Here is a 72,089-nt window from a genome sequence, read left to right on the forward strand (position 1 = left end):
GGCTGGCGGGCCAAGCCCGCCAAATATCCTTTTTTTTTTACTTTTAACTATTAAATAATATATATAAAGACATAAAAAAATTTCTTTTATTTTTTACTTTTAACTATTATAATTTCTAAAAGTATAAACAAATTATAATTTTTATATTCACAAACATTAGTCTTTGTAATTATAAATATCTAATAAACATAATTATAAACTAAGTTTTCATCCAAAACATAATTATAAATATTGTTCCCAAAGCAAAATAAACATAATCTAAAACATAATTATAAATATTGTCTCTAAAACAAAATAAACATAATCCAAAACACTCAATTTTCATCTTCATTCTCTTGTAAGTTGGGTTGGGAGAAGTTGGATTTTGGTAAAAAAAATTGTAAAAATACCCCCTCGCTAAAAAATACTAAGCCCGGCGGGGAAGCCCGCCCCGCCCCGCCAAAGCCCGCCAAAGCTCGCGGTTTAAGCGGTGTGGGTTAAGCGGGCTTTTGCTATTTGGCGGTCCCAATTTTCCAGCCCAGCCCGCCTTTTTTGGCGGGTTACACGGGCCGGCCCGGCGGGTTTAGGCCCGTTTGCCACCCCTATCCACGCGCTCACGTCAATTGTGCAGATTCTAGTGCACGCGTTCGCGTCAAGCATGCGATCGCGTCATTGCGATTTCCTTCATTCCGTGCGGTCGTGTGAGCCATGCGTTCGCGTCGGTCTTCACTGGTCATCTCTTTGGTTTCTTTTCTTTCTCTGCAAAAACTTCATCAAATCCATCCGAATGCTACCTAAAATCAATAAAATTGCACAAAACTCAAAATAGCATCCATAGTGGCTAAAATATAATTAATTCTTAATTAAACTCAATAAATTAGATGCAAATTTACTAGAAAAAGATAGACAAGATGCTCATGCATCACTGCACTGATAGCAACCAGGGATACGGTTCTAGTTGAGTTAAATCATCATTTGGTGCAAGCTCAGTAGAAAATGAAGCAAACGATGGATAAGAAGTGAAGGGAAGTGGAATTCGGGATAGGAGTCTAGGTGTACCTCAAGCTACAACCTTATTGAATGCGTTTCTTGGCTCAGAGGATGAATGAGAAACTGAACCATCACTTTTATGGGTCTTTTGAAGTTCTTGAAAGGGTGGGCCTAGTGGCATATCGATTGGTGCTATTGGACGGGTGCAAACTCCACCCGGTCTTCTACGTAAGCAAGTTGAAGAAGGCCGTCCCGACATCACAACAACCGCAGGTTTTTCCCCAGCGATGGCAGAGGATGGCGAATTAATAGTGCAACCCGAGTGTATTTTAGCATCTAGGTTAGCAGGGGGTGGCTCCTTAAAGTACTTGGTTCGTTGGCAAGGTCTTCCATCATACGAGGATAGCCGGGAGGAGGCTGCCGCGCTGCGACACTCTTTTCTAGAGTTCCACCTTGAGGACAAGGTAGTTGTCTTGGGGGAGTAATGATAGGAATAGGTTTCAATTGGTTTATAAGAGGAGAGGTAAGGAGTAGATAAGCTGAATTTTCACTACTTAATTCATAATTGTTGCTGGTTGGCTGTTGGTTAGCTCTTTTAAGCTAGTTTAGTAGGTTGGGAGCAGTAATTCTAGGCTTAACTACTGCTGCCTATAAATACTAAGGGTTAGTTAGTTCTAGTTAGTTAGAAAATTCTATTCAGTTTGTTATTTTAGGAGATGAAAAATCTCTCCAGAGTTGGTTAGATCCAATAGTGTATTTCAATAAGGGATTGTGATTTACAATCCCTAATTCATCAATAAAATCTCCTAATTCTGCTAGATCTCAATTCCTATCAGATCAACTTCATACTAGAACAATGACAAAGCTAATAAAATTACGTCTTATGATATGTTTGTAACGATCTTTTATATAGATTTTGCTTAGCTACTTTATTGTCCTAAATAATACAATTAAGATTTTAGTAGGGTCTTCTTAGTTCTTCATCTCTATGTTCCATCTAGCTTATCCAAATAATTAATTTTCATGCCATTTATATAAGATATATTTCAGCAAATTTGAATATTCAACCATTCCTACTAGTTGATAGAAGATAAAAATAAAATTATAAATTGTTTTAAATTTTTCATTTAATAAAATTAATTTTTAATTCATTTTTCATCTTCATGCCATTTGACTATGTTGATGTGGAGTGTTAAGGTTTAAATACGACGTAAAAAAAAGTATTATTTGAGATAAATTTAAACAATTCATATTCAAGTCAAATAAAAATATTTTTCTATCAATTAAATTATACGATAAATCTATTTTTTAGGTTAGACGCTAATTACTCTATAACGAATGGCATTTTTTTTTGTTGGAAGAAAGGGGGCCAGGGATCCCAAAAGGAAACAAAACACAGAAAAACAAACTACAAAGTACCTCTTGTCCTAAAGAAGTCTGAGTAGTCAAATAGAGAAAATATGGTAAATATTAGGAGTTGCTACATCAAATAAGTGGAGACCTAAAGGGTGTGGATGAACTCAACATGTTGGATTTGATTCTTATGGATGAAGATGTCTAATAAAAGAGTGTAGCAGGGGTGCATAGTCGAGAAGCCATTCTTAAAAAAGTTAATCGCCATCTGGGAGTCAAACTCAATTATGATATGGTAGAAATCTTTGACAATAGCTATCTCTAAACCTTTAATAATTTCTCATAGCTCATCATACACAATAGAACAGCTACCAATATGACAAGAGAAATTGATGATGAATCTACCTAAGTGATCTCTGAATAATCCTCCGTAGGTAGCATTGTTTGACTGACTAAAAAAGAGCCATCCACTGATCCACATTAAGTTTAATGGTCTATTGGTCTGCTTGGGGGGGGGGGGGGATTCCATCGAATCAGAGACTGAAGGTTCAATTCAGTTCTCTTAGGGGTTGCCATTTGTGTACATAGCTCTTCTGATCTCTACGCTCTCGCTCAAATGGAGTTGGTGACTGCATTGTGATGGCTATCCTTCCCTTTAAACGCTAGTTGATTTGGTGGTACCAAATAGAGGAAATGACCACTCTATACAAACAAGGCTAGTTATGGAGATTCAAGGTGAAAAGTCTTAGAGAATACCTTGCACTAAAAGAGCCTACCAAATCTCTTTTGCAAACTTACAATCCTGTAGAATATGTAGCATTTCCTTATCCATTACAACACATCTCGGACAGCTAGCATTAGTTGTTAGGCGTGCCTTTCTTCTTGTCTTATTTATCAGAATAACATTGCTCCCAACTAAGCATATGAAATACCGAATACGCTCAAGACCTTGCCACTTCCAGGTAAGTTTGAAGACTTTGTCCATGGCACTTTGTTCCCCGATGAGAGTTTGATAAGTAGACTTCGTTTGAGGAGCAGGCCCAAGATATATGGTCAGGACTCTTCTAAGTTGAAGGTGGGGACATGGCACAAATCTTGCTGATGACATCTTCCGGGAGCCAAACCTTGAGCTTATCTTCATTTTAGGCACCAAAAATAGTAAGGAACTTATTCAGAAAAGAGCAATACTCCACTTTTGATATCACCTAACTTGATGCTGCTGAAGATTGTGTAATGTAAGCACCCATTTATTCTCCTAAAACTTGTTACGGGAGCCATAACCAGTCCACTATATGGAATTACTTCACACTATATCCCAAGTTGTGCAAATCTCTTTCCAAAGGTTAGAATCACTTCTTTTTCTCGAGATATTCGACAAGATGTCATTGCCGCAATTGTATTTGGCCTGTAGTACCCTAGCCCATAATGCATCATTTTTTTTCCACCAGATTCCAACCCACTTTCATCATGAAAGTATGGTTCAAGTTTTTAGTGTGCTTAATGCCTAGTCCTCCAGATCATTTGGGTTTGACAATCTCTCTCCAATTAACTAGGTGGATCTCCCTAGTCTAATAAGTGTCTCCCCAAAGAAAATTTTTACATTAACGATCAATCAAATTACAAGAAACATTGGGTAAAATAGAAGTTTACATGTTATATTTAGGAATAAAGGCTAAGACAGATTTTATTAGGGTAACTCTTCCAGTTAAGGATAGGGAGGAAGGTTTTCAATTATTTAGTCTTGCATTCAACTTGTTGATGATGCCATTGAATGTGTCTTTAGTAGTCTTAGCATGTAGTAAGGGAAGCCTTTTGTATTTTCCAAGGTCCTCCATTCTTGGAAATTGACGGGAATTGCTTATATCATTTTTGACGGAGTGTTCTCACATTCTTAGAGAAAAATAATACAAGTTTTCTTTTTACTAATTCTCTGGCCAGAGTTGTTACAGAAGGCTTCTAGCATTTTGTTGACGATCTTGGCCTGCTCTAAGTTTGCTTCCACAAAAAAATCAGATCATCAACAAAAGCACGAATGAGATAGCTCTGGTCTCTATCTGTTGATGTGAATAGGTTTCCAAAAACTATGGCCTACGACTACCGTTATAAGCTGAGATAACCTTTTATACACATAACAAAGATGTATGGTGATAATGGGTTCCCTTGGTGAATTTTTCTAGAGGGCGAGAATTCATCCAAAAGCTCCCCACTCCACAAGATTCTCATTCTAGGCTTCTAGCTATTAACATGCAATTACACACTAAACTTATGAAGTTCCTAAGGAAGCCAATGTCCAAGAGCGTTTCTTTGATGAAGCTCCATTTTAGCTTATCTTAAGATTTTTTCAAGATCAATTTTAATAGTCATTCAACTTTTAGGGCCTTTTTTATTCCTCATAATATAAATGACTTTTTGGGTGATGATGATGTTGTCTGATGTATGTCTCCTAGAGACAAAAATACTTTGGGTTGGGGTAACCAACTTCTCCATGATACTTCACAGTCTTCTTGTCAAGATCTTAGTGATAATCTTATAGGAAACGTTACATAGACTGATCAATCTCTTTTGTTAAGGCTAGTCACATGTTCTACCTTGGGGATGAGGGTGATAAGTGTTTCATTTATCTCAATAATGCCATGCGAGTTAGCGAAAATATTATCCACTAGTTGGCATATGTCAGGATCGACATGTTTTCAATTATTTTGATAAAATAATGGTCTGAGTATTGTCTTTTCCAGGAGCTTTAAAGCTTCACATACTAAAAATGGAGTTCCTGCCTTCCTAGGGGAGATAGCCCTGCCAATTCAAACAACATTAGAGTTAGTAAGGTTTGGAAAAGCATTAATAAGAATAAAAGGAATATCAGGTAAGTCATCATGAAAGAAAGTAAAGAAAAAGAAAATAGACATAGATTCCAAGGTTGCATTGTGAAATATCCAATACGTTTTTTTCATCTTATAAGACTGTTACTTTGTTTCTTCTCTTCCTGGCAAGAGTAGTCCCATGGAAATATTTTGTTTTTTTATCCCCGCATTCGATCCATTTACATCTAGCCTTTTGGTACCAAAGTATCTCTTCCTAAGTTAGAATTTTTTTATATTCTCTCTAGAAGGTATTTTAAAGCTTTTCAAGAAAATAATTGCTTCCATGATTGAGACTATTAACAATTCCTTGTAATAACCTTCTCAAAATCTGGCTCTTTCTTGAAAATGTTGCCAAAACAAAAAAAGTTCCACTCTTTAAGAGCTTTCTGTAAATCTATAATGCAATTGGATAAAGTGTTGTTGACTCTCCAATTATTTGTCACCAAATTTCCAAAGTATGAATGAGTGATCCAAGTTGCCAAACAACGAAAAGGTCTTCTTCTTTTATTTGGTTGTTCAATATTAGATGGTTAGAGACAAAGAGGGGTGTGGTCAGATTTAAGTATGGGTAGATGGTTTATTCTAGCCTCTGAAAATTTGATCCACCACTCTAGATTACAAAGACCTTTGTCTAATCTCTCTACTAAATTTCCTCGCTTTTAAGTATAAGGCCACCCTAAGTACCCCAAATCTAAGAGACCACAATAAAAAATACAGGTTTAAAAATCTAGACAAACACCATGTTACTAATTAATAGATCCCCTCATATCCTCAAAATTATTCATGATGGCATTGAAGTCACCTAATAAGCACCAAGGACCCTCATTGTTTGCACTAAGATCTTTGATGTTGTTTCATAGCTCCCTGCACTGGCTTCTTTGAGGACTTCTATAAACTGCAATGAGTTTTCATGGAGCAGAATTTTTTCTTTGGATTCTCATGCGAACAAACTACATATGGTTCTTGAGGATGTCAACTTGCCATACCTCATAGTCCCGTAGACACCATATCCCCCCCCCCAGCAAAGCCTCTAGCCTCTTCTACAAAGAACCAGTTAGAATATAATTTCTCGTAGAATTTTTTACCCTTCTCACTACTAATATGAGTTTCTAAGAAGATCAAGAAGCTTGCATCATATTTTTTCTTCAGGTCTCTGATAAGTTTTAAAAAGGTTTTCTCTTTTACACCTCGACAATTTCAAACAATAAAATTTTTCATAATAACTACAAGAGAAAAGGGGGTTGTCACTAGAGACATAGCAATCAGAGGTTAGGAAAGTTAACCGTTCTATCTCCGCTGGGCAAAACACTATAGTCCAGACTATCATTGTTCTTCCTTGCTACTTCCTCCGCTGAGTTGTCCATGTTAATGTTCGGCGGTTTGTATTTCACGATTCTTTCTTCATATGACGCTACTTTCATCTCTGTCACATTTTCTTCAAAATTGGGATTTGGTTGATGATTCTTTGCACCGCATGGCTCTTGAACATCTATTTCACCATTTTGGAGGCTTTGAAAACTTTCAATTGTTCTTGTTGTAGTCTTCTCATATTTTCAAGCATCCATTGCTCCATGAATTCTTTCTCAAAGCTCTTCGGGTTAGGGTAGGGAACTTGCTATTGACCTTGTTATTTTTTACTACTTGGGTTGCCCCATTTTCAGGAGGGTGATCTTTTTTGTCCCTAGGAATTCTTTCCAGGTTTGGAAATCTTTTTTGAATTTGGTTGGGCTTATCTACCCCTTTTAATTTTCTTTGGCTAGTTGATCCCTTAGCACATTTTACATGGCTTCGGCCTCCACATGCTTTTCATGCATCTCACTGTCTTCCATATTCTTCATATTGCTATTATTGAGCTCCATTGAGAATTCAACTGGATTGAGAAATGATTCTTTATAAGAGGTCTTTGGTGATTAGAAGGGGCTAGCGACATTTTGTGCCGCTATCTCCATCTTATCCACTATCCTCTCTTATTTTGATCATTTTTGTGCTTCGTAGTACAAATTCGTCCTCTTGTGTCAAAACCTTAGCAGAGTTTTCTCCCATCTTATCCACTCTTTAAGGCACAAGATTTTAAATATTTTTTCATTATTGTCACTTTTTATAACACTAGACATAATCACATAATCTTCTTTGGCTTAAAGAATAAGATGTTTGGATGGGAGGAGAGAGAGAACTGGCTTTGGCTTTTACGTCAGCTTGTTTCGGAAAAGATCAAATTCTTAGCTTGACTTTGTCTGTGAGGTACTGTCCATTGCTGTTTTTTGTCTCAGGAGAGGCCTTTCACTTATAGATAGTTGTCCCAGTTGCTTGACTTACCAGGAAACAATTTCTTACTATATTCGGGATTGCCTAAAAGCTCAGTTTGTTTGGCAGACTCTAAAGATTTTCAATCATCCTCTAAATTTGAAGAACTAGTTCTTGTTCCATAGCAAAAAATATCCTTTTATATTCTTTTCTGGTCTATGATAAATTTGGAGAGTTAGAAACAAGAAATTTTTAACCTTCATGAGCTTTGACATCCTTTTAAAATGGCTCGTATGGTTTTAGCCTTCGAGAATGTGCTTCGAAATGTCTTTGAATTGCAACAGATTTCTATTTCTTCTATGATTAGTTGCTCTTAGGTTCCTTTTTCGATGGATACTTTTAAGATCAATTGTGATGCTAGTTACTCTGGTTCTGGGGATCGGATTGGTTTTGCCTGTATTAACAGAAGTTGGAATGAAAATTGGCAACGAGACTATTTGGTAACAATAAAAAGCTGTAATGTTCTTCAAGGAGAGTTATTTGCTATTTGGAGAGAATTTTTTTTAGCCTAAAAATTAGAACAAAAAGATGTGATTTGCGAAATGGATTGTCTGGAGGTTTTCATTGTTGTTAACAATTTTCATGATAATGTCAGGTGTGTAGATTCTTTGGTGTTTACAGTAAAAGATATCATAACTTGGAAGCGGTGCGTTATTCGCTTAATTTTGCAAGATGCAAATACAATGGTGGACATCATGGTAAAAACGGTGTTAAGATCGCATTTGCAACATGTAGAGTTTCCAGTAGTCTTAGGAATTTGAGATGAGTATTCAAAAAAATCATCTTGTGACATCTTAGTCTCTTAAAATTTTATTTTTTTCTTTTATTTGGTTGTTTTAAATTTTTAGTCCAAAAAAAGGGGGACATAATGTCGTAATCACATAATTATGGCTAATTAATTCATTGAATTTTTTAAAAAAATATAGAAACATGGTTAGCAAAATCGGACTGGATTGGCCGGTTCGACCGAAAAATCGGTGAACCGAACCCGAAGTCGATCCGATCTGATGATCTAATTGGATGAGATAACAAATCGGTCAAATCCGGAATAAACCCGTCAAAATCGGGCAAATTCGATAAGATCGGTTCGATCAAGCCGCTTGAGTTTCAAAGTTTTTTCAAAATGTTGAAGTTAGGATTCGAATCCCCTCATCAAGAAAAAACATATACTCACAACCATCAAGCTATCAAACTTGTTATTAATATATGCAAATAATATATATAAATATCTTTTAGCAAATAATTTACTTCTATTTAATTTATTTTAATTTTAATTATAAACTTATTCATTCTCAAATTAATTATATTTTTATTTAACAATAATTATAAACTCACTTTTTTTTATAATTATATAATATCTATTAATATTATTTTTCAATAAATACTTGTAGTATATAATAGTATAATAGATATAAACTAATTAATAAATTATTAAAATTTAAAAATAATAGTTATTTTAATATAAAAACAAAATAAAAATATTTATGATAGAGTAAAATTAACAAAATACTTATTGTTTCTGTTTCATATTGTTTTAGAATAGTTAAATATTTTTAAAATATTAGTAAAAATATATATTTTAAATTTTAATTTTAAATTTTTGATTATATTTTATTTTTATTTATATAAGACCACCGGATTAATTGATTCAACTAATAATCCACTAATTGAACCAATAATCCAATAATCTAAAGACCTGACCGGTTTGATCACCGGTTTAATTTTGACAAGTAGGTATAGAAACACCAATATACATTCGCAGGCGAAAACAAAAAAGCGGAAAACAAGTGCGTCAGCGTCTACCTCTTCGCGTGAGACTGCGTCGCTTTTGTTAAACTACAGTAACGAGTGTCCTTCCTCAGCTCAATAGCTACCTCATTCCTTCTTCGTTTCAACCCTCTTTGAATGCATCAATCCCTTTCAAAACCCTAATTTCCCATTTAGCAAAACCCTAACACCTAATTTCCAAATGGAGGATTCCGAGGGAGTCCTCAGCTTCGATTTCGAGGGCGGCCTCGACGCTGCTCCCCCCGCTGCCGCCGCCGTCTCCGCACCCTCCGCCGGACTTCTCTCTAATCAAAACGATTCAACCGCGGCGGCCGCTGCAGCCGCGGTTCCCAATGGCGCTGCCGCAGCTGCGCCCACTGCTGGAGACCCTGGAGCTGCCGGAAATGTGCCCGGGAGGCGGAGCTTCCGGCAGACGGTGTGCCGGCACTGGCTAAGGAGCTTGTGTATGAAGGGAGACGCGTGCGGGTTCTTGCATCAGTACGACAAGGCGAGGATGCCGGTGTGCCGATTCTTTCGGCTGTACGGTGAGTGCCGCGAGCAGGATTGCGTGTACAAGCACACCAACGAAGATATCAAGGAGTGTAACATGTATGTGATGCGATTTATTCTCAGTTCGTTTTTACTGTTTTATTTTTGGCAGAATTTGTGTATGTGTATTGTATAGAACGCTGTAGTTGTAGTTAGTGTAGTTTGTGTTTTTGAACTGTTTGTTGTTTTGATTGTGAGAGGTTTTTGAAGAGTGGTGGGGTTTGTTAATTGGACCGGTGGTGCCAAGGTTAATGGTTTTGAGGTGAGGGGGATTCCTTGCTGTTAAGGTTTAGCTTTTTAGGGCTATGATCATATACAGCTTTGTTTTTCCAGCTTTTCATTGATTGTTTCTGTTGTGAACAATTGTTTGGCTGTCTTGTGTTATACTTGTTAAGATATTAGATTTTAGACCTTACTGTGTTTTGTTTCAGTTCTTACTTCTGAGTTCAAGTTTATATTTCCTTAATTTTCATGTTTATTAAGTATGGTCATATTAATGGGGTTTTGATGCAACTTATATATGGAGAGTAGAAGGGGTCTGAAGAGTTTGAATGGGAAGGAGGGGGAGGAGAAATTTTTAAGTGAAGACAGACCAACCAAAGGCTGTGTCTCGCATCATATTGACTAGAGCTACGTAAAGTTTGATGTCTGAAAAACATAATAAAGTAAACCACGTAAAAAGAAAAAAAATAAAAAAGAATAATAATTTTAGTTTTCAGAGATTCTGCATGGTGGAATGATAATTTTCCTGCCACTTTAGGGGTACTTGTAAATGATCATAACCATTGAAATATTTTATGATCATATTTGGTCCTTGAAGCTGCTTGGTTGGCTTGGTAAGTGACATCTGATTATTGTTTTTCTGTCTACTTGCCATCTTCTCTACAATTGGATCACAAGCTGACCTTGGCCATTCCTAGTTTAATTATAATTTAATTTCCTGAAAAAGTTGTATATCTGTTGCTGGATCTTCTGATGCAGGTTTTAATCTCTGCTTACAGGCTATCTAAATATTATTGAACACTTTTGTACTTAAAAAAGCCTTTGCGATAAATATTTCTATTTTCTAGTGAATGAGAAACAAGGAAGACAATGATGTGCTGAAATCATTCATGAATACTTAATAGATATTAAATCATAAACTTCTTTGTCTATAGTAGACTGGATTCAGTGTTAGTTGAGCTTAGAACCTTGTTAGGTTTGCTTTCATCATTTAGTAGATTCTTTTTCTGTCCATAAAGTCATGAATTAGAAACTGTCTTCACCTCTTGCCATGGTCATAAGTAGAGATTAAAGCTGAGAATAGCTGCTTACCATGTATAGAGCAAGTTGTTAGTATTGTCAATGATACAGATTTTTTTTTTCTATCTTTTTCTAAGTTTAGTTTAGACTGATCATTTCAATAGAGTCTTGGAAAATACTTAATGTGCAAGATACATGGTTTTTCTTTTTCTATATATAAAAAAATATATTTCTTCCAGTTTGAAATGCTATTTTTCATTCTGCATTGCATCCTAGCTGCTTGAACTTTGGAATGATCCCCCTCGACACATTTTCTGAGCAGCAGGTTTTTCTATCCATAACAGTCGGAGGAGCTTCATGACTCATTTCTGGGGTTGGGGAGAAGAAATGTGGATAAGATTCTGTCAAGTTGTGTCCAATGTCTGCAGTAATTTGGACCTTGTTGCATTTCATTTAGGGAAGTGAACTTTTTCTAAGAATTCAGCTTTATTTTTATTGATACTTGGCATAATTACGATGATCTGGAATTCTATTGGGGGTTCCGTTGGATATTCAAAGGAATTGGAGGGATTATTTGTTTGATGGGCTTGGTTATGTATCCCATTCTCTTTTTCTCTTTTTGGCTCAGAAGGATATGGCATCCTCCTGTTGTATTCAACTATTCAGTCATTTATTTTTCCCCCAGTCTTCTATAAGCAGGTCCTTGTTTGTTTGGCTTTAAAATATCTGCTTAATGTTATGTGGATGTGATTTTGATATTTCTGCATCTGCAGGTACAAGTTAGGATTTTGTCCTAATGGACCTGATTGCCGATACAGACATGCTAAATCTGCTGGACCTCCACCTTCTGTTGATGAGGTCCTTCAAAAGATCCAGCATTTATATTCTTACAACTACAATGCATCGAACAAGTTTTTCCAACAAAGGGGTTCAAACTATAATCAACAAGCTGAAAAATCTCAATTTCCTCAAGGAAATAATTCTACAAACCAAGCTGTTGCTGGAAAACCATTACAAGCAGAGTCGGGTAATGTCCAGCAGCAACAAGTTCAACAGGCTCAGCAGCCAGTCAATCAAAGCCAAGTGCAAAATGTTGCTAGTGGTCAGCCCAATCAGGCGAATAAAACTGCAACTCCTTTACCTCAAGGAATATCTAGGTGTGTTCAGAGTCTAGTAGTTCTCAATTGTGCTACGGAAAATTATTAGTATTCTTACAGTCAGATAAATGATAGACTAGGTATATAACTTGAATTACCGTTTGGGAGAGATATGCCAGCATATACTTTGTGTAGTATTTTCTTCCCAACTTTACTGCTGTCCCTGTTGCTGTCTATATATATTACATGCCCTATGTTATTGGCTGTTCAGAAATATCCTTGATGTAATTTATTTTTTTTACCATTAATGACATTGAATAATAAAATGGATGCATTCTTTAAATTAAGGGAGGGCTTACACAAAAAATAAGACTGGCATACAAAAAGGGGGAACCCATCAACAAAGTTTATGAATTGAGGACTAGAAAACTTCTTACACAGTATAATTCTCTTTAAGGTCATTATCATATATTTTCTTTAATCATTATCAAGCTATGACACAAAGTTTGAGGCTAGAACAAGAACTGGTATCTGTCATATTATTCTAGTAATGTGCCCACTGCCTATACCAGATATGAGAATATTGCATGTTTTCTTAATGAGAGGTTCGTTTTCAAATAAATTTTCCTGTGAAAATTGTTGCTTCAGATTCATCTCTATTCTCTAACCTACATGAAATAAACTGATCTACGTCTCCGCAAAAACCTTAGGTATTTTATTGTTAAAAGTTGCAATCGTGAAAATTTGGAGTTATCAGTACAACAAGGAGTATGGGCAACACAAAGGAGCAACGAGTCAAAACTAAACGAGGCTTTTGATTCTGTGGAAAATGTTATACTGATTTTCTCAGTCAACCGAACTCGCCATTTCCAGGTATGTTTCTTGCTTTGCATCCAACTTGAGTATTTTTGTTCAAATTTATGGATTTAGGCCAAGGATATATTTGTTGTTCAATTGACAGATGCAAGCATCCAGCACCTTCTTGAATTATTGCATAAGATTTTATATGCTTATAATGATGGTAAAGAAAGAAATCAGTATAATTTGGTTTTCAGTAGCTTACTATAGGGTGAAATGCATCAACCCAATTGGTTTTTCCTGATGATTTAATTTGACAAGAGGAGCAGATATCTAATTTTGAAATCTGCATTCATTAATGAATGAAATGCAACCAGTAAACTCTTTACGTATGTAGCTTTATGAATTGAGGACTAGAAAACATTTTAAGAACCTTTGCCTCTGTTTTCTTGGTGTGACCAAGCCACCGAATCTGAATTTGTCTATATTTTTGCAGGGTTGTGCAAAGATGACCTCCAGAATTGGTGGTTCTGTTGCTGGGGGAAACTGGAAATATGCTCATGGAACTGCACATTATGGGCGGAATTTCTCTGTTAAATGGTTGAAGGTATAAAAGTTCTTATAGCAACTTTGATGGGATATTTATCTGATAGATGCTAAAATAACTGGTTCTTGAATTATTTGTGGAACATCTAATTAGTAATACAAAGTTTTTTCACCATAATTTGTTTTTTTATGATATAATAAACATCAATGTAAGGATCAAATCAATGTCTAAATAAATATTCATTGACTAAATCAACATGTATTGCGCAAGTTTTCTCAGTTATATATATTTTTACTTCTGTGTCTGGGCTGAACTTGTTCATGAACCATCATTGGAAATTGGTAATGATATCCAGATTTTTTGGTACATTCAGTAATCTGTTAAATTGCCATTCTTGTCTGCAGTTATGTGAACTGTCATTCCACAAAACTCGCCATTTGAGGAATCCATACAATGAAAATTTACCAGTGAAGGTAATTTTTTAACCCCCCCCCCCCCCCCCCCCCCCAACTTGTGTGATCTGAATTTGAGCTGAGCAGAGTTTTTTTCTTGCTACACCACATTTTAATTGGAGTGATTTCTCTAATGAGAATGTTGTATTTTGGAGTTACGAGTTTCTTGAATATGGGAAAGGCTGGATCCATTTAGCTAATGATGTTACCTTTTGAAAACTTTATGATCAATTTGCCTTTTACTCTACCTACGCTTTTAATTATTCCTTTCTTTGCATGGCTAATAATTGTTCTCTACTCCAATTCTTGTGGTGATAATTTCTATTAGGAAATCCTGCACAAACATAACATTTAACGATGGTGCAATCTTTCACCATTTATGAGCACTAGGGAATGGTTAGGTTTAACTGTTAGGCATTTCAATATGATAGAGTTGATATATATATATACGATTAAAGCTGTCAGTTGGTGTCAGTGAAATCAGACATCTCAGTAATGAAGAAACATATTCTTGATTCTAGCTACATATTGCATATGCATGCTGATTTTGAAACTAATTTTATTGTTTAGGCATTAAGTTAGATATTTATTCTGCCATATTGGAGTATAATTAGGAAACATTCTGTTCATGTAATTGCAGATAAGTAGAGATTGTCAGGAGCTGGAACCCTCCATCGGTGAGCAGTTGGCATCCTTGCTTTATCTTGAGCCAGATAGTGAGCTTATGGTATGTTTTCCTTTGAGCCATAGTCTTGCCTTTTATGACTAGGAGCACTTTGCATTTAATTAAATTTCGGTTTTGACTTATAATGTAACTTCCTTCTAAGAAACTATCAGACAGGATTGTTAGGCCATATCAATAATGTTATCCAACCTAATTTAAAATATGTTGAGAAGACATGATTTGCACCATCAGTTAGTTCTCTTCAGTGCACCCATAATAGCAATAATTTTTTACAACTTAGGATAATAATTAGCTCCTACTCATCAAACATAAAGTATGCATGGATACATCAGTTATATGTTCCTTTTTAATATTTTCTCAATACCAACGTAACATACATATTGCAATAAAAAAGTTGACCTTGGGTGAATACCTATCCTCACAAGAAACTTTTCGTTTGCATTTCCCCAGTTTAGATCTTTGCCACCCATACATATCCTTTAAATGACAAATATGAGATATCATCTCCCTTCTTTTATAGAGCACTGTACTAGACTTCATGTTTAATGTGTCTGAGTATCATATATTCAACGCTTCATGTTATCATTTTACTAATCGACATATAGCTTGTGTTGGGTCCCAGTTATGTTGGGGTAAAAAATCAGCCAGGTCTCAAACATGTTAAATTAACAGCTTAAGCTTCACAATATTTTATTACTTTTGTACCAATTATCTATTAAAACTAGGCTATTTTAATAGATGGCTTTGCGGAACATTGGGTGCTCTGTTGAACTGCAATACTTTGGGTATTGGATTTATATAAATTTTCTTCGTCATTATTCCAGGCTATCTCAATTGCAGCAGAGTCTAAACGAGAAGAAGAGAAGGCAAAGGGAGTGAATCCAGACAATGGAGGAGAGAATCCGGATATCGTCCCATTTGAAGACAACGAAGAAGAGGAAGAGGAAGAAAGTGATGAAGAGGAGGAGAGCTTTGGTCATGTTGTTGGGCCAGCTGTTCAAGGCAGAGGTAGGGGCAGAGGCATGATGTGGCCGCCTCACATGCCTCTTGCACGCGGAGCCAGACCTATGCCTGGAATGCCAGGTTTTAACCCAGTAATGATGGGTGATGGATTATCATATGGGCCTGTTGGACCTGATGGCTTCGGTATGCCCGATCTTTTTGGTGTGGGCCCTCGTGGTTTTCCTCCATATGGTCCTAGGTTCTCTGGTGATTTTGCAGGACCCCCTGCAGCCATGATGTTCCGTGGGCGACCTTCCCAACCTGGGATGTTTCCAGGTGGTGGATTTGGGATGATGATGAATCCTGCACGTCCTCCCTTTATGGGGGGGATGGGCACAAATCCTCCAAGAGCCAGTAGGCCAGTTAATATGCCTCCGATGTTTCCACCGCCACCACCTCCACCTCAAAATAACAACCGACTTGTAAAGAGGGATCAAAGAATTAATGATCGGAATGATAAATTTGGTTCAGGATTAGAGCAGGGCAAGAATCAGGATATGATGAGTCAAAGTGGTGGACCTGATGAAGACATGCAAGGATACAAAGCACAGCAGGATGATCAGTATGCTGTCAACACCTTCAGGAACGATGATAGTGAAAGCGAGGATGAGGCACCTCGGCGGTCAAGGCATGGAGAGGGGAAAAAGAGAAGGCGAAGCTTAGAAGATGCCAATGCAAGCTCTAATCACTAGGTATGGCCCCTAAATACTGATGAGTCACTAACCAGGATGCCGGTTTCTGGTGCTTTTATTTTTCAATGTAATGAAATGAGGCCATCAGATATATCTATGTATGAGTTATATTTATTTTTCTAGGGAAAACTGGGGTGCTTCAGGAAAATAAAAAATGAAAAAAAAGAGGAAAAGGTTCACAGTTACGTTCACAGGTCATGTAAGTTTTGCATAAAGTTCTTTGGATATTTATTGCTAATGTAGTGCGAACATAGCATAGGCGACGATGGATTATGAATATACTCAATTGACTGTACCCCTGTCTCTGTATTTGTATAAAGAGATAGTAACATTAGAGTCCTTAATGAAAAAGTGACAAGGCATTTCATTTATGGTACTGGTTATAAGGTTATTGCTTGGGAATTGGTGTCGTCATGAAAGTAATTAGAATTCTCATTTTCCTTAAGAGTCATATTTATATATATTCTGGACCAATTTAGATATTCTAAGAGATTGGTAAATTAATAAAATGAAAATTAATCACTTTTAAATTAAGATTGGAATTTACAAATGAAAGGAATAACAAATTCAATAATGATTAATTTCTCATTATTTTACATTATCAAACTCTTCACTTTAGAAGAATTTGATTCATTTTGAAGGAAAAGATTTTGTTTTAACAAGAAAAAAGATTATGTAATACATTTTGGTTGCTTAATTAATAATATATAAGAGATTATTATTTATTAATGTATGTAGTGTATGTGTGTGTACTAGTACTTCTCTTGCTTTGTTTTTAGACGAAATTAAATCAAAGTAGGGTGCAACCATGTCATGCATGTTATTACACTCTTGTATGTTATGATATTTACTTTGAATCGCTGCACTTTGATTCCGATGTCTCTTCTATTTGGGTGATAAATATTATACAAAGTTTATTTCAAACTTAACTGTGGTTGACGTATGGGGAAAAAATGTTTGATGTAAATAATATCAGCAAATACAGAAAGATAAGCTCGGTGCCTTCTATCAACCGAAATCATATGGACACTCTTAATATACTTTTTAATGTATCAAAAACACAATAATAATAAAAATTACTATAATTAAAAGATGGAATGTAGTTTGTTTCGTACACACACATAAAATTAATGGGGAGGAAAAGGTGGTTTAAGATATAATCAAGGTTCTTGCTTTGAAAAATAGCAAATTAATGTACTTAACTACTATTTTTTTGTGACTTTTTTTTTTCACAGTAACTCCCATTCTGGAAGGCAAATATTAATCCGCTGCAGATTTGAGGTTTATTTAAGAGTTTATCGTTAACCAATAAATTATTGCATGCATGTGACGAAATTCAAAATCCGATACTTTTTTGTTTACCGACTATTTGACTATGTGGAGTCATTTGATATAATCCCTCGTGATCTTTTGATTGAAGCCCATGAATGGAAGGAAGCATTCTGATGCGCTTCTTGAGGCACATCTTATTTAGTTTTTGCCTTATTTTTTTGAGTTTCTTATTTGCTGGTTAGTTTTTTTTTTTTTTCTTTGAGTTAAGGTGATTGAGTTTAGTTTGCATTGAGTAGGGTTAAAAGTCAAATGTTTATCAACTTTTGAAAAAAAAATGTTGATACTTGAGTAACTTGATATTAGTGGTAGTGACCAATTTAAAAATAGGATAAACATTATAAATTATTTTTATTAACTAAATATTGTTTCTAAATAACGTGTTTCGTATGTCAAGGATAATACAAATGCAGTTACAATATCCAACACAACTTGACAAGACCAAATATGCTGTATTAATTAAAATTATTATCTTATATCTATCTATAAACCTAAATATATTCTAATATCTTTATGTCTCTATATTTATATCTCATTTTTATCCCAACCACATTCATATAGAACGTAAATCGGAAACGTTGAGATACCACACCACCGTATATATATATATATACATATTTTTATCCGGCTATGCAGCAATGCTATAAGCTAGTGTTTATATCGTATTTTTTTTTTGTGTGTTTACTTAGTTATCAAAAGATTTGTTTTTCCAACATTTTTGTATTAATTATAATGTAAGATATTTATTATTTTGACTAATTTTATATTTTTATTGTTATATATATATAAAGCACCCAATTTCTTTTTTGTGTATTTCTATGTCATTATAGGAGCTTAATTTGACCCATGTTAAAAAAAATTATATAATCATCTAATTAAATTTATGCGTTCAAATCATTTATTAAGTGATGAGTTTAAAAATTAATTATTTTTGATATAATAACATCCAATTAGATAACTATGCAAATTTTTTATATTATTAATGCATAAAAATTAAATTCTTAAATTATAATAATTTTTTTATGTTTAGGGTTTGTTTGAAAAGTTTTAAAAATTATTTTTTGAGGTTTTGATTTATAAAAAGTAATAGTATTAATATTTAGTATAATTTTCAAAACCAAATTATAACTTTCTAAAAAACTATTTAAGTGCTTATGAAGAAGTTAAAAAAAAAGACTTCTTTCATAATAAATTTTTTTTATTGTATTTTTTTTTAAAATAAATACTTTTAAAACTTAAAAATCAAATATAAAATAATTTATTTATGAACTATTTTTAATATAAATATTTATTATTTAAATTATTTTTTTAAAATAATTTAATTAAGCTGACTGAACTTAAAGTATAACAATGATAACATGTAAACAATTATTGTACTTTTTATGCATTTAAAGTTAATCTACAAATAAATCAAAATACAATAAATTTAAGTTGATCATTTATCCAAGTCAACTCAACGAAAGCATGCTGATTCATAATTTTTAGACAAACTTATTCCACATAATAATTGTAAATTCCCTTATTACAAGATGCTGCATAGAATGAGTCATCATAGGTGGCTAGTCCTTTTGTGATTATTAGGAGCTTCCTATGGTTATTTAGATATATAGATGCATATATATCAATCGTTATATACTTAATTAATAATACACTTCTTTATATATGAGACATGATGAATAATATTATCCACATGTCCATTCTTTTTTATTTGTGCTAAAATGTTATTTCTTTTATTTAGAATAAAAAGATAAAAAAATTATATTTTAGAATTTTTAATCTTAAAAAATTTGATATTATGTGAATTATATTTCTCGTAAGGTATATATCTAACAAGAGTTGAGATATTTTCGAAACAATTGAAGGAGGTACTAAGTATAGTAAGAACTGAGAAGCAAAGAATGATGTCACGGGGTACAAAAATTTTCAACCAACGATGGAGGGTGGATTAGATTTTCAACGATGTATTACGAAAATGAATGTGTTCGTATTAATTAATTAATTAACTAAAAGATATCATTCTCGTAATTAATTTTGTTGAATCCTGGATGTGCTTCAACCACACGGCACAAGCCAAGTTGATATTAAATGAACTCTTACGTTGGCAATCACGTTAGAAAACTTGAGCAATGCTAGGGGGCCAGCAATTTTTGTGATTGTTAGCCATCAACTAGCCATCAATGATGATTTGATGGTGTGAGATTGGTGTGAAATTTCATCCAATGGCTCACCTTTCTCTGCTGGTTACATGCTACCCAAAATTCAATAAAACTGCTGGCCCCTAGACTTTTTCAGAAAACTTTAGTATAAAAGTGCTTAGTTACTTACATCGTTGCTTTTTTGTTTTGCATGAAAATCCACGCCTTAACTCAATCTAAAAAATTAGAGTAGTTCAAAACAACAAAAAAAGGCTGTTTTTTAATATTGTGTGAACTTTATTATTTTGAGCGTAAAAGACGTTTAAAATATTTTTTAATAATTAAAATTCAATATATATATTTAATAAAACCGTATTATTTTATTAAAATTATATCAGACAAATTAATTTGTTTAAAAAATTAATAAATTAAATCTTAAACCAGTCTAAATTAATATTTTTTTTATAGAAAATAACTACAATATCTTTATTATAGAAAATGATAAAATACTCTTATATATATATATATATATTGAGAACCCTAAATTCTAACCCTTTTCTTCTCTCTGTGTCGTCATAGGGTTAAGATTTAGGATTTTTAATATAATATATATTTAAAATATAATATAATATAAGTATTTTAGTCATTTTTTATCATAAGATATTGTAGTTATTTTTGGTTTATCAATTTTTTAGCCAAATCGGTTTGTCCGATTTAATTATGACAAAAATAATACGATTTAATCGATTACATATGTAAAGTTTTAATTGTTAAAAAATACGTTTTAAACGTCTTTATCTAAATAATTTTCTATTATTTTGGATGATATAAAGACTAAGGGTGTGTTTGGCAAATCCGTTAGAAAAGAAAAAGCACGTTTAAGCTTTTTGAATGCTTCAATTTTTTGTTTGACTAATTTTTTATTTGGCAAACGTAAGAGTGATTTTGTATTTAAAACCACGCCAGAAGCAACAATTTCTAATTTCTATGTTTCACTAACGGGCTAAACATCTATTTTTCTTTTTCCAATTTTATCTTATAGATATGTTATTGTATTATTTATGGAATTCTTATTTGGTGAATACTATGGTGCCTAAAAGATAATGCCTATTTACTAAAAAAAAGTTAAAAAATAATATTTAATTTAAAATATATAACAATAAATAATTTTTAAAAAATCAAAACATACTATAAAAAATAAGTTAGGCAAAATTTAGACACCAACTCATATGCACCATAAAATTGGCCTTCTTATTATTTCTCTTTATATGAGCTCTCTTTTTCTATTATTTATTATTTTTATTTTCTTGTTAAATTTTTATTTGACATTATACATTATACATTCTTATAATAGCGATTTTTGTATATTATATTTATTATTATCTTTTTATAATATGATTTATTGATTCCATTAGGTAAAGTAAATTAAACAAAAAATTAACCATAAATAATAATAACAGTAGTAAAAAACTATAAAGTATTAAAAAAGAGTACTAAGAGAACTAAAAATATACTATATAAAATACATCATCAAAAACTTTTAGATTTATTTCCATCACTGTCAAGATAAATATTTAATTTTATTATTTTTAATATTTTTTATAATTATAATTCTGATATATATAATTTTTTATTGTAATTTTTTTATAATATGATCCTATTAAAAAAAGATAAATTAAATAAAAAATTAATCATAGGTATTAATAAAATCATACATGTTAGATTTTAAAATAATATTAAGAATAAAATTATTAAGATATTAAACTAAAAATACATGTACGTTAATATTTAAAATTTTTAAAAAATATAACATATTTAATTAAATACTTATATATATATATAATTTTATTTTGCTAATTTTTATATGTTATTTTTGTTTAAAATAATATATATTAATTTTATTATAAAATAAATTAATAAAAATATCTAAATTAAAATGATAGGATAATATAAAAAATTATTTAAATTGATGTCTATTTTAATAATTTTTTATTTAAAAGTAATTTTGAGTAGTGTAATTCAAACTATATTTATTTTATTATAATCCATTTTGATATAAAGATGGCCAAACATAAATCACTTCAATACAAATTTACTTTTTATTAAAATCAAGTTTGTAAAATCAATTCTATACAAACTTTTATTTACAAATTATAATCAAAACACATACTAATAACTCGCTCTTTTCACACATAGAGCTTTTTATCTAAACAATAATATTAAGTTGACAAAAAAATAATTAAAATTTATTTTATTTAATATTTATATAATGATTAATAAATATTAAATAAGAGAATTTTGTTACCAAACATTCTCTATATCTAAAATGTAAAGCTTATAGTAATTCACATTTACAAGTGGATGGTCCACTACGAATCTGAGCAATCGTTTCTAATTTTGTTCCAACTTCCAACATATATCATTTATTCAAAATTTAGACGCAATAATGTTGCCAACCCTACTAGCTAGCACAATATAATATGTACCCGGATATAAATATGTACACGATGAGTTAAATTATAGCATAATAGTGTTTCACTGTTTTACAATGTCTATTCTAAAATAATAAAAATATTTGAAAGATAATTAAAAATTAATTTAATGTAGTTCAAAATTATTTTATATTTGATTATTTATTTATTTTATTAATTAGTATTAGAATAATTGAGTAATATTAATATCATTTTAAAATCCTTCTTTTATCTTTTGTCATTTTTTCATCTTCTTTTCAAATTACAATTCATTCGCTATCATGATAGCCATCACTTCCTTGGTCAAAGTTCACTCTTCTAAATCATAAATTCTAAATCCTAATCTTAAATATCAAAATTTAAATTTTAAATTCTAAATTTTTAATTTTAAATTAATTTTATTTTATTTTTAATTTTCTTTTTATTTAATTTTAAATATTTTTATTCTTTTAATTTTATATTTTTTATGTTAATTTTCTTTTAATTATTGACTAATTTTAAATTAATTGGCTGAATGTTGCCTCTCTAGACATTTTCAAATAAAAAATACACGGACCAACACAAAAAGAAAAAGTGAAGAAATTATATAAATAGATAGAATAATATATAGAGAAAAATAAATTTTAATCAATGCAATTAATATTATACTCGTCTTTCAAAAGGAAGCTGTAACCAACCATTCGAGTACTAGAAATAATAAACATCTTCTCAAAAACTTAAACTGATTTTTGGGTTCACCAAGGATGATGAAAAAATGTAACACTAATGGTTATATCTCTAATACTCCCTAAACCTCCATTGTACACATTGTACAAATATTCTATTGGTTCTTCGTACTTTTCTTAATAATAATAATATAATATATCCAAGATAATTTTTTTAATAAAAAGATTAAGTTAAACAACTATTTTAAAAGAAAGAAAGTATGCGGTACCATTTGATCTTACATTACATCAAAGCAAAGCAAAGCAAAGTGTCTCTTAGTCTATAAATAGTAATATTTGATTTGAGAGAAGAGAACATAACTTGGTAGCTTACATTTGAGAGAAAGCCAAAAAGATGTGTTGCAATTATTCCATTTGTGTTAGAGTGTTGGTGGCATTGTTGTTGTGTGCATCAGTCTCCATCAACGCTCAGCTCAGTACCACGTTTTACTTGCGAACATGTCCCAATTTGCAACATATTGTGTTTGATGTCGTGGCTAAGGCTTCCTTTTCTGATCCACGAATTGGTGCCAGCCTCATCAGGCTTCACTTCCATGATTGCTTTGTTCAAGTGCTTATTTTCTTTACAACTCCACTTTAAATTTAACTACCTACATTATTTTAAGACATTCTGTGTCATACTAACGGATTTTTTTCATTTAAATTATTAAGATATGATATTTACTGAAATCTGTAAATAGAATTATATATATCTTATGTTAAATTTGTATATGAATTGTGTTTAATTTGATATATTGATATACGTAATATGTTACAACTACGCAGTTATATTATACTTCGGATGTAACTGATTTTTTTTTTTTTTAATGTATCATATGTCGGGTATATAGTATTCGGACTCAATTATTATTGATTTTTTAAGCTGTGCATTTAAAATGTGTAATATATGTATAAAATTATAATTTATTTACACATTTCATATTTTGATAAATATATTTTATTAATTTAAATAAAAATTCTTATACTAACTATATATTAGGGTTTCAAATTGTGGTTTACCATATCATATTGTTATGGTGTTTACAGTAAGAATATTATAATATGGATTATATATATGAATAATATTAGGTGTATATATATTTTTTCTCTAGTTATTTCCACGTATTCTAGTCTAACATAGCCATAGTTGAGAGACAGATTTAGAAAAAATTGGTAAGATTATTTATATCAATATATATTAATTATTATACATATTAACGGGTGGTAAGATTTTTTTATTTAATGTTAAAATAATATATATTGATATTAAAAAATTAATAATAAAATATAAAAATAATTGTTAATAAAAATATTGGTAAAATTACAATTTAATAATTAAAAAATTATTGAAGGGTAGATATTTTAAAAAAAAATAATTTAATTATTAATTTTTTTAAAAATATTTTGGTAAAAATATAATTTAATCAATAAAAAATAGTTTATTAAAAGATATTTTAATAAACAAAATTTAATGATAAAAAATAAAATTTTTGTTAATGGATATTTTTTTAAAAAAATAAATTTTTTTCTTAAAAAATAGATAAAATTAATATTAGTTAACACAAAAAATTTTAAATAGATTAAAGAGGAGGTTTTTTAAAAGTTAGAAAAAAAAATATACATTTATAAAATAGAGAAGAGAAAAGTGTCATTTTAGCATCTCAAAAAAAGAAAGTAAAATTTTCTCAAAAACAAATAAAAAAAAAAGTCAAAGAGCTGAGTCAAACAATAAAATTGAGTACTTAAGCAAATCAACGACTTCTAATCAAAGTAAATAAGTCCCTCGAATTTAATTAATCTTTACAAAGTATTGATTCAATGATTTTCTCTTGTCTTTGATTTTAAACTATTCAATTATGTTATTTTATTTGTGAATCATTTAATTTAAAGGAAGTTGGACTCAGATTTGAGTAAGAGACTACGTGGGTAGTATTACAAGTTTCATTCTACTATTCGTCTCTATTTCTTATTATTTTACTGAATCGATTTCATACTTCCTTTTATTCTAGTTTTAGATCAAAATTAATATGATTATTCATCTCTATCATTATGTATGTGAGAATAAACTTAAATAAAATATTTTTTAACATAAAATTTAATCAAGTATTTTTATTTTAGTACGAGGACGACAAACAAAACACTATAGTAAAAGAAAATGAATATATATAGAATTAATTCTAATATACTTATACTACAATGGTTATAGTGATTATAATATTTTAAAAAATATTATTAAAATTAAAGTAATATTTTTTTATTGATTAACAATACTTTTTAAAAAATATTATTAAAAAATGTTATCAAAATATGAAAATATATTATTTTAATTTTAATAACATTTGTATAATCACTGTAACCACCATAAATATAGACATATTAAAATATTATATATATATATATATATATATATATATTCTCTCTTTTGAGAAATCTAAAATAATTAAATAACAATTTAGGAACACTATTTTTTTTTAAAAAAAAAAATTGAAATCCTAAACATTTGACAGTTGATAAGACTTTTGATCTCAAAAATTAAAATTATATGATAAAATATTACTATATAGGATGGATATAGCTAGGTAATGATGAGAACACAAAGAAATTAATGATGTACCAAATTAAAGTTAATTATTTCATGTATTATATACATGTTTTCGACAGGGTTGTGATGCATCAATTTTGCTGAACAAGACGGCAACAATAGATAGCGAACAAGATGCATTTGCAAATGCCAATTCAATAAGGGGTTTCGATGTGGTCACCAAAATGAAGGAATCTGTTGAAACTTTTTGTCCCGGAACAGTTTCTTGTGCGGATATTCTTGCTATGGCAGCTGAAGTGTCTTCTGAAATTGTAAGAATATAATGTCTCAACATTAGTAGTATTAGTTTATTCTTGTGACTAGAGAAGCTCATAATTAAAAAAAGAAACTAAATAAACCACATACTTATAGTTTTTATTTAATACGAATTAACATCACACCAAAAGGATTATATTAAAATTTAGAAAAAAATAAATAAATAGGTCCTGACTTTTTAATTCGAAGATTGGTAGGTCTCTGATTAGTTAAAAATATAAAAATGTCAATGTTCTTTTAAAATATCAGATATTATTAAGTCTCTTTATTCAAAATATACAAGAACAAATCGGTCCTCCAAAGGAATTTAAATGTCTCGCGTTTTAAAAAGTGATGGATGTTTTTTTATTTTTAACTAGTTAATAACTTATTTATTTTTGAAATAAAAAGTTAGGATCTATTTGTCGTTTACTCTAAAATTTATATATTTAATAATAAATAATAATATCTCCTGTTCGTTCCAAATAAATATCTAATTATATTTAATTATTTACTTGTATAAATTAAGAAAGAAATTATTTAATTTTAGATAAATTAATCTGATTATAGAATTTATATTAACTCATTTTTTAAAATATTTTTTCTGTTTTTCAGTTAGTATAGTTAATTAACAGAAAAATTAATTAATGTTTTCTAAAGTGTTAAATAAGTAAACCATTATTTAATTTAAAACAAAATAAGTTTTAAAAATCAACACTGCATGTTTGAAACAAAAAAGTAATAATAAACAAATTTTTGTATAAAAAACAAATAAGTGTTATTAGTTTTTATCATATTTACACATATGATGACCTACCACTACAAGAAAAACAAACGTTTTTTACGGTTATTAGTTCTAATAAAATAAATTATTATTTTTAGTAAAGTATTCTCAACGATAGATCATTAAATTGTCCAAAAGAAAAAGGTAGCTATAATTATGAAAACAAAAAGTTTCGAAAAACAAAATTGATAACAAAAAATTATTAAAATTTATTGTTTTTATTTTTATTTAATACACCTTATAATAAATAAATAATAAATAAAACAAGTTTAGATTTTATAGACTGTTTGAACTTTTTTCCCCCCTAATATTTATCGTTGTGAAAACAAACTTTCTCTTGAAAATATATTTTTATTGATATTTAGTAATTATGAAGGACAAAAATAAATTGAACTAATATTATTTAGGGCGGAGGTCCCCAATGGAAAGTTCTATTGGGAAGAAGAGACAGCTTAACAGCGAACCGAAGCCTTGCTAATCAAAACATTCCGGCACCATTCTTCACACTCGATCAACTTAAAGCTAGCTTTCAAAACCAAGGTCTCGACACTAATGATTTAGTTGCACTCTCAGGTATTATTCATCAATATATATATATATGATAGATAATTTTTTATATAGTTGTTATTTGTTGTTACATCAAAACTATTATAAATAAATATGACACTTCTTATCTCAGTTGAAAAGAAAAGTTAGATAGTAGATACTAATTATATTATAGCAAATTAATGGACATTATATATGTATATATTTATATTAGGGCTTTATTAACAAATGCCCTTAATTCTGTTAAGACACTTGTTAAAAACTTAAAATTACTTAGAATGTAAATTTAAAAGAGTTATGCTACGTGTACACTAAAATCAGCCACTAAAGTTAGCCATCGGTATAAAATACATGCTAGAATATAAATACATATTGAAAATAAATTAAACTACATATGTATTTATACACAAATATATTGGTGGCTGATTTTAATGGTTGATTTTAGTGTATAAATAACATTTTTAAATTTAAAAATACTAATATTCAATAAATACATTATAAAAATATTAAAAATTTTATATTCTTATTTTTTGTAAAAGTTTTTACACTACTTAAGCACATTAACCAATATTAACTTTTAGGATATTTATGATTAGCAAAACTCTATATATTATTATTTCTTAAAATAAGAGAAGTGATGTATTTGATGAGATCTTGAGATTCATTAATTAGTACAAGTATTATAATAAGTAAATATTATTATACTTACAGGTGCTCATACAATTGGAAGAGCTCACTGCAGAGTATTTGTTAATCGATTATACAATTTCAACAACACAGGCAATCCTGATCCAACATTGGACTCAGATTATTTACAAACATTGCAAGAAATATGTCCCCAAAATGGAAATGGTAATAGCCTAACCAATTTGGATGTTTCAACTCCAAATATATTGGACAACAGATATTACTCCAATCTTAGGTCTCAAAGAGGATTGCTTCAGAGTGATCAAGAGCTTTATTCAACTCCTGGGGCAGATACCATTTCCCTTGTTGATACCTATAGCAATAGCAAAATTGCATTCAATCAACAATTCGCACAATCAATGATCAAAATGGGTAATATTGGAGTCCTAACGGGAGATCAAGGAGAGATTCGATCGCACTGTAACTTTGTTAATGGGTCATAATATAATGTCGACAAGGTGGTGATGAACAATCGATGAGTTCAAAATAATAATAAGATCTATGTAGCTCAATTTAAATGACTCAAGTATTATTATGTATGTGGTGTGTACTAGACTACTAGTATTATACTATATGCTTTATTATTGAAATAAATTGAAGTAGGGTGGAAGCATGCCATGCATTTTAATACGGTAAAAACTCAGGTGCAGTTGACTGCACGTGAAGTTGATAGTTGAGAGTTATTAGATAAAAATTTAGTCAAATTATCTAACGGTTTTCAGTTATCAACTTCACGTGAAGTCGACTGCACCTAAGTTTTCACCTTTTAATACACCCGTTTATTATTATTATATTTAATTACTTTGCATAAATTATAAAACCAGGCCCTCTCTCTCTCTCTTCATATGCGTATTTGGATAGGGCTTTAGGCCCAGCCCAAAAAAAGCGAAAAAGGGCTTAGGATATATAAAAATGTTAGGCCACTACTATTTTTAGTTTAAAAAAGAAACAAATTTATTAGTGTTAGTTTAATTATAAGGCTTGCTGAAGACTTTAGTTGAGTGGTAAAATATAGTGTTTCTGAATATGCTGAATTTAGATTTGAATCTTAACAATAGTTAAGGAGTAGATAAAACTCTTAAATGTGTGTAAGTATGTAAAATGTGCATATTGTAATATATGATGGTTATAAAATTTTAACAATATTTAAAAATATAGCTAAAATTAATGTTATATTTTTTTATTACCTGATAATATTTTTTAATTTTTAAAAAGATAAAAACAAAAAAGTAATCAAATTAACAAGTATTATCAAATAAAAAAAATATGACTTTAATTTTAACTATATTTTTTAAGTGTTATTAAATTTTCATAGTCACCATAATTATATAATCCGTATAATTCATATAAACGGTTGTTAAGAGTGAATTTTAATTATTAAATAAGTAGTGTAAATTTATTTATTAAATAATATTTTAATGCATAATATGTTAATATTAGAAATAATTTTTTTTAATTATTTTATAAAGTATAATCTTTTATCTTACTATGTTTAGATAAGACAAAAAAAATATAGATATAAAAAGATTAAATAACGATAAATTATGTCTTACCAAATAATTGAAAGAAAAAAAATGAGGATCCAATTCAATAACTGCACACAGACGACTGCGTAAACAAAGGGAATTAGTAAATAGAGTTTCATATTCGTAGACTTGGAAGAATTCTTAAATACCATGAAGATCTAGAGATGCAACACGTTCCCAACTGATCTCATCTAATTAAACTCATTCTCGTTAATTAATTAGTTCCACGTACACATTTCTAAATTCATTTAGATTCTTTCTTCGAGCTTTATTTTCAACGATTATCTTATACAAACACATGTGGGTGTATACTTATTTATTAAACCCTTCAAAAAATAGAAGTTAAAAAAATAATTATAATAAAAAAGTTGGTTAATATTATTATTAAAATTGAGTCTATATGATTATTTATTAAAAACTAACACATTTTAAAAAAGAAAAAAATACAAAGAACTAATATTTAATTAGTCAATATTAATAAATTTTTAATTGTTAAAAGTTTTATTTTTTAAAAATTTAGAATTTATTAGGATTTAGAATTTAAAATTCAAGTTGAGAGATTAAGATTTACAATTTAGAATTTCAGATACAAAAAGATAATTTATAAAAATTAATTGATATTTAACTAAAAAAAGTTGAACCTATTTGAATTCTTAAAAAAATTACATTGATTTTTTTTGTGATTGGAAAGAAAATAAACAACAACCAAGAAAGAAAAAACAAACAAAAAATTGCTTAAGAAAGACGGTCCTGCTGAATATTATTCTCAAAATTCTTTCAAGGCAACGGAAGCTCCACTTGGGGAGAAAGGATCCTCATTGCCGTCTTTGCCATGATATATGCTATTGTGTTTGCATTTCTCAAAATAAACCAGAGATTAGCACGCCATTTACAAGACATGATATCTCTAATTTTCAACATCAAAGGATCAATTAACAATGCTGTAAATTATTGATAATAATAAAGGCCTTCACACAGTCTGTCTCACATATAACACCTTTTTGTCCCGAGTCCCAGGCTAAAAAAAATCTCTCCAAATAGCAAACAACTCTCCTTGCAGAATATTATGACTCTCAATTGTTCACAGACCGTCTCGTTGCCACCTACACTTCCAATCTTTGCAAACACATGCAAAATCAACTCGAACACCATTGTCAGGATAAGTAGCATCACAATTAATTTTAAAGGTATCCACCGAGAAGAGAATCCAAGAGCCACTAATGGTGGAGGAGATAGACACTCGTTGCAACTCAAAAATATTCAGTAGCTCCTTTTCCAATGACAAAGTCATACTAGTCACTGTGGTCCAAGGCTCGTGCGGATGAAAGATCTCGTTATTCCTCGAATGCCAAATTCACTAGAGACCAGAAAAGAATCTAAAGGGGCGCTGCTCGCTATTATGTAAGAACCAACTCATCAAATCCAGTGGTTGACCGGAGATTCGCAAAGCTTGCCAAACTAGCTGGGCTTTTGGACAATTTCGAATGCAATATAAAATCGATTCCTAACATAAGAAACATCATGGACAGCTATCCGTGTGCGAAATGGCCCCCCTAAAACGAAATTCAGAAATAGGAAGAGCCTCTCAAAGACATAGCCAAGCCAAGAATTTGTGCTTTTCTGGAACATGTTGACACCAAAGCCAAAGCCAATTCCCCCTATCCTCCCATCTAAACATCTTCCTACTGAGCTACAAATAACCACTATGAGCCTCATAAACCTTTGAGGCCGCACCAGTCCAATACCAACCGACCTCTAAAGAAGCTTGAACATCCGGGTTGTAAGAGTTAATGTTGTTATGCATAGACTAATTTAGAGGAGAATAGATATTCTCAAAGTTTCACTGTCCAGATGACCAAAGGTCTAAGATCCGGAGATCCGAATAAAAAAGGTGAACATAATCCATCTCATGACACAGTCGCCCCTCTCTCTTCTCCATTTAGAAAACGAAAAGTTCTGTTCCAAATTTCCAATGCACCAAATAAAACCTTCCTTTAAGATATCCCAAGCTTGACATATACTCTTCCAAACATAAGATCCCTTGCCTCGAAACTGACTGAAGCAATCATCCTTAGAGGAATGGTATTTCTCCGTCAACAATTGAACCCATAGCTTGTCAAGATGGTGAAGAAGTTACCAAACTAGCTTTCCAAGAAGAGCAATATTAGCACAAAAGGGATCTCTAATTCCCAGACCTCCAAACTTCTTAGGGGTGACTAACAAGTTCCAGTAAACTAGATTCAGACCTCTACCATCAACTTGACCCTTCTATAGAAAGTTCTGCATCATGGATTCTATCTTATCAGTTACCTCTACCTGCATGTGGAAAGTAGGAATCGCAGTTACTACCAAATTGAGCAAACAAAGTCTACCCGCCTTATTAAGCAATCTCCCTTTCCAACTGGCTAGCCTTTTTCGAATCTTGTTGATAACATCATTGAAAGTTGAGCACATTGATTTGTTAGAATAGTGGCTTTTTTAGTAATTTATAAAATAATTATTACAAATTGAAAAAGATAATTATTCATGACCAGATAGAGAGTATTATTTTGGTTTTTCACAGTATTATTCAACCAGGCAGGTCAATAATTAATCCGTCACGGATTGGAGCTCCATTTAAGAGTTTGTTGCTGGCCAGTTGATTGCTATATATACAACCAGGGGCGGGTCCTCCAGAAGGTTGTCACACCACCAGTCTCTAGGCGCAAAGGATATCTCAGGGATCTCTCTAGGGAAGAGCTTCTCTCCAGCCGCTACGACAAGTATCTTGGCATCCTTCTTTACTGCAGACTTTGACTTTGGTGGGGTATCCCTTCCGACCACTACATTCACTACCACCGTTGGGGTTGAGTCCGGGTTCTCCAGAGGATCTTGCTTCGACTTGATCATTCGACCACGTTTTTCCTTGGAACACTCCCTTTCCATCCTTCCTGGTTGGACAATTTTTGCGTATTTTACTATTTTTAGATTTTCAATTGAACCAGGGTGACTTGTATTATTGTTTTGAATCAAATCAAGTGGTAAGGTGTAGTTTGAATCTAGTTAATGCAGTTTGTTAGTAGTTTATGATTATGTAGTTGAATCATTTTGTTTTTGTTTGTGAAAATCGATGTGCATGGTTGATGGTTTGAATTTGAATGTAATGCCGAAAGAATTCCAAAATACACAAATTTATAATCGAAATACACCGAAACAAGACGGAACAGATTCATCACAAGAATAATTCAGAACCAGAACTCCTACATTACATTCAAACCATCAACCATAAATAGCAATTTTCATAAACAAAAATAACATTATTCACCTACAGAATCATAAACTACTAACGAACAACATTAACTAGAATCAAACTACACCTCAGTCGCTTGATTCGATTCAAAACAATAATCCACTTCGCGTTGGTTTAATTGACAGTCTGAACTTGAATCATTCATTATGTTTGACAACAAAATAACTGTTCAAACCTGATTTCACAGCTTGATTTCTGTAATACCCTAATATTCATATCCTTATACTCAAGTCATAAGTCAATGATAATAAGGTGGTACGACTCAAGGTGGAGTTATAATACATGTATATTTTAGAAAGAATTAATAAGCGAGAAGCCTAAAAAGAGTAAAAGAAAATCGCGAGTGTACACACATGTATCAAAGAATATAACGCGTTCAGATAAACGGGATAAACAAAAAAACTAAAGGAATAGTAGAGTAAAGACAGAATATATATATTCTGTGAAGTTTAGGTCAGCTAGGGTTACAGGATAATAAAATAGTTGATAACAGATCCTATCTCTCCTAAGATACATCAAAGCCTTTATAGGCAAGGTTTCAAAAGAAATATTTACATTTACATCATTAAACTTTTCCAAAATAAAAGGGAGAAGTCTAATCAAAATACAAAACATAATCCAAAATATCTTCACCGTCATCCAGACAAACTCCAGCTCACTGCGGAGCACCAGAACCTGCATCTGAAAAATAAAAAATATATACGGAATGAGAACCCTCGACCCATGGGTTCCCAGTACGGTAAAAATGTCAAATAGATACAATATAACGTGACAGAAACTCTCTAAGTAATCTTAAACTCTCATAAATTAGTCGTTCAATCCTAAACTCTCACTAATCCGTAATTAGGCAACTATCATAGAAAACTCTAATCTAACTCATCCTTCTCTAAGTTCCATAGTCCTCCAAACACCAAACAGAACATCCCTTAGTGTAAAATCTAGTTAAATTGTAATTAATTAATTAATAGTTAATAAATTAAATTATAAGTATAAATATTTAGAAATTTAAAATTTATCATTTGGGAGGATCAAAATATTTGGAACAGAAATTAAAATATTTATCTTAAAGATTTTGGCTCAAAGTTGGGCTAAAAGCACCAAAAGAAACTTGGGCCACAAGTTGGGCCCAAGGCCCATTAGCCAACCCTCCACCCTATACCACTTCAGCCCCCACTCTTCCTTTGGCACAATAACAGAACATATTCAATATACAAGAGAGAAAGAGGAAGAGAACCCGTTTGTGGCCACACGTTTGTTTCAGAATTCTCTTTGATTCTATCTGAACAAAGTGGTAAGGAATTCTAAATTTCATGCCCAGTTCTCCCTTCAACTTATTTTCACAAATTTAGGTCTGGGGTATTGAGAAATTTTGTGATTTTGATGGTTTAGGGGTGCTCTAGTATGAGCTATTGTCGGGTTTTATCCATATGAGCAGTAGTGGATAAGGTAAGGAATTACTAACCCTTGTGATTTGTTGAATTAGTGAACCCTAGTATTGATTATGATGAATTGTATGATATTAACTTGAAAATTGGTGTTTATTGGAGTTGAATTTGGCAATTGGATTGATTGGGATTGGACTTTGGTGGCTGAGCTTGTTGAATTGGTTGGAGGCTTGAGATGCTTGTGGAAAAGAAGGCTTTTGTGGTGTTTTTAAGCTTGGGAGAAATTGGCCAAGGTATGGTTTTAGTTTCTTGTAGTTAATATATAATGTTGTGCGATAAACTTTATGTGCGCATTTGAATGCTATTTTTCTTATAACTTTAACAATCTGGTCCGTCTCATATATTAGATATGGAATTATCGCAGCTTTTATTACGTTAATGTCGTGACTGAATCATGATAATCACCATCCTAATATATTTAACGACATAGATTAAATTTGGATGAGTAATATAGAAATTACATGCCAAGTGATCTTATGTATGTCTATTTCCAGTTGGTCAAACTTTAAAACTTTATTAAGATCAGCTACAAAACATATATTGCAAAATGAATATTTCACATAACATGAAATAAACCATCAACTTAATTCTATAGAAAGATAATTCAATATCTGTCATAGGATATATAGCATAAAATAAACTCCCACTAAACCAAGGCATCACATGTATTGACACCCATTTAAATAGTGTGCTCATGACAGACTTTAGGAATCAATTCCTTGGTTAATGGGTCTGCTAGTATATACTCTGTTCCTATATGTTCTATGAAAATCTGTTTTTATTGAACTTTCTCCTTGACAACTAAGAACTTGATGTCTATATGTTTCGATTTTGTTGAGCTCTTATTGTTGTTGGAGTATAGTACTGCTGACTTATTGTCACAAAATATTTTCAATAGATTTTTAATGTCATCAACGATACCAAGCTCAGTGATAATGTTTTGCAGCCATATGCTATGTATGGATGCCTCAAAGCAAGCAACATATTCAGCCTCCATTGTTGAAGAAGCTACAAGAGTCTGTTTGTTAGACTTCCATGCAATAGCTCCTCCAGCCAACATGAAGACACAACCTGAAGTAGAGCGTCGACTATCTTGCATCCCGCAAAATCGGAATCAGAGTACCCAATGATATCCAAATTTTCTGGTCTCGTATAAGTAAGCTTGCAATCCTTTGTTCTCTTCAAATAATGTATTATGCGTTTAACATATATCCAAAGATCCATGTCTAAATTGCTCAAGTATCTACCTAATACTCCTACTACGAATGATATATCGGGACGTGTGCAAATGTGAGCATACATTAAGCTCCCTAGTGCTAATACATAAGGTTTATCATGTATTACTGTCCTCTTAATATCATTTTTGGGTATTGCTTGAGACTAAACTTATCTCCTTTAGCTACGGGTGTGTCCATTGGTCTACAACTTTTCATGCCATACCTACTTAAAATCTTTTCGATATAGTTCTTTTGTGATAATCCAAGAATATCTTGAGAGCAATCTCTTAGTATCTCGATTCCAAATACAAAAGAAGCATCACCAAGATCTTTCATTTCGAATTTGTTCGATAGAAATTTTTTAGTTTCATGAAACAAGCCTATATAATTATTGGCAAGTAAAAGGTCATTAATATATAAGACAAAAAATATGTATTTACTCTCACTGAACTTGCAGTATACACATTCATCTATGATATTTACCTCAAAATCATATGAGGTAATGACTTGATAAAACTTGTGATACCATTGACGGGAAGCTTGTTTGAGACCATAGATGAATTATTTTAACTTAAAAATCATAGATTTTGAATCGCCTGATACAAAATTTTCTGGTTATACCATATACATCGTTTTATCAATGTCATCATTAAGAAATGCTGTCTTTACATCCATCTGATGTAGCTCCAAGTCAAAATGAGCTACTAGTGCCATTATGGTTCTAAAAGAGTCTTTCGATGATATCAGAGAGAAAGTCTCTTTATAGTCTATTCCTTCCTTTTGAGTAAAGCCTTTAGCGGCTAGACAAGCTTTATATTTTTTGACATTACCCTTAGAATCCCTTTTGGTTTTAAATATCCATTTACAACCAATTGTTTTCACACCTTCAAGTAATTCTATGAGGTACTAAACGTCATTGTCTTTCATAGATTTCATCTATTCTTTCATGGCATCAATCCACTTTTTAGAGTTAGAAATTTGCATAGCTTGAAGAAAATTGATTGGGACATTTTCTATCAAACCAATGCCATCCTCATGTTCTTAGAGATAGACTACATATTCATCCAAAATTTTACTTCTCCTTTCTCTGTTGGATCTCTTTAATGGCACTTCTTGAGGTTGTTGAGCTTACTGTATGGGTTGGAATTGAGAAGGATTCTTATTATTCTCTTGTACTGTAGCAGTACTTCGAGCAACAATAATATTCTCATTGTTCTCTCGTACTATAACTAGATCTATAATATGATTCTCATTGTGCTCTTATACTATAATTGTATCTTAAACAATAATAGGTACAAAGACCATATAATTATCAGTTACAAAATCCTCATCAAAGCAGCACTCCTAATATTTCCTCCCCCTTCCAAACTCAACATCCTTAAGAAATCTCGCATTTTTCGTTTCAAAAATAGACCTTGATGTCGGATTGTAAAATTTGTACCCCTGTGAACGCTCAGTGTAACCAACAAAGTAGCAACTAATTGTTCTTGAGTCCAATTTTCTTTCATATGGCCTATACGGTCATGCCTCAACTGGACATCTCCAAATATGCAAATGCTTTATATTGGGCCTTTTTCCAGTCCAAATTTTATAAGGGATTTTGTTAAATGCTTTGTTTGTCACCCTATTAAGGATGTAAACTACAGTCTTTAAGGCTTCTCCTTAGAATGATTCAGGCAAGGAAGAATGACTAATCATACTTCTCACCATGTCCTTAAGAGTTCGGTTCCTTCGCTTTGCAACACCATTCATGCAAAGTTTGCTTGGCATGGTATATTAAAGAATAATACCACACTCCTCTAGGAAAAGACCAAAAGTCTTGGGACGTTGCTCACCTGAACTGTCATATCTTTTGTAGTATTCACCACCACGATCAGATTTGACAATTTTAATTTTTTTCCCAAGTTGAAGTTCAACTTCAGCTTTGAAAGACTTAAAAACATCCAAGACTTGGGACTTTTCATGAATTAAATATAGATACCCATAACGAGAATAATCATCTACGAACGAAGTAAAATACCATTGTCAATTCCAAGAGACAGTAGGGAATGGGCCACATATATCGGTATGTATCAGTTCTAAGACATCTTTAGCTTTCTCGACACATAATTTCCTTTTTGTCCTTTTTCCCTTTATGCACTCAATGCAGACTTCAAAGTCTGCAAAATTTAGAGATCCAAAAATTCCATCCAACACGAGCCTCTAAATTCTCTGCTTAGAATATGACCTAGGCATTTGTGCCAATGATGCCGAATTCTCATTTAGTTTTTGTTTTGTACCTGTTTTTAGTATTTCATTATTATAGGAATTCAAATTAAGCCTATATAGATTATACATCAAATGACCAGAACAAATATTATTCGAATTATAAAAGAGACTGACTTTATTATTTTCAAACAAACAAAAATAATTCTATTTGTCCAAACGAGAAACAGAAACTAAATTTCGCCTAAATAACGGTACATAAAATGTCTCAAAGAAATCCAAGTAAAATTAACTCGTGGAACATAATCTAAAGGTTCATATAGTTTCGATTGAAACTATATTGCTGTCAACCACATAGATGTATCTTTCAGCATCACTTGGCGGTCGGTTCCACAGGTAACCCTGCATAGTAACACTTATATGAGTAGTAGTAGTAGAATCTACCCACCAAGTATTAACAGGTGGATAACTTAAACTAGCCTCAGAACAAATGAAAGTAAAAATCATACCCTTCTTTACACGCCAAGTGGCATATTTTGGTACAATCCTTCTTCATGTTAAAACTTGATCTTATTTCTTAGCCTTTTTTTGTTGAGAAGGCGCATCCGCAGTAGAATCACACTTTCTTTATATTGATAAAGGTGCATCCTATTTCTTAGCCTTTATCCTCAGTAATTGAGCCCCGAAATGCCTCAGAAATTGAGCGTTTCATCCCACTTCTCTATTTTAACCTCATTGGGATTTTCTGGAGTGGAAGTAGGTTTCTTCTCTTGAAGAGCTATATCCAGATCCATACAACTGAAGACAATCTCCACGGTATCCTTCCAAATCTTAAAGTTTGAACTATTCATCATAGGAATACTGCTAATTTGTGCAGAAATATTGATAGCTGAAGCCACAGTTTCTGGATTAGAACAAAAAAAATATGCAGTAAATATTAGTTAAATAATGGGAAAAAATCCATATTGAGATATCTAAAACAACCATAATTTTCAATCTTTGGATAGAAAAACTAACTGTAAGTGATACTCTCATTGCATTAATCAAATATTGTCAAAAATTCATGACACACATTAAGCCTTTCTTTGGACCGACTGAATGCACATATGAAAACTTAAACTTCGCAACATATTTATTACCGCATATATTTTCTATTAATTGGCCAAACAATAACCTTTCTTTGGGCCGATTATTGACCATATAATTAATAGAAAATAAACAAAAGTGTGTAATGCTTATTATTTGGCCAAATAATAAACTTCCTTTGGGCCGATTATTGTTCGCATAAATAATAAACTTTATTTTCTATTACTCAAATATTATTAATGTGTACACATAACTCGGCCAAATATAAATCTTCCTTTGGGTAGATTAATATTGGTATAAGTGACATACAAAATTAAATCCAAGACAATCATAATTTAATGATATTCTATTAATGTTTTACAATAAAACATCAATTTTATGAGTATAATTTCATATATATATATATATATATATATATATATATATATATATATATATATATATAAATTAGAACATTCTTATATTTACATTATAAGCACACAACAATAAATATATATAAGCACACAACAAAAAATAGACACGCTTGTTTTTATATTAAACGGTCGACAACGTAGATATATATGTCAGGATTGTTACACATCCAAGTATTTTTTTATCCAAGTTTATCCAAGTAGGTCCAAGTATTTCTTCTTCTTCTTCTTCTTTCAAATACACACGTACGTCTTCTTCTTCTTTCAAATTCACGCATATCTCCTCCTCCTCCTCTTCTTCCTCCTCCTCCTCCTCCTCTTTTTCTTCTCCTCTTTCATTATCGTCATCACCAACAATATCAATATTTTGTTAATGGATTATTTTTTCAATTGAATTGAATTGAATTAAATTAAATGGACACAGGTATTTTAAATTGAATTGAATTGATAATCTCTAAATTGTAGATACAAGTGTTCTGATGTGTTCTTTATTTTGGAATCGCTATATGAGATTTAGACGTGTTAGTTCTTTATTTTAGAATGACTATATTCGATTTGTCTTTTTCATCTTTGATACTTATTGTACCACATTAATCTTTCTTCTCTTTGCATGCATATACTTGATTTATCATCCAAATTTTTATGATATACAAATCTATCATATTTTTATGATTTTCTTAATTGATACTATTTTTATAATTGTTATCATTATATTACAAGCCATTTAAGTTAAGAGTATGTATATTTTATAAACTCTATATGAATTTTTTTAATTTGCCCATTACTGTTATATTTTCTAAAAGCATAATCCTTTATGATTTTTTGTTTTTGTCATTAATATCGTTATTATTATTATATTTTAAATCTTTAAATTAGGGAGTACATACATATTTTATGCAATTTGTATATATTATTATTATTATTATTATTATTATTATTATTATTATTATTATTATTCTCTTTGTTCTTACAAATACACATACATATTACTTATACAAGTTATATAATATAAAATAGCTAATGTGATTATGATCAATTTTATGTATTATCTACAAATAGATAAAAAAATAATAAACAAAGAATGCAAAAAAAAATTAAAATATTGCCAGCGATTGCTGAAATTATGTGTTGTTTCATGTCATGAAAGATGGTTTTAATGGGTTTAGGGCCGAAAGAAGAAAAAGGTGAAAGTTATTTTGTAAGTAATCGGTTAAAATCGACTTAGAAATCAATAGTTTCTAATGTTATGATACTAGTTAGCAAGAAAGTCAACTATCATGTGACATTGTCTCCTAAATTTTTTAGATCCAAGATATTGTTCATGATTCTTTATTTCAAATTCGGTAGTACGTGAAGTTTAGGCTCTTCTCCAATTAAAGGCGAATGTTGAGCATATTACCCAAAAAACTAAACGGGAGAATGCAAAGAAATTAGAACTCTTCTACTGTTAGAAACAAGAGATGAGAAAGGATTTATAAATTATTGAGTGTATTCAAGTTGTCTTTCCATCATATTCTTTCAACGTCAAAGATGTGGGCCTTTCGTTGTAACTAGGGATGAAGGAAACTGAATGTTTAATAGACGAACACCTAAGGTTTGGACATAAGGACAAGGCAGAATCTTTGTTGAGGGAGATGGAGCTCTCTTTCCTACACAAACATTCTTCTATGATTGCCTAAATTCTATTGAAATATCATGCCAGATTGGATAACATCAATGAAGTTCCGAGAATTTACAAGGTCTCTCAGTTTTTAGATAAATTCGTTGTGTGTGCTTTAATAAAATAGAAAGAGTACATAAAGAGTACGCAAAGATAATAAAATTGTGAATGATTAATAAAAAAAAAGAAAAAATAAAAAAATTTTATTGATTTTTTTTGAAACCGCTTATCTTTAGAAAATACACGAACACATAATGTTTGGACGTAGGGAAGAGGCAAAAGAGCTATTGAGGGAGATAGAGGTTTTTTTCATACAAAGAACTCCTCCTGTCTTTGACTTACTTCGATTACTTCAATTCTGATATGTGATCTCTACCTTTCATCTATTTCGATGTCATACAAAATTAAGAAACAGAAATGATGTTAGGAGAATATAAGAGGTATGTAAGGCTATCTTTGATATTTGTTGTATGGCATTAATCCTTCCTTTCTTTGCATGCATATACTTGGTTTATCATCTAAATTTCTATGATATACAAATCTGTCATATTTTTATAATTTTTCTTAATTGATATTATTCCTATAATTATTATCATTATATAACAAGCCATTTAAGTCAAGAGTACGTATATTTTATAAACTCTATATGAATTTTTTAATTTGCTTCATCACTATTATATTTTTTAAAAGCATAATCCTCCATGATTTTTTATTTGTGTCATTAATATTATTATCATTATTATATTGTAAATCTTTAAATTAAGGAGTACATATATATTTTATGCAATTTGTATATATTATTATTATTATTATTACTATTTTTAATTTTCTCTTTATTCTTACAAATATACATATATATTACTTATATAAGTCATATAATATAAAATAGCTAATGTGGTTATAATAAATTACATATATACTTCACAAATAGATTAGAAAATAATAAACAAAGAAGGCAAAGAAATTAAAATTTTGCGGGTGATTTCTGTGATTATGTGTTGTTTTATGTCATCAATGATGACTTTAATGGGCTCAGGGCCGAAAGGAGAATAAGGTGGAAGTTATTTTTTAAGATAACCGATTAAAATCGACTTAGAACCGAATAGTTTCTAATGTTATGATAATAGTCAGCAAGAAAGTCAACTATCATATGATAATAGTTTCTAAGGCTATCTCTCCAACTTCAGCTCCTGTTGTGTTTGAAACTACTCTAAAATGTTTTGTTAAGTTAAGAAAATTTGATGAAGCAGAGGAGGTTTGCAAGATTCTTTCTAAACCATTTATGATGCATGCCAATTATGTTTTATGTGTATACATCTCAAGACAGATCGGAAAAAAAGCAGAAATATTTTTTTAGAAATGGTAGCCAAGAAAGGCTTTATAGCTCCAATAATATGGCACGACTCATAGATCTTCATGTCAAATTCGCGGAGATAGAGGAGGCAGAGATCATCTTCCAAAAGGCACTTATGAATGGGGTGAGACCAACACAAGCATCTTATAATGCTATTAAGAAGCATTATGCTAAGAGAGGGGTAGGCGATTTCATAGATCCCGAAAGTAGAAGCTTTTGTGAAGGCTCCAAAAACATTAAAGTTGTGTAAGTAAAGCTACATTCAAGTTCTCTATTCAAGTTATCTGGAATAATACAATATAAAAGGGTATTTATAGGTGCTAAGAGAATTGAAATAATAATATTCTATAATAAATATTCATATATGCTAAACAATGCTAATTGATCCTAATTATATTATAACATCTAGTGTGTGATGTCCAGAAATTACTTTACAAGCATTACATATCAAAATTCTATCTCTCTTACAGAACTTGCAAAGTTAAAGGTGAGGGGAAACATAAATACTAAAACAATACAAAAATATCGTGTAAATAGAAAAGTAAATAAGCTCTTCCGAACTCTGTCGTCCATGTCCTAAAACAGAAAAGACCTGTAGGGGAGTGAGAACATCGTTCTCGCTGGTTCTCACTATAGGGTTACAAAATTGTCATAATAAGATACGTAAATAAAACTATTTTGAAAGTGTAGTGATCATTGTCCGTCTTATGTATCTTCTCAAATACCAAAATTCACATTAAAAAAAATCCTTTTTAAAGAGAACTTTATTAATTCCTCAAAATCCAAAGCCTTTTTCTTTTCTTGTAAAATCTTAAAAGTTTTCCTAGACAATATGAATGACCAACCTGTTCCAAGCATAAGCTCATTAAGTCTATGCTGAACCAGTTTAGTTTTTTATACTTTTCTAAACCGAAAACACAAACCAAACATGGCCTTCGGCCCACCTCATGATCAACCACGGTCCTAGGCCCAAACAATCCAAACAACAGCCAATCACCACAATCCAACAGAGTTTTAGTAGCAAACACAAGTAGAAAAGTTCAAGCACAAACAAACAATTACTTCAAGTAGAACAATTAGCAGTTAACCACAATTAATCACAAAGGCAAACCAAGTACAATATGCACACCCAAACAATGTCACATAGATGTATATGATGAATGCCTGTCCTAGTGGCTGATGAGTCTTATCTGTCGGTTATAAAGCCAACCCGACAAGTCCTGGTAGCTAACCATTGGACTGTCCCTCTGTCGTGCATCCCCAACTCGAGTTATTCACAAGCATAATCATAATCACACAACACCCACACTGATGTTTATCTACAGGGGCGAGCTCATCCGAAACTTTCACAGTATCCGGCCACACTTACGACATAGGGTCAGCAGAGTGTCGAGTCTCAACCTGGAGCACGTGGTGGCTAGCCACTGTTTTTACCCAGAAAAACTCGTATCTCAGATAATTGGAAGTGCAACAATCAGTTTATCAACTCAATAATCATCCATATTCGTACTCAGCCATCCGGCTCATAACATATTCCACAATCAACCATAATTCATTATCATATACAGCCATTCTGGCTCAACATATTCCATAGTCAGTCATAATTCATTATCATATACAGCCATTCTGGCTCATAACATAATAGCACTTCCACCATCCAACATCATAAAACTCGTAAAATCATCATTCAAGCCTTAAATCACTTTTTCTCAAATCACTTTATTTTGAAAACAAAAATTAATTCTTTCTGGCCTTGGCTTTAAAATCCCCATTCCTCAAATCATTTCAGGCTCATAAGCCACTTTTTCTCAAACATAAATTCCCCTTTTTAAAACATGGTTACCGAGCACGTGGTGACTAGCCACTTCTCCTCAAACGTAAATTTCTCTTTTTAAAAGTAAAGCCACTCTCTACAACATCTTTCTAAATATCTCAGAAACCACACCAAATCAAGAGCCTTTTTTTGAGGGATTCAAAATCAATCATTCTAAAACAAGATTTGGTAACAAAAGTTCTTCAGCTTAAGTCTTTAGAGAAGAATAATATAATTCTTTTCCTCAAATTTGTCTAAAGTCCTTAAGACCTTGGACTCCTGATGTGAGTAGTAAGAATAGAATCTAAGCTAAACCGAGTTGTGTAACCACTTACTCAAAACACATTTTCAAACTATTTCTTTTACTAAAACCCAGAAACCATTCTCAACCCCATAATAAAAATTTGAAACGTTCCCAATGGCTCGGAAATCATTTTAGTTGTTCTAAACCAGAAATTTAAAGGATACTTTAACCTTTCTTAAAATGTCAAAAAATGCGATTTATCAATCGAAATCCACGTTCTTTCAAAGTCACTAAAACCCCTCTAAGTAAAAATCCTTAAATCAAATTAAATTACATAAACCCTTTTCACCTTTAAAATAGCTTTAAAGTAAAGTCTCTTCCAAACTGAAATCCACAAATTAAATTCAGAGACATAAATCCTTTTCACATTCAAAATGGCTTAAAACATAAGTTTCTTTTAAATGCCTTACACCCAAAAATATAATACCTTTCTTAGGAAGTAACACTAAATCATAGTTCTCTTTTTGTTGAATTGAGAAATTAACTAACTTCAATTAATGATGACAAACATTATTTTATTGGGTTAATCATCTAATTATAGTTTTTAATTGTGCTTGATAAAGTGTTGCAGGCCAAAGAAAGAATATTGCAGCAGCCCAATAGGAGGAAAATCAAACCAGAAACAAAGTGGGCTACAAAGCACTAAAAGTCCAAGGTTGTTAAGCAAAGGAATTAGCTGGGATGAATGGAAAATAAATCCAACCCAAGCCCATGAAGACTCCATCAAGTTGAAGCCTTCCAAAGCACCTCACATGTTTGCTTCAGTAAGAATTAGAAAGAAAGAGAAAGAGAGAGCTTCGTTCTTCTTGTTCTTTCATCAGAAAAGAAAGATAGAGAAAGGTAAATCACAAAAAGCTAATGTCTAATCACCCTAATCAAAGCAAGCTAAGCTAAGTCAGAGATGGCCATGCCATAGTTCACATCCTAGAAGGAAAAAGAGGTTAGCTACAAAGAAGAAAGAAGAAGAAATCAAAAGCTAGGGAAAAATCAGATCTTAGGCAAATCAGAAAGATCTTTCCATTATTGGTACCCCAAAGTAACTTGCTGAAGCTTCCTTTCCCTTCATACCCATTTCTGATTAAATGTAAAAAGAAGCCTTTGTTCTCTACTGTTGTAAATCAAGGGTTCACAAAGTTTCTTGGAGCCAAAGCACATCATCAATGGTTTAGATTCAAGTTTACCTTTGAAACTTATATTTTTGCTGATCTAAGGCTTTCAGTCAAGCAAAAAAAGATCTATTCCAGCATTCCATTTTTGGAGGTAAATGGAAGAAAGTGAAAGGTGAGTTGGTGAAGCACACAGCTCAAGGAGTTGACCTAGGAGAGAGCATCTAAGCAACATGCAAGGAGATACAAAAGAAGATTTCTCATCATTCTAAAGCCAAGGAGAGATAACCCAGTGTATTGAGATTTTTTTCTGTGAAGAAGCTCTCTGAAGAAGTTCATCTACTTAGACAGTACCTTTTTTCAAAGAAGCATTCCGCCAAAAAGGAAGAACTGAATTAGAGACATGCAAACTTGGTTTATCACATAGCAATGAGGCTGTTGAATAGTTAATCTCCTTCATGTTTTACAGATTGTAATTTACTTTTCAATGTTTATCTTTCTATAATTTCTTGAGTGAAAAGACATTGGTGCACGAAATTGTGATCACTACTTTTCACAACTCAAATAATCTCCGGTAATGAATCTAAAAACTTGGTGTTCAATACCATGGCATAAACACAACTTCGCACAACTAACCAGCAAGTGCACTGGGTCGTCCAAGTAATAAACTTTACGCGAGTAAGGGTCGATCCCACGGAGATTGTTGGTATGAAGCAAGCTATGGTCACCTTGTAAATCTTAGTCAGGCAGACTCAAATGGTTATGGATGATATATGAATAAAAGATAAAGATAGAGATACTTATGCAATTCATTGGTAAGAACTTCAGATAAGCGAATGGAGATGCTTTGTCCTTTCCGTCTCTCTGCTTTCCTACTGTCTTCATCCAATCCTTCTTACTCCTTTCCATGGCAAGCTGTATGTTGGGCATCACTGTTGTCAATGGCTACAGTCCCGTCCTCTCAGTGGAAATGTTCAACGCACCCTGTCACGGCACGGCTATCCAGCTGTCGGTTCTCGATCATGTCGGAATAGAATCCAGTGATTCTTTTGCGTCTATCACTAACGCCCCACAATCACGAGTTTGAAGCTCGTCACAGTCATTCAATCATTGAATCCTACTCAGAATACCACAGACAAGGTTTAGACCTTCCGGATTCTCTTGAACGCAGTCATCAATTCTAGCTTATACCACGAAGATTCCGGTTAAAGAACCCAAGAGATATCTACCCAATCTAAGGTAGAACGGAGGTGGTTGACGGTCACACGTTCATAGGTGAGAATGATGATGAGTGTCACGGATCATCACATTCATCAAGTTGAAGAACAAGTGATATCTTGGAATAAGAACAAGCTGAATTGAATAGAAGAACAATAGTAATTGCATTAATACTCGAGGTACAGCAGAGCTCCACACCTTAATCTATGGTGTGTAGAAACTCCACCGTTGAAAATACATAAGAACAAGGTCTAGGCATGGCCGAGAGGCCAGCCTCCCAAATGATCTAAGATAGCATAAGACTAAAGATAGCTACCCCGATGAAAATACAATAGTAAAAGGTCCTATTTATAGGGAACTAGTAGCTTAAGAATTACAAAGATGAGTAAATGACATAAAAATCCACTTCTGGGCCCACTTGGTGTGTGCTTGGGCTGAGCATTGAAGCATTTTCGTGTAGAGACTCTTCTTGGAGTTAAACGCCAGCTTTTGTGCCAGTTTGGGCGTTTAACTCCCACTTTGGTGCCAGTTCCGGCGTTTAACGCTGGGAATTCTGAAGGTGACTTTGAACGCCGGTTTGGGCCATCAAATCTTGGGCAAAGTATGAACTATCATATATTGCTGGAAAGCCCAAGATGTCTACTTTCCAACGCCGTTGAGAGCGGGCCAATTGGGCTTCTGTAGCTCCAGAAAATCCACTTTGAGTGCAGGGAGGTCAGAATCCAACAGCATCTGCAGTCCTTTTCAGTCTCTGAATCAGATTTTTGCTCAGGTCCCTCAATTTCAGCCAGAAAATACCTGAAATCACAGAAAAACACACAAACTCATAGTAAAGTCCAGAAAAGTGAATTTTAATTAAAAACTAATAAAAATATACTAAAAACTAACTAAATCCTACTAGAAACATACTAAAAACAATGCCAAAAAGCGTATAAATTATCCGCTCATCACAACACCAAACTTAAATTGTTGCTTGTCCCCAAGCAACTGAAAATCAAATAAGATAAAAAGAAGAGAATATGCAATGAATTCCAAAAACATCTATGAAGATCAGTATTAATTAGATGAGCGGGGCTTTTAGCTTTTTGCCTCTGAACAGTTTTGGCATCTCATTCTATCCTTTGAAATTCAGAATGATTGGCTTCTTTAGGAACTCAGAATCCAGATAGTGTTATTGATTCTCCTAGTTAAGTATGATGATTCTTGAACACAGCTACTCATTGAGTCTTGGCCGTGGCCCAAAGCACTCTGTCTTCCAGTATTACCACCGGATACATACATGCCACAGACACATAATTGGGTGAACCTTTTCAGATTGTGACTCAGCTTTGCTAGAGTCCCCAATTAGAGGTGTCCAGGGTTCTTAAGCACACTCTTTTTGCCTTGGATCACAACTTTATTTCTTTCTTTTTCTTTCTTTTTCTCTTTCTCCTTTTTTTTTTCGTTTTTTTCTCTTTTTTTTTCGCATATACCCTTTTTTTTTGTATTCACTGCTTTTTCTTGCTTCAAGAATCATTTTTATGATTTTTCAGATCCTCAGTAACATGTCTCCTTTTTCATCATTCTTTCAAGAGCCAACATTCATGAACCACAAATTCAAAAGACATATGCACTGTTCAAGCATACATTCAGAAAACAAAATTATTGCCACCACATCAAAATAATTAATCTGTTATAAAATCTGAAATTCATGCAATTCTTCCCTTTTTCAATTAAGAACATTTTTTTATTTAAGAAAGGTGATGGATTCATAGGACATTCATAACTTTAAGGCATAGACACTAAGACACTAATGATCATAAGACACAAACATGGATAACATAAGCATGAAAATTCAAAAAACAGGAAAATAAAGAACAAGGAGATTAAAGAACGGGTCCACCTTAGTGATGGCGGCTTGTTCTTCCTCTTGAAGATCCTATGGAGTGCTTGAGCTCCTCAATGTCTCTTCCTTGCCTTTGTTGCTCCTCCCTCATGATTCTTTGATCTTCTCTAATTTCATGGAGGAGGATGGAGTGTTCTTGGTGCTCCACCCTTAGTTGTCCCATGTTGGAACTCAATTCTCTTAGGGAGGTGTTGATTTGCTCCCAATAGTTTTGTGGAGGAAAGTGCATCCCTTGAGGTGTCTCAGGGATTTCATGATGAGTGGGGTCTCTTGTTTGCTCCATCCTTTTCTTAGTGATGGGCTTGTCCTCATCAATGAGGATGTCTCCTTCTATGTCAACTCCAACTGAATAACAGAGGTGACAAATGAGATGAGGAAAGGCTAACCTTGCCAAGGTAGAAGACTTGTCCGCCACCTTATAGAGTTCTTGGGCTATAACCTCATGAACTTCTACTTCTTCTCCAATCATGATGCTATGAATCATGATGGCCCGGTCTATAGTAACTTCGGACCGGTTGCTAGTGGGAATGATTGAACGTTGGATAAACTCCAACCATCCCCTAGCCACGGGCTTGAGGTCATGCCTTCTCAATTGAACCGGCTTCCCTCTTGAATCTCTCTTCCATTGGGCGCCCTCTTCACAAATGTCAGTGAGGACTTGGTCCAACCTTTGATCAAAGTTGACCCTTCTAGTGTAAGGATGTTCATCTCCTTGCATCATGGGCAAGTTGAATGCCAACCTTACATTTTCCGGACTAAAATCTAAGTATTTCCCCCGAACCATTGTGAGCCAATTCTTTGGGTTCGGGTTCACACTTTGATCATGGCTCTTGGTGATCCATGCATTGGCATAGAACTCTTGAACCATTAAGATTCTGACTTGTTGAATGGGGTTGGTAAGAACTTCCCAACCTCTTCTTCGGATCTCATGTCGGATCTCCGGATATTCACTCTTTTTGAGTTTGAAAGGGACCTCGGGGATCACCTTCTTCAAGGCCACAACTTCATAGAAGTGGTCTTGATGCACCCTTGAGATGAATCTCTCCATCTCCCATGACTCGGAGGTGGAAGCTTTTGCCTTCCCTTTCCTCTTTCTAGAGGTTTCTCCGGCCTTGGATGCCATAAATGGTTATGGAAAAACAAAAAGCAATGCTTTTACCACACCAAACTTAAAAGGTTTGCTCGTCCTCGAGCAAAAGAAGAAAGAAGAGAGTAGAAGAAGAAGAAATGGAGGAGATGGAGATGGCTTTGTGGTTTGGCTAAAGGGGGAGAAGTGTTTAGGTTGTGTGAAAATGAAGGAGTGAAGATGGGTTTATATAGGGGTGGAGAGAGGGGTAGGGTTCGGTTATGAATGGGTGGGTTTGGGAGGGAAAGTGGTTTGAATTTTGAATGGTAAGGTAGGTAGGGTTTAATGAAGGATGGATGTGAGTGGTGAAGAGAAAGATGGGATTTGATAGGTGAAGGGTTTTTAGGGAAGAGGTGTTGAGGTGATTGGTGAATGGGTGAAGAAGAGAGAGGGTGGTGGGGTAGGTGGGGATTCTGTGGGGTCCACAGATCCTGAGGTGTCAAGGAAAATTCAACCTTGCACCAAATGGCGTGCAAAAAATGCACCCTTTGCCAATTCTGGCGTTAAACGCCGGGCTGGTGCCCATTTCTGGCGTTTAACGCCAAGTTCTTGCCCTTTCCTGGCGTTTAACGCCAGTCTGGTGCCCCTTTCTGGCGTTAAACGCCAAGAATGGTGCCAGACTAGGCATTAAACACCCAACTACTACCCTTACTGGCGTTTAAACGCCAGCAGGATCTTCCTCCAGGGTGTGCTGTTTTTCTTCCTATTTTTCATTCTGTTTTTGCTTTTTCAATTGATTTTGTGACTTCCCATGATCATCAACCTAAAGAAAACATAAAATAACAAAAGAAAATAGATTAAATATAACATTGGGTTGCCTCCCAACAAGCGCTTCTTTAATGTCAGTAGCTTGACAGAGGGCTCTCATGGAGCCTCACTGATGCTCAGAGCAATGTTGGAACCTCCCAACACCAAACTTAGAGTTTGAATGTGGTGGTTCAACACCAAACTTAGAGTTTGGTTGTGGCCTCCCAACACCAAACGTAGAGTTTGACTGTGGGGGCTCTGTTTTAAGAGAAGCTCTTCATGCTTCCTCTCCATGGTGACAGAGGGATATCCTTGAGCCTTAAACACAAAGGATTCTTCATTCACTTGAATGACCAGTTCACCTCTATCCACATCAATCACAGCCTTTGCTGTGGCTAGGAAGGATCTGCCAAGGATGATGGATTCATCCATGCACTTTCCAGTCTCTAGGACTATGAAATCAGCAGGGATGTAATGGTCTTCAATCTTCACCAAAACATCCTCTACAAGTCCATAAGCTTGTTTTCTTGAATTGTCTGCCATCTCTAGTGAGATTCTTGCAGCTTGTACCTCAAAGATCCCTAGCTTCTCCATTACAGAGAGAGGCATGAGGTTTACACTTGACCCTAGGTCACACAGAGCCTTCTTGAAGGTCATGGTGCCTATGGCGCAAGGTATTGAGAACTTCCCAGGATCTTGTCTCTTTTGAGGTAATCTCTATCTAGACAAGTCATCCAGTTCCTTGGTGAGCAAAGGGGATTCATCCTCCCAAGTCTCATTTCCAAATAACTTGTCATTTAGCTTCATGATTGCTCCAAGGTATTTAGCAACTTGCTATTCAGTGACATATTCATCCTCTTCAGAGGAAGAATACTCATCAGAGCTCATGAATGGCAGAAGTAAATCCAATGGAATCTCTATGGTCTCATTTTGAGCCTCAGATTCCCATGGTTCCTCATTAGGGAACTCGTTGGAGGTCAGTGGACGCCCATTGAGGTCTTCCTCAGTGGCGTTCACTGCCTCTCCCTCCTCTCCAAATTCGGCCATGTTGATGGCCTTGCACTCTCCTTTTGGATTTTCTTCTGTATTGCTTGGAAGAGTACTAGGAGGGAGTTCAGTAATTTTCTTGCTCAGCTGTCCCACTTGTGCCTCCAAATTCCTAATGGAGGACCTTGTTTCAGTCATGAAACTTTGAGTGGTTTTGATTAGATCAGAGACCATGGTTGCTAAGTCAGAGTGGTTCTGCTTAGGATTCTCTGTCTGTTGCTGAGAAGATGATGGAAAAGGCTTGCCATTGCTAAACCTGTTTCTTCCACCATTATTGTTGTTGAAACCTTGTTGAGGTCTCTGTTGATCCTTCCATGAGAAATTTGGATGATTTCTCCATGAAGAATTATAGGTGTTTCCATAGGGTTCTCCCATGTAATTCACCTCTTCCATTGAAGGGTTCTCAGGATCATAAGCTTCTTCTTCAGATGAAGCATCCTTAGTACTGCCTGGTGCAGCTTGCATTCCAGACAGACTTTGAGAAATTAAATTGACTTGTTGGGTCAATATTTTGTTCTGAGCCAGTATGGCATTCAGAGTATCAATCTCAAGAACTCCTTTCTTCTGATTTGTCCCATTGTTCACAGGATTCCTTTCAGAAGTGTACATGAATTGGTTATTTGCAACCATTTCAATGAGCTCTTGAGCTTCTGTAGGCGTCTTCTTCAGATAAAGAGATCCTCCAGCAGAGCTATCCAAAGACATCTTAGACAGTTCAGACAGACCATCATAGAAAATACCTATGATGCTCCATTCAGAAAGCATGTCAGAAGGACATTTTCTGATCAGTTGTTTGTATCTTTCCCAAGCTTCATAGAGGGATTCTCCTTCCTTCTGTCTAAAGGTTTGGACTTCCACTCTAAGCTTACTCAATTTTTGAGGTGGAAAGAACTTTGCCAAGAAGGCATTGACTAGCTTTTCCCAAGAGTTCAGGCTATCTTTAGGTTGTAAGTCCAACCATATCCTAGCTCTGTCTCTTACAGCAAAAGGAAATAGCATAAGTCTGTAGACCTCAGGGTCAACCCCATTAGTCTTAACAGTGTCACAAATTTGCAAGAACTCAGCTAAAAACTGATGAGGATCTTCCAATGGAAGTCCATGGAACTTGCAATTCTGTTGCATTAGAGAAACTAATTGAGGCTTTAGCTCAAAGTTGTTTGCTCCAATGGCAGGGATAGAGATGCTTCTCCCATAGAAGTCGGGAGTAGGTGCAGTAAAGTCACCCAGCACCTTCCTTGCATTGTTGGCATTGTTGTTGTTTTCGGCTGCCATGGGTTCTTCTTCTTTGAAGATTTCTGTTAGGTCCTCTACAGGGAGTTGTGCCTTAGCTTCTCTTAGCTTTCGCTTCAAGGTCCTTTCAGGTTCAGGGTCAGCCTCAACAAGAATGCTTTTGTCTTTGCTCCTGCTCATATGAAGGAGAAGAGAACAAGAAAATATGGTATCCTCTATGTCACAGTATAGAGATTCCTTGAGGTGTCAGAGGAACAGAAAAATAGAAGGAAGAGGTAGAAGAATTCGAACTTAGTGGGATAGAGTTCGAATTGTGCATTGAGGAGGAGTGGTACTCCATAAATAAAAGGATGCGAGAAGAGGGGAAGAGATTTTTCGAAAATTAATTAAAAAGGTTTTAAAATCATTTTGAAAAAGATTTTGAAGAAGATATGATTGAAAACTTTTTTGAAAAAGATGTGGTTTAAAAGTTATGGTTTTAAAAAGATGTGATTGAGAAGATATGATTTGAAAAATAATTTAAAAAGATTTGATTTTGAAAAACTTTGAAAACTAAAAAAAAAATTTTGATTTGAAAACAAAATCTTCCCTCTTGTGCCATCCTGGCGTTAAACGCCCAGAATGGTATCCATTCTGGCGTTTAACGCCCAAAATGCTACCTTTTTGGGCGTTAAATGCCTAGCCAGGCACCCTGGCTGGCGTTTAAACGCCAGTTTTTCCTTCTTCACTGGGCGTTTTGAACGCCCAGCTTTTTCTGTATAACTCCTCTATTGCATGTACTGAATCTTCAGTTTCCTGTATTATTGACTTGAAAATAGAACCAAGATCAAATAAACAAAGCATGCAAGACACCAAACTTAAAATGAGACACTGGACTCAAACAAGAAACATAAAATATTTTTGGTTTTTATGATTTTGTAATTTTTTTTTTGGATTTTTTGAAAATTAAAAAGAAAGTAAAGGTATCAAAATTCTTAATGAGAATCCCAGGAATCATTGCAATGCTAGTCTAAGACTTCGGTCCAGGAATTAGACATGGCTTCACAGCCAGCCAAGCTTTCAAAGAAAGCTTCGGTCCAAAACACTAGACATGGCCAATGGCCAGCCCAGCCTTAGCAGATCATTGCTCCAATAGCAAGATTGATAGAAATCAACAAGCTCTTGTGATGATGAGTTGAAACCTCGGTCCAATAAGATTAGACATGGCTTCACAGCCAGCCAGACTTCAACAGATCATCATGAAACTCTAGAACTCATTCTTAAGAATTCTGAAAAATACCTAATCTAAGCAACAAGATGAACCGTCAGTTGTCCATACTCGAAACAATCCCCGGCAACGGTGCCAAAAACTTGGTGCACGAAATTGTGATCACTACTTTTCACAACTCAAATAATCCCCGGTAATGAATCCAAAAACTTGGTGTTCAATACCATGGCATAAACACAACTTCGCACAACTAACCAGCAAGTGCACTGAGTCGTCCAAGTAATAAACCTTACGCGAGTAAGGGTCGATCCCACGGAGATTGTTGGTATGAAGCAAGCTATGGTCACCTTGTAAATCTTAGTCAGGCAGACTCAAATGGTTATGGATGATATATGAATAAAAGATAAAGATAGAGATACTTATGCAATTCATTGGTAAGAACTTCAGATAAGCGAATGGAGATGCTTTGTCCCTTCCGTCTCTCTGCTTTCCTACTGTCTTCATCCAATCCTTCTTACTCCTTTCCATGGCAAGCTGTATGTTGGGCATCACCGTTGTCAATGGCTACAGTCCCGTCCTCTCAGTGGAAATGTTCAACGCACCCTGTCACGGCACGGCTATCCAGCTGTCGGTTCTCGATCATGTCGGAATAGAATCCAGTGATTCTTTTGCGTCTGTCACTAACGCCCCACAATCACGAGTTTGAAGCTCGTCACAGTCATTCAATCATTGAATCCTACTCAGAATACCACAGACAAGGTTTAGACCTTCCGGATTCTCTTGAACGCAGTCATCAATTCTAGGTTATACCACGAAGATTTCGGTTAAAGAACCCAAGAGATATCTACCCAATCTAAGGTAGAACGGAGGTGATTGACGGTCACACGTTCATAGGTGAGAATGATGATGAGTGTCACGGATCATCACATTCATCAAGTTGAAGAACAAGTGATATCTTGGAATAAGAACAAGCTGAATTGAATAGAAGAACAATAGTAATTGCATTAATACTCGAGGTACAGCAGAGCTCCACACCTTAATCTATGGTGTGTAGAAACTCCACCGTTGAAAATACATAAGAACAAGGTCTAGGCATGGCCGAGAGGCCAGCCTCCCAAATGATCTAAGATAGCATAAGACTAAAGATAGCTACCCCGATGAAAATACAATAGTAAAAGGTCCTATTTATAGGGAACTAGTAGCTTAAGAATTACAAAGATGAGTAAATGACATAAAAATCCACTTCCGGGCCCACTTGGTGTGTGCTTGGGCTGAGCATTGAAGCATTTTCGTGTAGAGACTCTTCTTGGAGTTAAACGCCAGCTTTTGTGCCAGTTTGGGCGTTTAACTCCCACTTTGGTGCCAGTTCCGGCGTTTAACGCTGGGAATTCTGAAGGTGACTTTGAACGCCGGTTTGGGCCATCAAATCTTGGGCAAAGTATGGACTATCATATATTGATGGAAAGCCCAAAATGTCTACTTTCCAACGCTGTTGAGAGCGGGCCAATTGGGCTTCTGTAGCTCCAGAAAATCCACTTTGAGTGCAGGGAGGTCAGAATCCAACAGCATCTGCAGTCCTTTTCAGTCTCTGAATCAGATTTTTGCTCAGGTCCCTCAATTTCAGCCAGAAAATACCTGAAATCACAGAAAAACACACAAACTCATAGTAAAGTCCAGAAAAGTGAATTTTAATTAAAAACTAATAAAAATATACTAAAAACTAACTAAATCCTACTAGAAACATACTAAAAACAATGGCAAAATGCGTATAAATTATCCGCTCATCAGGCATATTGAGAGAGCTCAAGTAAAAGCCAATGAGTGGAAAGAGGCTGAGTGATACACTTGAGAGAAAAGTGATGAGCGGATAATTTATACGCTTTTTGGCATTGTTTTCATATAGTTTTTAGTAAGTTTGAGCTACTTTTAGGGATGTTTTCATTAGTTTTTATGTTAAATTCACATTTCTGGACTTTACTATGAGTTTGTGTGTTTTTCTGTGATTTCAGGTAAATTCTGACTGAAATTGAGGGATTTGAGCAAAACTCTGAAAAAGGCTGACAAAAGGACTGCTGATGCTGTTGGATTCTGACCTCTCTGCACTCGAAATGGATTTTCTGGAGCTACAGAACTCTAAATGGCGCGCTCTCAACGGCGTTGGAAAGTAGACATCCAGGGCTTTCCAGCAATATATAATAGTCCATACTTTATTCGAAGAATGACGACGTAACTTGGCGTTGAACGCCAAGTACATGCTGCTGTCTGGAGTTAAACGCCAGAAAAACGTCATGATCCGGAGTTGAACGCCCAAAACACGTCATAACTCGAAGTTCAACTCCAAGAGAAGCCTCAGCTCGTGGATTGATCAAGCTCAGCCCAAGCACACACCAAGTGGGCCCCGGAAGTGGATTTATGCATCAATTACTTACTCATGTAAACCCTAGGAGCTAGTTTATTATAAATAGGATGAATTACTAATGTATTAGGAATCTTTGGTCTCAGTTTTGTTTTATTCTTCATCCTAAGAGACTATTGATCACGTTTTAGGGGGCTGGCCATTCGGCCATGCCTGAACCTCTTTCACTTATGTATTTTCAACGGTGGAGTTTCTGCACACCATAGATTAAGGGTGTGGAGCTCTGCTGTACCTCAAGTATTAATGAAGTTCTATTTTCTCTTATTCGGTCTCTATCTTATTTTTATTCCAAGATATTCATTCGTACCCAAGAACATGATGAATGTGATGAGTTAGATAACCCTCATTATTATTCTCACTTATGAACGCGCGTGATTGACAACCACTTCCGTTCTACATGCAACAGAGCTTGAATGCGTATCTCTTAGATTCCCCAACAGAATCTTCGTGGTATAAGCTAGATAGATGGCGGCATTTATGAGGATCCGGAAAGTCCAACCTTGTCTGTGGTGTTCCGAGTAGGATCCTGGGAATCCGGAAAGTCTCACCTTGTCTGTGGTATTCCGAGTAGGATTCCGGTAATGAATGACTGTGACCTGCTTCAAACTTGCAACCTGCTGGGCGTTAGTGACAGACGCAAAAGGATCAAGGGATTCTATTCCAGTAGGAGCGGGAACCAACCGGTGATTAGCCGTACTGTGACAGAGTGCGTGAGCATTAGTTTTCACTGCGAGGATGGGATGTAGCCATCAACCATGGGTAATGCCTCCAGACTGATTAGCTGTGCGACTGACAACCGCATAGGATATTTTCCCGAGAGGATGAAAGTAGCCACAACTGATGGTGAACCCCTATACACAGCTTGCCATGGAAAGGAGTAAGAAGGATTGAGTAGAAGCAGTAGGAGAGCAGACGTCCTTGAGTCATACAGCATCTTCATATACTTAACTGATACCTCTACTAATGAATCTGCATAAGTATTTCTATCCCTTTTATTATCTATTTTCTATTTTTTCCCGATAATTACAATTACCCTTTAATCTCCCTAACTGAGATTTACAAGGTGACCATAGCTTGCTTCATACCAACAATCTCTGTGGATTCGACCCTTACTCACGTAAGGTTATTACTTGGACGACCCAGTACACTTGCTGGTTAGTTGAACGGAGTTGTGAAAATAAACAGTGCCCTAAGAGTAAACATCATCAAAGTATAAAGAACATGTGATCACAATTTCGTCCACCAAGTTTTTGGCGCCGTTGCCGGGGATTGTTCGAGTATGGACAACTGACGGTTCATCTTGTTGCTCAGATTAGGTAATTTTCTTTTCAAAAATCTTTTTCAAAATTTTTCTTTTATTTTTCGTTTTTCAAAACTATATTCTCAAAAAAAAAAATTTCATAAAATCATAAAATCCAAAAATATTTTTTGTTTCTTGTTTGAATCTTGTGTTAATTTTAAGTTTGGTGTCAATTGCATGATTTAAAAATTTTTCTTGCATTTTTCGAAAATCCCATGCATTCATAGTGTTCTTCATGATCTTCAAGTTGTTCTTGATAAGTCCTCTTGTTTGATCTTGATGTTTTCTTGTTTTGTGTCTTTTCTTGTTTTTCATGTGCATTTTTGCATTCATATTTTCCATGCATTAAAGATTTTTAAGTTTGGTGTCTTGCATGTTTTCTTTGCATTAAAAATTTTTCAAAAATATGTTCTTGATGTTCATCATGATCTTCAAAGTGTTCTTGGTGTTCATCTTGACATTCATAGCATTCTTGCATGCATTCATTGTTTTGATCTAAAAATTTCATGCATAAAGTATTTTTGTTGTTTTTCTCTTTCATAATTAAAAAATTCAAAAATCAAAAAAATATCTTTTCCTTATTTCACTCCAAATTTTCGAAATTTTGGGTTGACTTGGTCAAAAATTTTCAAAATTAGTTGTTTCTTACAAGTCAAGTCAAAATTTCAATTTTAAAAATCTTATCTTTTCAAAATCTTTTTCAAAAATCATTTCTTTTTCATTTTTTTTATTATTATTTTCGAAAATTTCAAAAATCTTTTTCAAATTATTTTCAAAATCTTTTTCTTATCTTTATATGTAATTTTCGAAATTACACTAACAATTAATGTGATTGGTTCAAAAATTTGAAGTTTGTTACTTTCTTGTTAAGAAAGGTTCAATCTTTAAGTTCTAGAATCTTATCTTATAGTTTCTTGTTAGTGAAGTAAATAATTTTAAATTTTTTTAAATTAAATCTTTTTATCTTTTATTTTATCTTTTTCAAAAATTTTATCTTTTTCAAAATTTGATTTCAAAATATCTTATCTAACTTACTATCTTCTTATCTTTTTTAAATTTGATTTCAAATCTTTTTCAATCAACTAACTAACTTCTTGTTTGTTTCTTATCTTTTTCAAAACCACCTAACTACTTTTTCCTCTCTGATTTTCGAAAATATCTCTCTCTTTTTCAAAATTCTTTTAATAATTAATTGTTTCATGTTTAAATTTTAATTATAATTTTTTCAAATTTTCGAAAATCACTAACTCTTTTTCAAATTATTTTCGAATTTTCTCTTCTCTTTCTTCTTCTATTTAATTATTTAATTACTAACACTTCTCTTCACCTCTCTTCATCCATAAAACCGAATCCATTCTTCATTCTACCCCCCTTCTTTTTCTACTAACATAAAGGATCTCTATACTGTGACATAGAGGATTCCTCTTTCTTTTCTGTTTCCTTCTCTTTCATATGAGCAGGAACAGGGATAAAGGCACTCTGTTGAAATTGATCCAGAACCTAAAAGGACTCTGAAGAGAAAATTAAGAGAAGCTAAATTGCAACAATCCAGAAGAGACCTTCTTGAAATTTTCGAACAAGAGAAAGAGATGGCAGACGGAAATAATAATAATAATGCAAGGAGAATGCTTGGTGACTTCACAAAGCCAACGTCCAAGTTTGATGGAAGAAGCATCTCCATTCCTGCCATTGGAGCCAATAACTTTGAGCTTAAGCCTCAACTAGTTGCTCTAATGCAACAAAACTGCAAGTTTTATGGACTTCCATCTGAAGATCCATATCAGTTTCTGACTGAGTTCTTGCAGATCTGTGAGACTGTAAAGACGAATGGAGTTGATCCTGAAGTCTACAGACTCATGCTTTTCCCTTTTGCTGTAAGAGACAGAGCTAGAGTATGGTTGGATTCACAACCCAAGGATAGCCTGGACTCATGGATAAGCTGGTCACTGCCTTCCTGGATAAATTCTTTCCTCCTCAAAAGCTGAGCAAGCTGAGAGTGGATGTTCAAACCTTCAAACAAAAGATGGTGAATCCCTCTATGAAGTTTGGGAAAGATACAAGCAGCTGACCAAAAGATGTCCATCTGACATGTTTTCAGAATGGACCATATTAGATATTTCTATTATGGTCTCTCTGAATTTTCGAAAATGTCATTGGACCATTCTGCAGGTGGATCTATTCACCTGAAGAAAACGCCTGAAGAGGCTCAAGAACTCATTGACATGGTTGCAAACAACCAGTTTATGTATACTTCTGAGAGGATTCCGTGAATAATGGGGTACCTCAGAAGAAAGGAGTTCTTGAAATTGATGCTCTGAATGCCATATTGGCTCAGAACAAAGTGTTGACTCAACAGGTCAACATGATCTCTCAAAATCTGAATGGATTGCAACATGCATCTAACAGTACTAGAGAGGTAGCTTCTGAAGAAGCTTATGATCCTGAGAACCCTGCCATGGCAGAGGTTAATTACATGGGTGAACCTTATGGAAACACCTATAACTCATCATGGAGAAATCATCCAAATTTCTCATGGAAGGATCAACAAAAACCTCAACAAGGTTTTAACAATGGTGGACGCAACAGGCTAAACAATAGTAAGCCATATCCATCCTCTTCTCAGCAACAGACAGAGAACTCTGAACAAAACAATTCTAATTTAGCCAATATAGTCTCTGATCTGTCAAAAGCCACCTTCAGTTTCATGAATGAAACAAGATCCTCCATTAGGAATCTGGAGGCACAAGTGGGCCAGCTGAGTAAGAAAGTTATTGAAACTCCTCCCAGTATTCTCCCAAGCAATACAGAAGAGAATCCAAAGGAGAGTGCAAGGCCATTGACATAGTCAATATGGCCGAATGCACAAGGGAGGAGGAGGACGAAAATCCTAGTGAGGAAGACCTCCTGGGACGTTCCTCAAGCAAGAAGGAGTTTCCTACTAAGGATCTTGAGGAATCTGAGGCTCATCTAGAGACCATAGAGATTCCATTAAATCTCCTTCTGCCATTCATGAGCTCTGAAGAATATTCATCCTCTGAAGAGAATGAAGATGTGACTGGAGAGCAAGTTGCTCAATATTTAGGAGCTATCATGAAACTGAATGCCAAGTTATTTGGTAATGAGACTTGGGAAAGTGAACCTCCCTTGCTCATTAGTGAACTAGATACTTGGATTCAGAGAACTCTACCTCAAAAGAAACAAGATCCTGGCAAATTCTTAATACCTTGTACCATAGGCACCATGAGCTTTGAAAAAGCTCTATGTGATCTTGGGTCAGGGATAAATCTTATACCACTCTCTGTAATGGAGAAGCTGGGAATCATTGAGGTACAACCTGCCTTGTTCTCATTACAACTGGCAGACAAGTCATTGAGACAAGCTTATGGATTAGTAGAGGACGTGCTAGTAAAGGTTGAAGGCCTCTACATCCCTACTGATTTCATAATCCTAGACACTAGGAAGGAAGATGATGAATGCATCATCCTAGGAAGACCTTTCCTAGCCACAGCAGGAGCTGTGATAGATGTCAACAGAGGTGAGTTAGTCCTTCAATTGAATGGGGACTACCTTGTGTTTCAAGCACATGGCCATCCCTCTGTGACAAAAGAGAGTAAGCATGAAGAGCTTCTCTCAGTTCAGAGTCAAGAAGAGCCCACACAGTCAAACTCTAAGTTTGGTGTTGTGAGGCCACAACCAAACTCTAAGTTTGGTGTTCAAACCCATTATCCAAACTCTAAGTTTGGTGTTGGGAATACCACACTTAAATTGACCTGATCACCTTGTGGTTCCATGAGAGCCACTGTCAAGCTATTGACATTAAAGAAGCGCTTGTTGGGAGGCAAACCAACTTTATTTATCTAATTTTATTTTATTTTGTTTCTTTGTTATTTTTGTGTTTAATTAGGTACATGATCATGAGGAGTCACGAAAAAATCAAAAAAATTAAAAACAGAGTCAAAAACAGAAGAAAAAAAATTTTCACCCTGGAGGTAGCACAGACTGGCGTTCAACGCCAGTAAGATGCATCTGTCTGGCGTTCAACGCCAGAACAGAGCACCATTCTGGCGTTGAACGCCCAAAACAAGCAACAACCTGGCGTTAAACGCCAGGATGGTGCACGAAGAGGACAATCTGGCGCTGAACGCCAGAAACAAGCATGAAACTGGCGTTCAACGCCAGAAACATGCATTACATGGGCGTTGAACGCCCAGAACATGCACCAATGGGCGTTTGAACGCCAGAATGATGCATGAAGGCATGTTACATGCCTATATGGTGAAGGAATGGTATTTGTTTTTACCTCAGGATCTGTGGACCCCACAGGATCCCCACCTCAGGATCTGTGGACCCCACAGGATCCCCACCTAACATATTCACACCTTACCTCCTAATCCTAGTTTTTGTGAATGTGATTACTCTTCCCCATGTCACACTTCTCAACATCTTCTTCATCAATCACCTCAATTCCTCTTCCCAAGTACCCCATTCACCATTCACATCAACCTCCTCTTCCCCATAAACCCCACCTACCCTCATAAAATTCAAATTCACTTTCCCACCCATTCCCACCCAAAATGGCCGAACCTATACCCTCCCCTCTCCCTATAAATACCCTCCCATTCTCCATCATTTTCACACAACACAAACACTCCTTCTCCCATATAGCCGAAACCACTCTCTCCCTCTCTACCATATTCTCTTCTTCTTATTCTACTCTTCTTTTCTTTCTTGCTCGAGGACGAGCAAATTCTAAGTTTGGTGTGGTAAAAGCATAAGCTTTTTTTTGTTTTTCCATTACCAATGGCACCTAAGGCCGGAGTTTCCTCAAGAAAAGGGAAAGGGAAAGCAAAAGCTTCCACCTCCGAGTCATGGGAAAGGGAGAGATTCATCTCCAAGAGCCATCAAGACCACTTCTATGATGTTGTGGCAAAGAAAAAGGTGATCCCTGAGGTCCCTTTCAAGCTCAAGAAGAATGAGTATCCGGAGATCCGACATGAGATTCAAAGAAGAGGTTGGGAAGTCCTAGCCAACCCCATGCAACAAGTTGGAGTCTTAATGGTTCAAGAGTTCTATGCCAATGCATGGATCACTAGGAACCATGACCAAGGTATGAACCCAAGCCCAAAGAATTATCTCACAATGGTTAGGGGGAAATACTTGGATTTTAGTCCGGAAAATGTGAGGTTGGCGTTTCACTTACCCATGATGCAAGGTGATGAACGCCCCTACACAAGGAGGGTCAACTTTAATCAAAGATTGGACCAAGTCCTTAGGGACATTTGTGTGGAAGGCGCCCAATGGAGAATAGACTCCAAGGGCAATCCAGTCCAACTAAGAAGACTGGACCTCAAGCCTGTAGCTAGAGGATGGTTGGAGTTCATCCAAAGATCCATCATCCCTACAAGCAACCGATCCGAAGTTACTGTGGATCGGGCCATCATGATCCATAGCATCATGATTGGAGAGGAAGTAGAGGTTCATGAAGTCATCTCCAATGAACTCTACAAAATAGCTGACAAGCCTTCATACATGGCACGGCTAGCCTTCCCCCACCTTATATGCCATCTATGTTTCTCAGCTGGAGTTATCATAGAAGGAGATGTCTCCATTGAAGAAGACAAGCCCATCACCAAGAAAAGGATGGAGCAAACAAGAGAAGTTCCTCACGGCCCTCAAGGAGAACATGAGGAAATTCATCATCCACAAATGCCTCAAGGAATGCACTTTCCTCCCAACACTTATTGGGAGCAACTTAACACCTCCTTAGAAGATTTGAGCCATAATGTTGAACAATTAAGGGTGGAACATCATGAGCACTCCATCATTCTCCAAGAAATAAGAGAAGATCAAAGAGCAATGAGGGAGGAGCAACAAAGGCAAGGAAGGGACATAGAAGAATTGAAGAACATCATTGGTCCTTCAAGAAGAAGACGCCACTAAAGGTGGATTCATTCCTTGTTCTTTATTTCTTTCTGTTTTCGGTTTTTAATTATGGTGTTTATCTATGTTTTGTGTCTTTATTTCATGATCATTAGTATGTAACCATGCCTTAAAGCTATGAATAAATTCCATTAATCCTTCACCTCTCTTAAAAGAAAAATGTCTTAATTCAAAAGAATAAGAAGTACATAATTTTCGAAATTATTATTGAATTTAGTTTAATTATATTGATGTGGTGACAATGCTTTTGTTTTCTGAATGAATGATTGAACAGTGCATATGTCTTTGGATCTTGTTGTTTATGAGTGTTAAACTTGTTGGTTCTTGAAAGAATGAGGAACAAAGAGAAATGTTATTGATAATCTGAAAAACATCATGAAATTGATTCTTGAAGCAAGAAAAAGCAGTGAAAAAAAAATGGCAAAAACTTTAAAAGCAAGGATCCAAGGCTTTGAGCATTAATGGATAGGAGGGCCCAAGGAAATTAAATCCAGGCCTAAGCGGCTAAATCAAGCTGTCCCTAACCATGTGCTTGTGTCATGAAGGTCCAAGTGAAAAGCTTGAGACTGAGTGGTTAAAGTCGTGGTCCAAAGCAAAAGAGTGTGCTTAAGAGCTCTGGACACCACTAACTGGGGACTTTAGCAAAGCTAAGTCACAATCTGAAAAGGTTCACCCAGTTATGTGTCTGTGGCATTTATGTATCCGGTGGTAATACTGGAAGACAAAGTGCTTAGGGCCACAGCCAAGACTCAAAAGTAGCTGTGTTCAAGAATCAACATGCCTAACTAGGAAAGTCAATAACACTATCCAAATTCTAAGTTCCTAGAGATGCCAATCACTCTGAACTTCAAAGGAAAAAGTGAGATGCCAAAACTATTCAGAAGCAAAAAGCTACAAGTCCCGCTCATGTAATTAAATTAATATTCATTGATATTTTGGACTTTATAGTATATTCTCTTCTTTTTATCCTATTTGATTTTTAGTTGCTTGGGGACAAGCAACAATTTAAGTTTGGTGTTGTGATGAGCGGATAATTTATACGCTTTTTGGCATTGTTTTCATATAGTTTTTAGTAAGTTTGAGCTACTTTTAGGGATGTTTTCATTAGTTTTTATGTTAAATTCACATTTCTGGACTTTACTATGAGTTTGTGTGTTTTTCTGTGATTTCAGGTAAATTCTGACTGAAATTGAGGGATTTGAGCAAAACTCTGAAAAAGGCTGACAAAAGGACTGCTGATGCTGTTGGATTCTGACCTCCCTGCACTCGAAATGGATTTTCTGGAGCTACAGAACTCTAAATGGCGCGCTCTCAACGGCGTTGGAAAGTAGACATCCAGGGCTTTCCAGCAATATATAATAGTCCATACTTTATTCGAAGAATGACGACGTAACTTGGCGTTGAACGCCAAGTACATGCTGCTGTCTGGAGTTAAACGCCAGAAAAACGTCATGATCCGGAGTTGAACGCCCAAAACACGTCATAACTCGAAGTTTAACTCCAAGAGAAGCCTCAGCTCGTGGATTGATCAAGCTCAGCCCAAGCACACACCAAGTGGGCCCCGGAAGTGGATTTATGCATCAATTACTTACTCATGTAAACCCTAGGAGCTAGTTTATTATAAATAGGATGAATTACTAATGTATTAGGAATCTTTGGTCTCAGTTTTGTTTTATTCTTCATCCTAAGAGACTATTGATCACGTTTTAGGGGGCTGGCCATTCGGCCATGCCTGAACCTCTTTCACTTATGTATTTTCAACGGTGGAGTTTCTGCACACCATAGATTAAGGGTGTGGAGCTCTGCTGTACCTCAAGTATTAATGAAGTTCTATTTTCTCTTATTCGGTCTCTATCTTATTTTTATTCCAAGATATTCATTCGTACCCAAGAACATGATGAATGTGATGAGTTAGATAACCCTCATTATTATTCTCACTTATGAACGCGCGTGATTGACAACCACTTTCGTTCTACATGCAACAGAGCTTGAATGCGTATCTCTTAGATTCCCCAACAGAATCTTCGTGGTATAAGCTAGATAGATGGCGGCATTTATGAGGATCCGGAAAGTCCAACCTTGTCTGTGGTGTTCCGAGTAGGATCCTGGGAATCCGGAAAGTCTCACCTTGTCTGTGGTATTCCGAGTAGGATTCCGGTAATGAATGACTGTGACCTGCTTCAAACTTGCAACCTGCTGGGCGTTAGTGACAGACGCAAAAGGATCAAGGGATTCTATTCCAGTAGGAGCGGGAACCAACCGGTGATTAGCCGTACTGTGACAGAGTGCGTGAGCATTAGTTTTCACTGCGAGGATGGGATGTAGCCATCAACCATGGGTGATGCCTCCAGACTGATTAGCTGTGCGACTGACAACCGCATAGGATATTTTCCCGAGAGGATGAAAGTAGCCACAGCTGATGGTGAACCCCTATACACAGCTTGCCATGGAAAGGAGTAAGAAGGATTGAGTAGAAGCAGTAGGAGAGCAGACGTCCTTGAGTCATACAGCATCTTCATATACTTAACTGATACCTCTACTAATGAATCTGCATAAGTATTTCTATCCCTTTTATTATCTATTTTCTATTTTTTTTCCGATAATTACAATTACCCTTTAATCTCCCTAACTGAGATTTACAAGGTGACCATAGCTTGCTTTATACCAACAATCTCTGTGGATTCGACCCTTACTCACGTAAGGTTATTACTTGGACGACCCAGTACACTTGCTGGTTAGTTGAACGGAGTTGTGAAAATAAACAGTGCCCTAAGAGTAAACATCATCAAAGTATAAAGAACATGTGATCACAATTTCGTCCACCAAAAAGCCTAGAGTTATTTCATATTTCTTTAGGTAAGTCTGTGTCTTGTATCTTGTACCTGTGAGGTATCCCTTTCTTAGTTGGGTTAGCACTAAGAGTGAAGAGTTGAGTATTAGCATAGCCAAAGTCAAGTTAGGTTAGAACTTGAGTGTGAAAGGATTGTGTCAATCCTTAGAATTGGTGTATGTAATACTTTAAATATTGTGAAAATTCCACCACTATTGTGGTGGAGCCTGGACGTAGGTTGCATAGCACAAGGCAACCGAACCAGGATACATGACGGTGTTAGCTTTTCTCTTCTCTACTCTATCCTGTTTTCTTATATTCATGAGACAAAATAAAATTGTCTCATAAATTTTTCGCTACTAAGTCCAAACAGATTCAGACAACAAGTTTGTTTTAAAGGGATAAGTTTATTAAAGTAAAAGAAGGTCATAGATTCAACTCCCTCTTCTCTAAGCCTTCTACAACCTTCAATTGGTATCAGGAGCTAAGGTCTCAAGAATCAAGCTTAACCGCTTGGAGCAAAGATCCAATGGCGAACAACTTGCGCACAACCACAGTTGCCTACACCGTCACTGAATACCAGTCAAACAACAGGCCTCCTTTCTTCAACAGAAAGAAATATGCCTATTGGAAAGAGAGGATGAGGATCTTCATCCAATCCATTAACTACAACATATGGAAGATTGTTGTGAGCGGTCCCAATATCCCAACAAAAATAAGTGCTGATAGAGTAGTGACTCTAAAAGAAGAAGTTGAATGGAATGAAGATGATAAGAAGAAAATGGAGTTGAATGCTAAATCCATCAAGCTTTTTCATTGTGCTATCAGCTTTGAAGAGTACCGAAAGGTGTCTAGATGCAAGACAGCCAAAGAAATCTGGGAAAAACTCCAAGTTACTGGTGCACAAAATCATAATCACACTTTTGTAATTCCGCACAACTAACCAGCAAGTGCACTCGGTCGTCCAAGTAATACCTTACGTGAGTAAGGGTCGATCCTACGGAGATTGTCGGCTTGAAGCAAGCTATGGTTACCTTGTAACTCTTAGTCAGGATATCAATAATTCTCAGATTTAATTGTAAAAAGTAAAAGAACATGAAATAAATACTTGTTTTGCAGTAATGGAGAACAGGTTGAGGTTTTGGAGATGCTCTATCTTCTGAATCTCTGCTTTCCTACTGTCTTCTTCTTCATGCACGCAAGGCTCCTTCCATGGCAAGCTGCATGTTGGATTTCACCATTGTCAATGGCTACCTCCCATCCTTTCAGTGAAAATGTTCAACGCGCTCTGTCACAGCATGACTATTCATCTGTCGGTTCTCGATCATGTCGGAATAGAATCCAGTGATTATTTTGCGTCTGTCACTAACGCCCCACAATCGCGAGTTTGAAGCTCATCACAGTCATTCAATCCCTGAATCCTACTCAGAATACCACAGACAAGGTTTAGACCTTCCGGATTCTCAAGAATGGCCGCCAATGGATTCTAGCTTATACCACAAAGATTCTAATTAAGGAATCCAAGAGATATCTACTCAATCTAAGGTAGAACGGAGGTGGTTGTTAGGCACACGTTCATAGGTAAGAATGATAATGAGTGTCACGACTCATTACATTCATCAGGTTGAAGAACAAGTGGTATCTTAGAATAGAAGCAAGCGTGATTGAATGAAAAATAGTAGTAATTACATTAATTCATCAAGACACAGCAGAGCTCCTCACCCCCAGCCATGGGGTTTAGAGACTCATGCCGTAGAAGATACAGTATGAAATGTGTATTCTGTCATGAGGTCCAGATACAATAGCAAAAAGCCCTATTTATAGTGAACTAGTGACCTAGGGTTTACAAGAATGAGTAAATGACGTAAAAATCCACTTTCGGGGTCCACTTGGTGTGTGCTTGGGCTGAGCATTGAAGCTTTCATGTGTAGAGACTTTTCCTAGAGTTAAACGCTGGCTTTTGTGCCAGTTTGGGCGTTTAACTCCAACTTTTGTGCCAGTTCCGGCGTTAAACGCCGGGAATTCTGAAGCTGATTTAGAACGCCGGTTTGGGCTACCAATTCTTGGGCAACGTATAGACTATTATATATTGTTGGAAAGCTCTGGATGTCTACTTTCCAACGCAGTTGAGAGCGCGCCAATTGGGTTTCTGTAACTCCAAAAAATCTACTTCGAGTGTAGGGAGGTCAGAATCCAACAGCATCTGCAGCCCTTTTCAGCCTCTGAATCAGATTTTTGCTCAGGTCCCTCAATTTCAGCCAGAAAATACCTGGAATCATAGAAAAACACACAAACTCATAGTAAAGTCCAGAAAATTGGATTTTAAATAAAAACTAATAAAAATATAATAAAAACTAACTAAAATGTACTAAAAACATACTAAAAACAGTGCCAAAAAGCGTATAAATTATCCGCTCATCACAACACCAAACTTAAATTGTTGCTTGTCCCCAAGCAACTGAAAATCAAATAGGATAAAAAGAAGAGAACATACTATAGACTCCAAATATCAATGAAACTTAGCTCCAATTAGATGAGCGGGACTAGTAGCTTTTTGCCTCTGAACAGTTTTGGCATCTCACTTTATCCTTTGAAGTTTAGAATGATTGGCATCTATAAGAACTCAGGATTCAGATAGTGTTACTGATTCTCCTAGTTAAGTATGTTGATTCTTGAACACAGCTATTTTATGAGTCTTGGCCGTGGCCCAAAGCACTCTGTTTTCCAGTATTTTCACCGGATACATACATGCCACAGACACATAACTGGGTGAACCTTTTCAGATTGTGACTCAGCTTTGCTAGAGTCCCCAATTAGTGGTGTCCAGGGTTCTTAAGCACACTCTTTTTGCTTTGGATCACGACTTTAACTGCTCAGTCTCAAGTTTTCACTTGACACCTTCACGCCACAAGCACATGGTTAGGGACAGCTTGGTTTAGCCGCTTAGGCCAGGATATTATTCTTGTATGCCCTCCTATCCACTAATGCTCAAAGCATTGGATCCTTTTTATTTTTACCCTTGCCTTTTGGTTTAAAGGGCTATTGGCTTTTTCTGCTTGCTTTTTCTTTATATATATATATATATATATATATATATATATATATATATTATTTTTTTATTATTTTTTTTTGTATTCACTGCTTTTTCTTGCTTCAAGAATCAATTTGATGATTTTTCAGATCCTCAATAACATTTTTCCTTTTCCATCATTCTTTCAAGAGCCAACAATTTTAACATTCTTAAAACAACAAATTCAAAAGACATATGCACTGTTCAAGCATTCATTCAGAAAACAGAAAGTATTGTCACCACTTCAAACTGCTTCAACTAGTTTCAAAGATGAATTCGAAATCCTGTACTTCTTGTTCTTTTGTGATTAAAGCATTTTTCATTTAAGAGAGGTGATGGATTCATAGGACATTTATAGCTTTAAGGCATGAACTTTAAATTTTATTAATCATGGATAAGAACAAGACTCAAAGATAATTATAAGAGAAGACTAATAATAATAGAACACAGAAAATTAAAAATAGAAATTTAAATGACTCTAAAATTGATTTCTAATGATAGAGGTTATCACAGAGTTAGGACTCAACAACCTTGATTTTGAGAAGTGGATGCTCCCTCAATTTGTGGGGTGTTTGACCCTTCAAGGAAGAGCTTCTGGCGCTTCAGCTCATGTAGCTCACGCCTCTGCTTCTCTTGTTCCTTCAGCAGTTTACAGAGCATGTAGTTTTGATTCTGCTGTTCTTCCTTAATTTGTTCCATAGCTTCTTGTAGCTTAGCAACAGATGCTTCTAGGCGGGCCCAGTAGTCAAATTCAGGAAGTTCAGGGAGGAATTCCTGCGCCCTCCTTTTGATAGAGTTATCTTGCATTTGTCCTTCCATTGACTTCTTGGTGATTGGATGTTCAATTGGGATGAATTCATCTACTCCCATCCTCACCCCGGCATCTTTACATAACAAAGAGATTAAGCTTGGGTAAGCCAGTTTGGCTTCAGTGGAGTTCTTGTTTGCAATTGTGTAAATCTCACAAGCAATCAGATGATGAATCTCCACTTCTTTTCCCAGCATAATGCAATGAATCATCACTGCTCTCTTGATAGTGACCTCAGAACGGTTACTAGTGGGCAAAATAGAATGCCCAATGAAGTCTAGCCAACCTCTTGCAACTGGTTTGAGATCTCCCCTCTTGAGTTGGTTTGGGACACCTTTTGAATTGGTCATCCACTTAGTTCCAGGGAGGCATATGTCCTCTAGAACTTGATCCAACCCCTTATCTACTCTCACCATTCTCCTATTAAAGGATTCAGGATCATCTTGTAGTTGAGGCAATTTGAATACCTCTCTTATTTTGTCCAGATGGAATAAATAATTCTCCCTCTGACCATGGTTCTGTAGGTATGAAAAGCAGTTCCAATCATTCTCTGCTTATCTGTCAGCCACAGATTTGAGTAGAATTCCTGAACCATGTTTCTTCCAACCTTTGTCTCAGGATTGGTTAGAATTTCCCATCCTCTATTTCGAATTTGCTCTTGGATCTCCGGATATTTGTCTTCTTTCAGATCGAATTTAACTTCCGAGATCACTGACCTTAGACCCATTATTTTGTAGTAATGGTCTGCATGTTCTTTGGTTAAGAACCTCTCTTGACTCCAGTCATTCTTTAGAGTATTCTCTTTCTTGCCTCTTGAATTAGTTTGTTTTCCCTTGGGAGCCATGGTCTTGATGGACTTTAGCTTAGTGATCACGGAAAAGCACACCAAACTTAGAGGTTTGCTTGCCCTCAAGCAAAAGAAAAGAAAGGGGAGAGAGAGGAGGTGAAGCAAATTCGAATGGTGAAGAGAGGGGGATGGCCGAATGTGTATTTATAAGGGAGGGGGAGGGATTTCGAAAGTTTTGAAAGAGATTTTAGAAGATATGGAAAGAATTTGAGAAAATACTTGAGTTTTTGAAAAAGATTTGGAAGGGATTTGAAAGAGATTTGAGAAATAATTAAAAAAATTGTTGGATTTTCGAAATTTGATGGTGAATAATGAAAATTTGTAACATGTTTATGTAGAAAATTATTGGTCAAAACATGAAAGTGTGAAGAAATTTGAAGTGGAAAGCAAAATCTCCTTCCCCTGCCTTTCTGGCGTTAAACGCCCAGAATGGTATCCATTCTGGCGTTTAACGCCCAATTGGTGGCCATTATGGGCGTTCAACGCCCAGCCAGGCACCCTGGCTGGCGTTAAACGCCAGAAACCCCTTTATCACTGGGCGTTTTGCTGAACGCCCAGGATGCTGCAATTCTGGCGTTAAACGCCCAGAATGGTGCCCATTCTGGCGTTTAACGCCCAAAATGGTGCCTTTACTGGCGTTAAACGCCCAGAATGGTATGCATTCTGGCGTTTAACGCCCAGAGTGCCCTTTACTGGCATTTTCTTGCCAGCAAGCTCCTTTTCTCTGCTTTTTTCACTGAATCCTTCTGTAACTCTGTGAATTCCTTAAATTTTGATGATCAACCTTGAAGAATATATAACAAACTTTTATTAAGTAAAACAAATAACCTGTTAATGACTGGGTTGCCTCTCAGCAAGCGCTTCTTTATTGTCTTTAGCTGGACCTGTACTGAGACTCATTCAAGCCTCAGTTTTGAGCATCCCTGCTCAAAATTGCTTTCAAGATAATGTTTGATCCTCTGTCCATTAACAATGAACTTTTTGTCAGAATCAATATCCTGAAGCTCAACATATCCATATGGTGACACTCCTGTAATCATATACGGGCCCCTCCATCGGGATTTCAGTTTTCCTGGGAATAGTCTGAGCCTAGAGTTGAAGAGCAGGACTTTTTGTCCTGGCTCAAAGACTCTGGATGACAACTTCTTGTCATGCCACTTTTTTGCCTTTTCCTTATAAATTTTTGCATTTTC

General features: G+C 34.5%; 2 protein-coding genes and 1 non-coding gene across 3 annotated transcripts; all 3 read left to right on the plus strand.

Moving 5' to 3' along the window:
* Positions 1-9,259: 9,259 nt before the first annotated feature.
* On the plus strand, positions 9,260-16,688 carry LOC130974005 (30-kDa cleavage and polyadenylation specificity factor 30). The gene is made up of 7 exons (XM_057898710.1): positions 9,260-9,863; positions 11,819-12,202; positions 12,853-13,015; positions 13,437-13,547; positions 13,892-13,960; positions 14,580-14,666; positions 15,449-16,688. The coding sequence occupies exons 1-7, from the start codon at positions 9,457-9,459 to the stop codon at positions 16,316-16,318; spliced, it is 2,091 nt and encodes a 696-aa protein (XP_057754693.1). The 5' UTR covers positions 9,260-9,456; the 3' UTR covers positions 16,319-16,688.
* A 6,624-nt stretch (positions 16,689-23,312) lies between these two features.
* Positions 23,313-28,318, plus strand: LOC130974575 (peroxidase A2-like). Its single transcript, XM_057899446.1, has 4 exons — positions 23,313-23,528; positions 25,619-25,810; positions 26,985-27,150; positions 27,835-28,318. Exons 1-4 carry the CDS (start codon positions 23,313-23,315, stop codon positions 28,251-28,253), a joined length of 993 nt encoding a protein of 330 aa, XP_057755429.1. The 3' UTR covers positions 28,254-28,318.
* Positions 28,319-52,007: 23,689 nt separating this feature from the next.
* Positions 52,008-52,115, plus strand: LOC130978338 (small nucleolar RNA R71). Its single transcript, XR_009085987.1, has one exon. It is a non-coding gene; the product is annotated as a small nucleolar RNA R71 (small nucleolar RNA).
* Positions 52,116-72,089: the final 19,974 nt, after the last annotated feature.

The sequence above is a fragment of the Arachis stenosperma genome, chromosome 4 (genome assembly GCF_014773155.1).
Source record: "Arachis stenosperma cultivar V10309 chromosome 4, arast.V10309.gnm1.PFL2, whole genome shotgun sequence".
Classification (NCBI taxonomy): Eukaryota; Viridiplantae; Streptophyta; class Magnoliopsida; order Fabales; family Fabaceae; genus Arachis; species Arachis stenosperma.

What these genes read in the sequence shown, in the direction of transcription:
- LOC130974005 (XM_057898710.1), top strand. Translation starts at nt 9,457, where the DNA reads ATGGAGGATTCCGAGGGAGTCCTCAGCTTCGATTTCGAGGGCGGCCTC. An exon ending in TCTCTGTTAAATGGTTGAAG is followed by an intron (nt 13,548 to 13,891) that starts GTATAAAAGTTC and finishes TCTTGTCTGCAG; the next exon opens with TTATGTGAACTGTCATTCCA. An exon ending in ATGAAAATTTACCAGTGAAG is followed by an intron (nt 13,961 to 14,579) that starts GTAATTTTTTAA and finishes ATGTAATTGCAG; the next exon opens with ATAAGTAGAGATTGTCAGGA.
- LOC130974575 (XM_057899446.1), top strand. Translation starts at nt 23,313, where the DNA reads ATGTGTTGCAATTATTCCATTTGTGTTAGAGTGTTGGTGGCATTGTTG. An exon ending in TCCATGATTGCTTTGTTCAA is followed by an intron (nt 23,529 to 25,618) that starts GTGCTTATTTTC and finishes TGTTTTCGACAG; the next exon opens with GGTTGTGATGCATCAATTTT. An exon ending in CTGAAGTGTCTTCTGAAATT is followed by an intron (nt 25,811 to 26,984) that starts GTAAGAATATAA and finishes AATATTATTTAG; the next exon opens with GGCGGAGGTCCCCAATGGAA.